At 41.1% G+C, this 72,089-nt stretch overlaps 1 protein-coding gene across 1 annotated transcript; it reads right to left on the bottom strand.

The window, feature by feature from the left end:
• Positions 1-44,179: 44,179 nt before the first annotated feature.
• Positions 44,180-48,496, bottom strand: LOC123188107 (alcohol dehydrogenase-like 4). The gene is made up of 9 exons (XM_044600148.1): positions 48,349-48,496; positions 48,092-48,228; positions 47,939-47,988; positions 46,416-46,756; positions 45,661-45,743; positions 45,429-45,504; positions 44,992-45,149; positions 44,587-44,748; positions 44,180-44,474 (listed from the first exon to the last, which is right to left on the bottom strand). The coding sequence occupies exons 1-9, from the start codon at positions 48,407-48,409 to the stop codon at positions 44,358-44,360; spliced, it is 1,185 nt and encodes a 394-aa protein (XP_044456083.1). The 5' UTR covers positions 48,410-48,496; the 3' UTR covers positions 44,180-44,357.
• Between the last annotated feature and the right edge of the window lie 23,593 nt (positions 48,497-72,089).

Raw genomic sequence — 72,089 nt, 5'->3', positions numbered from 1 at the left:
ACCGTTCACTTGTTCATTGCATTTCTCCCATGAATCATAAACTCATGGATTCCTCCCGGTGTACACCATATACCAGTTTCGCTTCATCTATGAAGATAAATAAACAAGCTAATAAGTCAATTTCGTAGTTATCCAATCACGTAGAGCAAAGTCATATAACAATCTTCATAGCATCATGGACGATACAAATGACCACATTGCAGTTCACTAGTAGTTCGGAAGCAAAAGTTTAGCTCCACCATAGAAACATAGAAATTAAGTTCACACGCATCGATCATATAGATCACATAAAGGCAGTGCACTAGTTGTTCAGAAGTAAAAGTTCAACTACATCATGAACTCTCCTTGCCTTCCACCATCTTCATGATCTCGACTTGGGCGGTCCTCGCAGCTTTGATGGCTACTCGCGCACTCTCGGCGGCTGCTCTAGTGCTCTCAGCATATGCTGCAGCGATCTCGACGTATGCCTGAGCGCTCTCAGTGGCTGCTCGAGCGCTCTCGACATAGGCGAGCACGATCTTCGTGTACTGAATCACCCTCTCGACGATGTCTACGGCAGTAAGGGTTCCGTCTACGAGTGTAGGAGTCCTAACGAGGCGTCTCAGCTTCTTGATCTAAATCGCATTAAACAAGTTGACATTTAGATAAAAGACATTTCTATGAAAGCAGATTTACGACAACACTCCATATTTGTCCTTCAGGTAAACATTTTTCACTCTTATGTTGGGTACTTCGACCGTTAGTGATGGTCGTTCTTCCTCCTCTCCTCCTGCTTTACCAAGGTCTCAGAGGAAGAAGAGGGAGAGGAACAACCCCCTACGGCAGCAGTCAGTTCATCTCTCAAGTGGTTGTATATATGGTGTACACTCCTGTATTTACGACTATGGGTGATGGTCGTCCTTCATCTTCCCCTCCTACTTTACCAAAGTCTAAGAGAAAGAGAAGAAGAAGGACGACCCCTTACGACAATAGTCGATGTCCTCCTCTTAGAACAACTCTCATCTCAGTTTGTGGATTCAAAGTGAATATTTTCCACCCGATGAAAAATACAATTAAGTAGCTCATCCATAAAAAGTAATAAATTTACGGAAAAATCGGCATGACCTTTGATAGAAATTGGACGTATTAAGTGCCAGAAATTAAGCGAATGGAACTTAATCCATGTTTCGCAAAAACATTAGCACTCATTACCAATACCTGCATCATGAATAAAACATTGTACAGTACTATATGTTGATCCATATGCAGTACATAGTCCTCTAGCACAAGCAATCAAATTTAAGACGTCTACTTACAAAGATTCAATGGTACATCATATAACAAATTTTAACTACACTAACAAAATGTTGCTAATGTATAAGTACAATAGTGACAACAACTAAAATTTTCATTAACAGAGAGAAGGGAAGCATGCTTACCGGGGCGAAGTTGGACGGCCAGCAGGACGAGGCCGAGGATGATGGCAAAGGGAGGCGGACGACGAGTAATTGGAGATAGCGTTGCACGGCAAGGCTGACGAACTTCGAGGAGGCGATGAACGGCGCGTGCGATGGGGAAGATTGGTTCCGCGGCGCCGTTCGAGGTGGCGGACCGCGATCTCGCCAGTGGCGACGGATGACGCCATGACGCTGGCGATGACGAGAGAGAGAGAGAGAGAGAGAGAGAGAGAGAGAGAGAGAGAGAGAGAGTTGTGTCTAGATGGATAAGATCTGAGTAGCTGCGGGTGGGGGCACAGTGGATAAAGTTGTACATAGAAGTGATGAGCGGCTGATAGTGTCCGCCACATCTATATATGCATGGTAACCAGTTATACCCGCCATTTGCAAACTGTGATGAAATTCAAAACCGATGGATGTGGTTCAGCCAAATATAGTTGTGGTAGTCGCTAGGAAGCACGCGCCACTGCTTGGCGAGGCACTAGTGTCGGGCGATTCCATGTGCCCGTCACTGCTGTTTTTTGCCCTAAAAAATTACCAAGCGTTTAGCAGTGACGGTCCTTACGTGTGCCCGCCACTGTTACGGGGATAACTAGCGAGCAATGTCTAGCACCCACCATTGCAAAATTTTCAAAATAATTGTGGCGGGTGTCTGATCATGCCCGCCACTCATAAGGGGTCACCTATAAGCATTTTCTCAGTAATGCATACTCTTTGTTTGTAGTAAAGATATTCACTACACATAGGGCGGTCACATGTGTAGTGAATAGGGAAACATCTGGCGCACATGTTTCGTTTTGTTTTTTCTCTACCGGTTTGCTTTGCTTTGCTTCCAACTTTGCATTTATTTTCAGTTTCTTCTTATTTTATATCTGGTTTTCTTCGTATTTTATTTTATTTTAGTGGTTTAATTCATGAACGTTCTTCAATAAAATTCATGTATCTTATTAAAATGCACATAAATTTTAAAAATTCATTTTTGTCCTAAAAGTCAGGATCATTTTTGAAGTGCATAGTTTTTTTTAATTCACGAACATTTTTCAAAATTCATGAACATTATTATTCACCAATATTTTTTTAGAAAAAACAAGTAAGCAGTTTTCCCGAAGAGAGGAGCAAGGTGTTTTAAATACTTTCCCCTTTGGGAGTGACATCAATTGATTTCTATCTAGCTACTTTTCTTGGGCATGAAGAGCCCTGCGTGATCGCTAGTAAGCCTGCCCACTACGCATTTTATTAGCGACTGTAAATATACATTTCAAAACGCGTAAATATGAGCTATACAGCAAGAAGAAGTGGTGAATCACTATTGGGAAATCTGCCTGCCAATGCACCACTAGTGAACGTGATTTTTCTATTCTACAGCCTAGTAGAATGCGCGAATGCTATGTCTCGCCTACTTTGAGACAATACATTTATATTTATTTTTATAAATGTCACAAACATTTTTGAAATATGTGAGTATTTTTTAAATCTGACCAATATTTTCAAATACTCTGAATTTATTTTAAGAACTGCATGAATTTTTTACACCATATTTTTTATTGTGTGATGAACCTTTAATTAAAAAATTGCAATAAATAACATATTAACAATATTCAAATTTTAAACGAAATAAAAGAGTAAAAGAAGAAAATAACGAACCTAACACTATCGGGCCGGCCCAGGATAAGCATGCTTGATGTGAGGCTACAGTCTATCTTGCGTCAAGCTAGATATAGAATCTCCCATAAGAAGGCGAGCCCTCATTCCTATTCTAGGCCCGTTGCGGCACAGTGTTGCTCCAACAAACACCTCAAGATGGGAGCTCCTGTTTACCGCATTTTGCGGCAAATAGTTGGGGCGACCCATACAGGTGCCTGAACTGGGCCAGCCCATCAGTAGACCACACGCGCATCATTTAAAAAAGATGTAAAAAGAAGAAAGGGCATGAAGATTCGAGCTGACAACATCGGATTCCAGTTGAGGGAGGCACACCACTAGAGCAGATGGATTCAACTGATTGTAGGTAGCGTGAACACTGTAAGAACTCAAAGCCGCGTTCAGATATGAAAACATTTTCGGGAAAATCAAAACATTTCCTGAAAAATGTGATTTCTTTTTTAAATGACGACTATTTTTTAAAACAGGACCATTTTTTAAAATGATGAACACTTTTTTGAAAAAGAACATTTTCCGAAAATGATGAACATTGTTTTTAAAAAGGAAAATTTTTTGAATTCCAAAATCAAACTTGGTAAGGTGAATATGAAACTCCCGAACGAAATTTGAAAACACGAAATTTTTTTAAAATTTGTAAACAATTTTTGGAACTGGATCATGTGTTTTGAAACTCCTGAAAACATGAACATCATTTTAATTTGTGAACAATTTTTCTAAATGAGAACATTTTTAAAACGTGAACATATTTGAAATTGTGAACAAAATTCTGAGAATGCAAACATTTTCTGAAATTTTGAACAGAATTTTGAAAATGAGAACATTTTTTGAAATTCCTGAATACTTTTTTGAAAAAACTGAACAAATATTGAAAAAGAGAACACCTTTTGAAATTCCGAACAATATTTGAAACTTTTGAAAAAATAAACAGGAAAACGAAAAAACAATACAAATAAATAAAAAAATAAAAGAAACAGGAAAAAGAAAAAAGAAAAAAACCCAGAAGATAAAACTCGGTTCAGGAACCTTCTAGAAGGTTCCCAAAACCAAGGCGCCACGCCGTCGATGTGAACATCTCCTCCCAGGATTTGAACCCTTATTGGTTGGGGATACCACTATCCATCTAACCATCCAACCACAGGTTGGTTCGCGTTTTCCTTTGTTTTTTCAATGGTTTTCTTATGGTTTATTTTTTCCGTGCATTTTATTTTCATTTTCTGGTTTTACTTTCTTCCTGTTTCCAGCATTCTTTTCCATTTGCTCTTTCTTATTTCATGGCTTCGCCTTTTCCATCCAGGTTTTCTTCTGGTTTCTAGAATTATTTGTCTAATTTTTTCTGTGTTTTTCCTTTCTTTCATTTTATTTTTTCGCATTATGTGTTTTGTTTCTTAGAGAAATGTGCGAACAGTTTTTGAAAGTGCATGACATTAATTTTAGTCGTGCATGAACATTTTATTGTAAAACGAACATTTTTTCCTCATGCGTGAACATGTTTTGAGAACACATGAATACTGTAATGCATAAGCTTTTTCTAGACACATGAACAATTTTTAAACAAGGATAACCATTTTTGGAATATACTAATATATATTATTTTGTATATATATATATATATATATATATATATATATACTGTGTTTGATCAGTCTGGAAAAGATATGCGACTAGTTTTTTCATCAGAAGCAAGTAATAATCAGGTTTTTCAAATGTTTTTTTCTCTTCGGGAGCTAATATCCGCATAGGGTGATGGGTACCGGTTTTCACGGGAATGATATGAACTGCACTGGAGCCCTATTGGGTCGGTCCGCTGCACGCTATTTTGACATTTCATGCCTAAATGTGTGGAGTATGACCTATCCTATCCGGATCACAACCCTTGAGCCATACATAGCAGAACATGTACTCACATTTACAAAGATTATCTAAACACAAAATATTAGAAAGATGAATTTTCAAGATACACAAAGTGACACAATCGAAACAAAAGCCAATAAAAAAACCGGGAGGTGGATCGATGGAGGCTTACAAGTTCATAGTTGAGCAAGACCCAATTGAACATAACACATATTTATGAGTCGTCTTCACTCCAGTGTATAAGATGTACAATAAATGGTAGCAACAACAGCGGTAAAACCTTACCAGATCAACACTTGCAATTCCTCGTGCTCGTCATCACAAACGTAGCACACACCTAAGTGATGTCCCTTCCTCCAGCAGCCGAAAAGCCTCATTGATCTTCGAGAATGGCATCTCGTGGGTTTTTAAACCATCAAAATTACCTCCCACGGAAAAACAGTCGTTGCCATTTATTAAAAGTAAATTATGTTTATTCATCATAAATTTTACATTTTACTACAACATTAAATTAAGCTACGGAGGGAGTACTACTTTATTGGCATATTTTTTAGTGCCAGCAAACTATGAAAAAAAATGATTACCCCCTGCATGCATTGTTCGCACTATTAGGAAAAGGCCTACTAATGGCGCATGGATTTTGCCTACTAATGGTGCATCACTGGTGCGCCATTAGTAGCACGCCACTCGTAATTTTTACTAATGGCGCACCATCCAGCGCGCCATTAGTATATAACACCATGCGCCATTAGTGTGTCTCAAAGGAGCCATATTTAATCATGTGCTTTGGCACACTAATGGCGCACTGCAGATAGATGCGCCATTAGTATACTTAGCATACTAATGGCGTACTCTGTCTTGATGCGCCATTAGTATCGTTTGGCACACTAATGGCGCACCTTGTGGTGATGCGCCATTAGTATGAATATTTGAGTTTTTTTTACTTTTTTGATTTTTGCGCAGGTTACAAAATATATTATTTGACAGAATATAGACAGTAGCACACAGCAACAGCAGATTCATCGAATACAATAGAAGATTAGTCTCCGAATACAATTCATCATATTAGTCTCCAAATTCAAAAGATCGAACAAAGATAAAACATTACAAGTCTCAAGACCGCGAGTATCGAGTTTGTCTTCACATTACAAGTCGATATCAATCATCTAAACTACCATCACATAGAAGAGAGCTGCGGTCATCACAATGAGCATCATCGCGATCAAACTGGTCTTCATCCGGTTCCTCCAACGCTCCCTCCTCTCTCCCGCTAGATAGCGGGCGTATCTAGATTCGGCCTCCGCCCTAGTGGTGTACCCTTTGTAACTGTTACCGCTGAAACGGTGAACCTGTCTCCGACACTCCTCCCAGTCGTCGTAGACTCCGGGAACCTTACCCTTGTACACGACATACGACGGCATCTCTATGCACAAGCCAAACAACACACAATACATACATAAGCAATATATAAGTATGCAACAAAAGGATCGGAAGAAAAAAGCAAGATATTAATAGCACGATTCATGGTCCTACTAATAAATAGCATCGATTACATCTAAGTTGAACGACTGTCCAAACCAAAGAGACATACAATACATTAAAGTTTAATTACAACATGAGCCAATCAATGTTTCGGAACTACACATCACAACTTTCGACTCGACTCATGGACAGGAGCGTGGATGAAGCCGCCGTCTGTCGTGATGGTCATGAAATCGCGGGCGTTGTCATTCTGCATTTGTAGCATTCCGTCTATCTCAATATTGGACGGTTGATATCTGAGGAAGAACTGCCCCGAGGTATGAAGGACATCTTGATGGATGATGTTCGCAAACTCCGACTGGATGCGAAAGAATTCTTGTCTGATGTCCACGTCCTGGATTGCCGACAAGCTCGCGGCCCAATCTTTGAGATTATTTGGTAGCAGAAGGTGATGATGGTCCCTTACGATCGCCCGCATGTGATGGAGGGCATAGTAGGCATCCTTCTGACCGTCAGGCGGCTGCTTGACGCAGCAGAACATCGTATTGTGGGCGAACACGTGCTTGCTGTATTTACGAACTGCCCTGATGAAGGTGCCTCCATATTTGGCGTAGCTAGAGAGAACATCATCAAGAACTTTCTTGATATTTGTGTAGTCTATCTTGGAGTTACGGTTCGGGTCGAAATACGTGGCCATGGAATATTTCGGGCTTAAGAGGATGAGTGTGCAATGTGTGTCACCGCACAGAACACGGAATGTTAGAGAAAAAAAGAACGATCGAAATCTAAGAAATCATATGTTACGGGGCGGTTAAGGGATGACTTACTTCGGTTGGCTGCCATCTGTGTGTGCGCCGCCATCATCAGTGGTGGCATCCGCGGCGCCATCATCAGTGGTGTCATCCCCGACGTCACTAGGGGTTGTGTAGTCAGGAGCGGTGTCTTCCGCGGCGTCCTCATAGCGGTGAGGTTCTTCCTCCAACTCCTGGGACAGCTCCCAGAATTGCTTGCCGCCCGAACCGCCGGCCTCATCGTTGTGGGCCATGTTTCGCTCTAAATAGGAAAAAAGTTTGGTCAAAAAGTTGGTTATTGTCAAGGAACAAGATCATGGTCTCATCATTTAGGGTTTGTCGACACCGAGGCATCCTAAAAGCTAAGCTTTTATCATTTAGGGTTTGTCGATGCCGAGGCACCCTAAAAGCCTAAGCGTACATCATTTAGGTTCTCATCGACACCGAGGCACCCTATAGAAGCCAAGGTTTCATCATTTAGGGTTTGTCGACACCGAGGCACCCTAAATGCTAAGTTAAGTTTTCATCATTTAGGGTTTATCGATGCCGAGGCACCCTAGGTTGGGCCTAATCACTTGGCTCTATTGCCACCTATGCAGCAAGAATGGCGGGGCAGTTGATCCTACTTAACTAAGTACTAAGATACCCCGGCCCATGCATTGGTCGCAAGTACCCCATATGTCTTATTTTTAGCAAAGTCATGCTAAAATTCACGGAAAATTTCAGCATGATCTTTGCTGAAAATAGGACATATGGAGTACCCGAATTTGCCGGAACGGAAGTTAATCGACATTCCGGCAAACTCAAGGGCCTCTCGGGATACCTGCAATATCATTATCCCCGCGTAATGAAGTCGCCAATGGGTTATTTCAGAAGATCACAAGTAGCATCATCACAAGTACAACATCATCTATAGCTTTATATTAACAAAGCATCAGCACATATACAAAAGACCACTTATGCCAACAGTATGGTTTATATCAGATTCAGAGTTAGAAACAGGAAAAACCGGTGCTTCAAAGCCTACTGGACACAATTTACATCTATCAGTACGGGATGTCCTAACTAATTTCAAGTGTTCACAGGTGAACTTGTACCATGGATGAGCCTAGTGCTTCATTAGTCAACTGAACAGAGATAATAGGGCATAACACCATACATAAAGTGATGAGCATACATACTACTGTCCAAGCAAATTAACTGAATAGTATTGTGTCAAGTTCAGTTTGAAAATTCAGTTACTGCTTGAGTGATTTGACACCAAAAATTACTCTCAAAAATTACAATGATTGTATATTGACTGCATATATTCACTGTACAGGACTGAATTCAGTCAAGAAAACCTGTCTATTTCTGTTCACTGCATATATTCACTGTACAGGCTGTCAAGTTCTATTTCAGCTCAAGAATGACACACTCAACTTCATTGCTTCAACCACATGGACAACAGAGCAAATGTTGGAAGTTGACAATATACTTTAGATTCACACATGCTCCCCTAATTATTTTGTCTGTATCTTTAGATTATCTACTTTAGGCACAATCATACACAATTCTGACTAATTCATCACTGTAGGCCAGCATGAAACACACTCCTCCAAAAAAATCCTAAAATTCCACTATTATTGCCTGTAAAAAGGCATAATATCCACTAGTATTGCCTCTAAAAAAGCCTTAAAAGTCCACTATTGTTGACAATCAAAATATGATCTGAACTGTAAGGAGTTAACTGAAAAATGAGTGGTTGTTGGCATGAGGGAGTAAACTGATTGTTGGCACAAAAATATTGGTTCTGCAAACATGAAAACAGTCACAAAAATAATGCACTTGGTTTGTGTTGAGTTTTTGTTTTCAGGGATTGGTTTGTGTTGAGTTGTTAACCTAAAGGTTCGGCAGTTTGAATCTCCTTTAGCTAGTTTGAATCCATGGACTACCGTGTTAGATTGGGACTGAAGATAGGTACCTGCTTATCTTTCTATTCCGTCACCAACAGTGGCTTTTCCAAGAATAATATCCCTGCATGAACATAGGTGAGAGGTTAACTAACTGCCTCAAAGGCATAATCAATGCATCAGCTCGAAGAAATAATGCGATTGACACGTCAAAACTATGACAGAAATGTAAAACTTGATGGCAACTACGACATGGCAAGAAAGAACTCATATGTAGTGATGGCAAAACGTATGAATTTGCCGCGGCAAAATTTGGTTCTCCCTAAAAACAAAATGGAAAAATTGTGGTGGAACGAATCTAAATTTGCCATTCACTGCATATTGGAAATTGCCCTAGAATACCCCTACCAGTTCTGAACCAGATCAAAAACTACATATCACAAAAATACCATGGCACAGAATGGTGGTGAAATTTTCCATGACATTTCTACTAGTGCACTATGTCATGGCATGTCATCTGTACTAGTCTACTGGGTCATGGGATGCAATTTGGGGTGAGAAAACTAAACACAAAATTCAGATGTGCCTCTACTGGGTCATGGCACATCAATTTACAGATAATCAAACTAACAAAAATGAAAAAAAGACGGGGGGTTGAGGATGTTGCCACCAGCAGTGGAAAAGGAGGAAGGAGGATGCCCTCCCCAATCTTGCAACCATAGACTGCCACGGTCGAGGGGGGGAGGGAATGGGGAATGGTGGAGAGAGGGAGGAAGGAGGAAGGAGGAGAGGTACCTGGTCGCCGGAGGGGTTGGGGTCGGGGTCGGGGTCCGAGCTCGTCCAGTTCCTCGCTCGCCGCGGTCGAAGGAGAGCAGGGGGCCGGTGACGGAGGATGGCAGGGGCAGGCGGGGTGGAGGGAGCACCTTGGTTGGGGCGGAGCGGCGAGGGCGATGGGGCGATGGAGCGGCGAGGGCGACGGGGCGACGGAGCGGCGAAGGCGACGGACGGGAGGATGAGGCGCGGCGGACGGCGGCGGTCGAAACCCTAGGTGGTCGCTCGCTTGCTTCTGGGGTTGGGTTGGGGGTGGGTCGATCGATCGATGGGGATCTGGTGGCGAGGGAGAGGGAGATAGCTAGGGGGAAGCTTACTAATGGCGCACCAGACCTCGGTGCGCCATTAGAAATCTTTTTTTAGATAGCAATGGCGCACCCCGCAGTGGTGTGCCATTAGAAATCTTTTTTTAGATAGCAATGGCGCACCCCGCAGCGGTGCGCCATTAGAATTTTTTTATTATAGTTCGAGCACATGTTATATTGCACCTAACCCAATCCACATCAGAACCCGCCCACTAGCCCGACTGGTCAACACGCAGCACACACACCACGAGGTCCTGGGTTCGATTCCTAGGCTTCACAATATTTTTTTGCATTTTAAATGTTGTTTGATATTTATTTATGTTTAAATATGTTCAAACTTGTTTAAATCATAACAGTAATATTTTTTTATAAAAACAGTAATAATTTTTTTAAAAATATATTCAAATTTGTTACTTGAAAATATCATCAGCGGCGGTGGTGGAGCGGGGGAGGGTGCGGGGGGTGCCCGTTGGCGGCGGTGGAGCGGGGGAGGGTGCGGGGGGGGGGGTGCTCGTCGGCGGTGGTGGAGGGGGATCGAGATCGAGTGTCCTCATGAATTCAAAAAGTGCCCGTGAAATTTAAAAATATTCATGATATCAAAAAGTGCCCATGAAATACAATCGAGAAATGAAGACCACGATTTAAATATAATCGATCTTAACTAGCTATCTGTTCACAATCTTCTTGCCCTTCTTTTTCGCAAATGGAATTCTTCTGTGGAACAGACGTCCTTTAGGTAGGGTGGTCCTGCTTCTTCTTGTGGTGTGTGCTGCTACTTCATCGTCGTCGTCATGTTCGATCTTCGGGTCACCGTACTTGTCGAAGTTTTGCTCATTGGCTACTCCATCCATTCCGATGATCTTCCTTTTGCCTCTCCTCACGATAACACGACTGGGCTTTGACGGGTCGGTAATGAAGAAGCATTGGTCCACTTGGGAAGCCAGTACCCATGGCTCATTTTTCGCGGTGACGTTTGCACCCGCGGTCTTGGATTTGGCTTCGGGTATAACCATGATGGTGAAATACCGGTCTTCTTTTAGGACGCTCTTGGCCCATCTGACACGGAATATCGGGACCTTCTCTCCAGCGTAGCTCAGCTCCCAGATCTCCTCGATCCTTCCGTAGTATCTATCCTTGTCGTTACCGGTGTAGGATTCCATCGTTACCCCGGAGTTCTGATAACCATCGTTCTTCATGTCCTTGTCCTCGGTGTAGAATGTGTAGCCGTTGATATCGTACGCCTCATAGGTCATCAGGTTGTGCTCAGTGCCCCGTGACAAGGCGAATATGAGTTGTTCTTCCGCGGAAGAATCTTCATGTAAAGGGTACGATAGAAGCTTCTGCTTGAACCAACGCGTGAAACATGAGTTGTGCTCTTTGATTATATCTCCGTCCGTCCTCTGTTGGCATCGGTCATTGTACGTCTTCTCAATAAAGGTTTTGTGCTCTACCACCCAAGGATCGACCACGTCTATGTGTTGTAGCGCGACTAGGTTTGCTCTTTCAAAGTCGGCGAGTCGACCCTCGAAGTCGACATGCATTTCGCGGCGACCCTCACGGTGACCCCATCCAGCGAGCCTGCCGAGGTGCCTGTTGACGGGCAGACCAACGGGGTTCTCGATGCCTAGATAATTCGTGCAGTAGGAGATGCACTCTTCGGTCAGAAAGCCCCTGGCTATACTTCCCTTTGGACGTGACATGCTGTGAACGTATCCTTTGATGACACCATTCATCCTTTCGAACGGCATCATGCTGTGCAGGAACGTCGGCCCGAGTTGGATGATATCCTCCACAATATGGACCAGCAGATGCACCATAACGTCGAAGAATGCGGGCGGGAAGTACATCTCAAACTCGCATAGTATCACCACGATCTCTTCCTGTAGCCTTCTGAGTTGCCTCACGCCAATCGACTTCCGAGAGATGACGTCGAAAAAGTTGCATAGGCCAAATAGCGTTTCACGGACGTGCGCGTCCATGATCCCACGGATTGCAACTGGAAGTATCTGCATCATCAGCACGTGACAGTCGTGAGACTTCATCCCGCTGAACTTCTGCTTCGCTGGGTCTAGGTATCTGTTTATCTTCCCCGCGTAACCGTAAGGAAGTTTTACTCCTACGAGGCAGGTGAAAAACTGCTCGATCTCCTCCTGACTTAGAGTGAAGCACGTGGGAGGGTAGTCACTTCCGGTCTTCTTGGCCTTTTTGCCTTTGCGACGAGTTTCTGTGTCCTGCTTCGCCTCATCATCATCATTAGCGTGAAGCTCCTGCCTGATGCCCATTGATTTCAAGTCTGCCCTTGCTTTCGGCCCATCTTTGGTCCTCTCTGGCATGTTGAGCAGGGTACCAAGCAGACTCTCGCACACGTTCTTCATGATATGCATGGCATCAAGGCTGTGAGGCACACGGTGGATCTTCCAGTACGGCAAGTCCCAGAAAACAGACCTCGTTTTCCATACCTTCAGCAGCGGCTCTGGCGCCTTTCGCTTCTTTCCTGGCTCTGGTGCCTTTTGCTTCTTTCCCGGCAGTGGGTAATCTTTCCAATTTTTCAACAACTCGTCTATTTCCTCGCCGCTCCTCGTACGCGGGCGTTTTCGGGGTTCGGTTTCACCATTGAACAGATCCTTGCGTTTCCTCCACGGGTCATCGTCGCGAAGCCGCCTTCGATGTCCCATGAACATGGTTTTCAAAGATCCGAGATCTCTATCTAGCTGGTGATACGTTGTGTCATCCATGCACCTTACGCATCCAGAAAATCCGTGGACTACCTGCCCCGCCAGATATCCGTAACCGAGATAGTCGTGCACCGTCGTGAGCAGTGCGGCTCTCATAAGGAAATATTCTTTCTCTGTGGTGTCCCATGTATTGGCTGGCGTTTTCCACAGCGTGTCTAGCTCCTCTTTCAGCAGCCCCAGATACAGATTGATGTCGTTCCCTGGTTGTTTCGGCCCTTCAATTAGCATACTCATGTGAATGTACTTCCTCTTCATGCACAACCAGGGGGGAATGTTGTACATCCACACAAACACAGGCCACATGCTATGTGTGCTTCTCTGGCTGCCAAACGGATTGACTCCATCGGTGCTCGCGCCCAGCACGATGTTCCTTGGATCCTTCCCAAATTCTGGGTATTCGAAGTTCAACGCTTGCCACTGGCTCGCATTCTTAGGGTGACTCAGCATCTTGTCTTTTTTATTTATTTCCGGATCATTTCCGTCATCTCCCCGCTTCTTCTCCTCCCTATCCGCGTGCCAACGCAAGAGCTTTGCTACCTTAGGGTCCGTGAAATACCACTGCAGACGAGGAGTGATCGGAAAGTACCACACCGATTTTCGAGGAGCTTTCTTCCTCTTCTTGTATCGAGTGACGCCGCACACCGGACATATGATAGACTCCGCGTGCTCGTCCCGATAAATGATGCAATTGTTCATGCACACATGGTATTTCATGTGCGGTAAATCCAGAGGACACACGATTTTCTTCGCCTCCTCGAAACTGGTCGGGCACTTGTTCCCCTTGGGAAGACGTTCATGCCAGAATGACATGTTCTCGTCGAAGCATGCGTCGGTCATTTTGTGTTTTACCTTCATCTCCAGAGCCATGAGCGTTACTTTCAGGCGGGTATCCTCGGGCTTGCATCCTTCATACAATGGAGTAACCGCGTGTATCTCTAGTTGATCCAGCTTGGCTTTCTCTCGGGCGGCAGCTCTTGCGTTATCCGTCTGCTTGAGAAGCAGCTCTTGAATATGAGGGTCCTGCATCCAGCCTCCATCATCGTCTGCTCCGGCATCTTCATCTTCATGATCATGCCCTTCATCTTGATCTTCCTCATCATCATGTACGACATCTTCTACATGATGACTGTGTACAGCATCACCGTCGTGATCATGTCCTGGAGATTCTTCGTCTTCTCGCCCGCCCTCGCCGCGGTGGTACTTGTCTTGTTGCCCTTCCTCATTTTTTGCCCGGCCCCCATGGACGACTTCATAGTCATCTTCATCACCTTGCCACCGATAGCCATCCATGAAACCACGCAAGAGCAGGTGGTCCCGCACCTGCCCGAAATCCGGGTCCGCAATAAGGCTCTTCAGCTTGTATCTTCGACACGGACATCTTATCTCCGTCTCGTTTTTTTGAAGCATCTCGGCCTTCGCGGAGCTCAAAAACCTATTCACGATGCCTTCGGTCATCGTGCGGACCATGGTCGCCTGCGGGGTAGAGCAAAACGATATTTTAGAACCAAGAAAAAATTTGGCATGACCTTCCCTAAAAATAGGACCAAAAAGAATGCATAGTGCCAAAATTCTCGCCGAAACGGAAATGAATCAACATTCCGGCAAAATATTGGCAACTATCGCATTTCAAATACCGGTACCTGCAAACACAAACATATATGCAACACCACAAACACATGCAACACCACAAACATACATAGATCTAGCTAGGCCACAAAAAGTGCATGTGCACGTTGTTGGAGCGAGCTAGGGAGAAAAAAGTAGATCTACATCATGAAGATAGCTTTCCCCTTACTTACCTATCAAAAAAAGGTAATTTCACCACTTAATTTTGATGAATTTATGGTGGAAATGAGGTGAGAAGAAGGAGGCAGCCGAAAGCTTAGAGAAGGAGGTGAAGGGAATGAAGTGGGGAAAGTGAGTGGGTAGGTATGGGGCTGTCCAAAATATCATATTGGGTTCCAGGTTACTAATGGCGCACCACCTGCAAATCTGGAACTTGCCCTTTAAGTTGCCAAAGGTGCAGCCCCTGATCTGACGGCCTTTGAAGAGTTCCATGGGATGCAGCGGCATCATCCAAGGCGTCGGATGGATCCCCAATTCCGTAGTCACTCCCTGGATTCAAAGATTTTTCGAGATTGATGAGCCCAATTGCTTGAATACTGGCCAGTAAATGACACCAGGTACTCACTTTGTGTTTCCCCTCAGAAAAAAAGGAGCCCACTTCGTGTCTCCGATCTGATTAATAAAATAAAATTCTCCTAAAAATATTAATAAATAAAATTGCTCTTCAGAAAAGTTTATTTTGACAGTAGCTCTGCATCAGAAAATTTAATGATAAAAGTTGATGGCGAAGGAAGTGTGAAATGCATACATCGTGTTGGAAACGAAGGCCTCTCGAAGCACATCAACGTTGCCGCTGCACTAGAAGGCTGTAGCCCACGCCCCCATCCGTCAACTCCCTGATGACCATCAGTGATGCCCATCCGCCGTGTGTGGCCGGGCTTGCTGCACGCCTTCGAGTTGATGAAATCAATGATGCCCATCTTCTTGCCTGCAACGTACACATAACACATTAGTGATTAGCAGTGCCCACGGAGAAGAAAGCAACATTCATGGCTCAATCTCAGCAAAAGTATTTTCATTTCCAGATTCACTTTGCTATTTTGCCTTTGTCCGTGACTAACTGGACACGCATTAAGTACAACCTTTTTTGTTGTCTCAAAATGGACAGAAAATGAAAGGTAGCCTCCAAATTGCATTGCAGACAAGGTGTTTATTAGAATGGGACGTTCACAGTTGTAAGATGGAAAATGACATTGAGCAAGAACACGTGGCTGAACTCACACCTTTATTAACTCCATGTAGCATATCCCTTTGTCACTGTTTATTAGTCCCTGCTATTTTGTGTCAAACTTTGATCGTGAAATTAACTAGTAAAGCATAAATTTTATGTACTAAAAACAACACTTTTCAGAACTTTTTATAAATATGACTCAAATGGTATAAATTTTACGGTGTATAATTTTTTGCTAGTTAAATTTATGGTCAAAGACCGATTCAAAATACAACGAGAACTTATGGATGAGATCATAGTGTATTTCACCTCTGCGCCAACGATATTGTTTGTAATCATCAGTCTCTTGGTTTATTTTAACAAGTAATATGAAAATCCTCCAGTAGAATTGTACTATCAGGTTCAGCCAGTCTGAAGGTCTTTGCATGTTTGGTCACCCATATGATTGTGTTCTGCTTCTTTTAAATTTGCGTTATCATTTATGCAATTTATGTTTGGGTTGTGCTTTGCACCGGCAGGATTACCGGTACCGTGAAAATCAGCTATAGGTCGACAACTTTGGTTATTTCATTTATTCCTACGGGAGCTGCTAGCAAAGCTACAGAAATTGAACAGCCGGCGTCCAAAAGTAGAGTTCAAACCATTATTTAAAGTACAAGTACATATGGTATCAACTCGGAAAAAAAAAACCTACTGTACATCTGTTATCATGTCATGTGTAGTAAAAGAAAAGAAAAAGGTTGAACCACGTTCGATCAATTCGTCATTCTGAACCCAATCTGACTGAGCAAGCGTTTCAAACCATTCAAGGCGCAAGCACACATGATCAATTCAACATGGAACACTTGGTTGCTGTACAGCGTACAGTGGGATTTCTATCAGTAACGCTGAACCCTTTTTCTCGTGGCATGCGTGCATATGTGGTTGATTAATTCCTGTCAAGACCGGTCATCGCTGACGCGATTGATTTCGTCAAGTATCTAGTTAGGTAGAGAAGGTCTGTGCTTAATTTTGACTAATGCTTAGATTTCCGAATGTAGGTGGGTAATCCTAAAAGCTTTTTGTAGGATCGATGGCTTTTATTTGGAGAAGAGTAGAAGTGACCGTTTCAAGTTAAATAATTTACCACAAATATACCAAAAACATGGAATCTAACTATTGTCAAACTAGTTCATTTTTAGTCACCAAATCTCAATATTCACTCCTTCCGTTTTTATTTACTTCACATATTGGCTTTGTCTGAAGTCAAATTTTATAAACTTTGACCAAATTTATAGATAAAAATATCAACATATACAATACCAAATCAATACCGTTAGATTCATCATTGAATATAGTATCACATCATATACATTTGTTATTGTAAATGTTCATATTATTTTCTACAGACTTGGTCAAACTGTATAAGTTTCACTTTAGTCAAATCTAATATGCAAAGTGGCATTTTGCTCCCTAACCAAATGAGCTATTTGCTCACCCTAAGCATTCATATTTTGTGCCCCCTCCGCCCCAACTTCTCATGTATCTCCGCCACTATCCTTAACCCTTGTTAGCCATCTAATTGAGGTAGTGACGCCAATTTTAGCACAAATGACAACCTATGCAGCACAGAATGTTGGCAGAAAAGGTCGGAAAATTCAGAATAGTAGCATTCAGTATATTTCCTTCTAAAGTGGTGAGTGCTTTGATATAAAAAACATATTGGATAAATCCAAAACATTCGAGAGAACTATTGAAATAACCTAAAATTTATTCACAAAATAAGAAAGTTGGATTTTTTATAGAATACAACAATCCACAAATATTGTGCAAAGAACTAGATGTTGGTGAGAACTACCAAACAGTTTAGGAACATTATTGAAAGAAAAGTATGATGAGTTATATGAAATGATGTTATACTTTTTCATGATCTGCCCTGAAGATTATTTTTCTTAAATCTTTTAAAAATATTATATTACTAAATCCCATATTTTTAGTAGCTTTTCTAGAATGTTGTTGATACTTGGTTACATTTTAATATTTATTTTCAAATTTCCTCCATTTTGTATTTCTTAACATCTTTCATTGTACCATGCTTTATTGCCATTTTCCTGCATATATGTTTCTATATTGTGCTCTATGGTTTGCCACATGTGATAAAGTATCACCAGATGATCATGCATATCACTTTGGTTATAAGGCCAAGGGCCAAATTTGTCAAGTACTGAAAGTTAATGGGGTCAAAGTTATCGGTCTAAAGTTAAGGTACCAAATCTGAACTTTACAAGTAATCAAGGGACCCAAAAAATAGTTCCCAAATCTATTATCAAATGCAAAGTGATTTGTCAATTAATGTAAAAGTTGATCATAGAGTCAAACTTATGTGATTCTTCTTATTGCTCTTCTTCTCTACTCTGAGTTGTCGTACGCGCTGCAAAGGCCACCGTTTTGACAAATGGCAACCGCCCATGAGATGAGGGGCGAGGGCACAATTTGATTGGCTACTAAAGCTCCGACATAACATGATGGCCCAAGCAAAGGGTAAGCTAACACACGGAGAGACGCAGATGGGAATAAGGGATGTAGCGCTACGAGAGAGTGGAACCCATCAAGTGTGCTCGGGAGCACATGCTCCTTTTTCAAAAAGGAAAAACACACTCATTCAAAAAATCCAACAAAAAAACACATGCTAATGATTCAAATTCGTTTCCAATTGAAGTTTCTTGAAAATCTCAACTCATTTGTGAGCTATCCAAAAATAACAAAAGATTTATTAAGCTCTGCACTTTTTGTTTTTTCCATGAGACCACAAAAGAATGAATTTTTCATCAAGGCAGCTTAGCGCATGAATCACTCTAATATCTACACCAATTTGTTTTGGGATTGATTTTGCATTTTTTTTAAACCTGATTATGAGTTTTCTAAAGAGGGCGTGCATTATCTAAAGGACAAAATCAATACTGTAGGAGAGATGGGTAGAAGAAGATTAGGAGTGGTCAACGCCTCAAATACTTGGATGTTTAGTTTATGTAGGAGTGTTTTTTGAAGCATGTACTATTTAATATATGGTCTTTGGCCTTTGTAAAGAAAAGTGAGAAAAGGAGGCTTGATGAGTGGACGACAAGTTATGAGTTGAGTAGTTTTCTAAGGCTTTGGAGTTGAACTATGGGCTGCATGCTGGATTAATGTGATCCATTGATGCACATTTTCTTTAGTTTGTGGAACTGAGGGGAAACCCTTTCTTTCATTAAACAAGTAATGAAAACGATAGGATTGTGTTTGTAAGGACATGTGATACTTAATATAAGACCTTAGAGCATCTTCAAGAAGTCCCATAAAATCTGCCTGCAAAATAGGATTTATGGGGTGTTCATATAATTTAGGAGTGGTTTGCAGGTGGACATCTCCAACAAATCCCTTAAAAACTTTCCTTAAATATGGTTTTTTATGGTGGCGCGGTGGTGGTGGAAAACGGACAGCGGTGGTCAGCGGTGTGCGGGTGCGCAGGTGGGTCGGCAATGATGGTTGATGGCGGCGGCGTGCTGGTGTGGCACTTTTAGAGAAAGGTTTACGGAAAGAGCTATTTTCCCTGGATCCAGAGAAAGTTCTGCTGTTTATACGGGGCCCTCAAAAAATCTGTGCTTACGAGACATGTTCGAACATTATTTTGCCCAACTCCTCCTAAATCAGATTATTATTGTTTTCATGGGAAAAGGGACTAGTTGACGATGCTCTTATAGGCCTTTTAAGAAAACACCCTCCGTCCGATTCTGCAGTCAGAATTAATCAACCTAGCTTGCATAGGAGTTTGAACTAAAATATCAATCTGTTATCCCTCCAAAAAATAAATATCAAACTGTTAGGTGCACGCGTTGCACCGGAGCTGTACAAATATTCTGACTTTCTCACTTGAGTATGACTTGGTAGCTAGGTAATTACTAATTACTGTGTCAATGAAAGAAAACCTACGCTGTTTACCGTGCTTATCTGCATACGCGCACGCGCATGTATGTTATCAAGAAACAGATTTTGTCAATCTTTTTCAGTGACAAATTAAGGAGATGAGCTAATATGGGTAATTAAGCAGCAACGACTTGACTTGGTAATGCACATATACCAGCTTCGTTAATGTACTGAGTCGTTGCTGTACATATGTAATTACGTAGAATGATTGGATAGAAAATAATTCGAATGGTGACAGGGCACCCGCGTAGGCGTCATTCGTCGTCACTCATACGCTCAACTATAACAACGGAGGAAAATGGGCGTATCTTTGATGAAATTTTTGTCTTGACTTTTGACTCGTCACGCGGACGCGGTAAAAGTAACAAAACAATCGTCGCATCATTACAGGAATCACAGTCAAAGCTGACACTACTGCAGAACTAGCTAGCACCGGGGGGGCGCAAATAGCTTGTCAGTAGCGGGCGTGGCTATCAAGGGTGCCTGACAGTGATCTCCCGCTGCTACTTATAGGTCATCAGTGACAGGACTCATGCCCGCCCCGGTAAAGGTCCATCGGTGGCGGGCTTTACATAGCACCTGCTATTGATGGCGTGCACTACCGATGGGGGACATTAATATCCATCCGTCAATGACAAGGGAACGTAATTGTGATGGTCCTATTTTTTCACCCATTACTGGTATGATTTTAGAAATAAAGAAAATGGATGCACCTCCCAGCGCACAGTAGCAGCACTCCACGGTGTAGCCCTGTTCCTGCTCGGGAAGCTGGCACGCACGCATGCACCCAACATGTAGGCTGGCACCCCTGCCGCGTGTGTTGGATCCACAGCCGCGCGTGCCCACTAGATCCGCCACCACTAGCCCGCTAGATCCGTTGACATGCGCCCGCTACATCCGTTGCCGTGCACGCTGAATCTGCCATCAAAGCATCATCGCCCGCATGGACCTGCGGACCGCCACCGCAACTCAAGGCACTGAGAGGGAGTTTGAGAGGGTTGAGGGGCCAGGAGAGAGAGAGAGAGAGAGAGAGAGAGGGAGGTAGGTAGATGGATGAGAGGAAGAGAAAAATGGACGGCCGGATTGCCCAAGTATAAGTGGCGGGCGTCCGCCACTGGTAAGATGCCACTTTGTCATTGTTACCACTTTACCATATTTATCATTTAGTGTGTAACACAACAAATTACCACTCTCTCTCTCTCTCTCTCTCTCTCTCTCTCTCTCTCTCTCTCTCACACACACACACACACACACTCTTGCAACTCTACTTCTCAGCTCTTGCCATGACAAAACCACCTATAACAATCAATCAACTTACCACCCGGTAAAGTGAAGTAGTGAACATTAGAAGTGCATAGAAGGTTGTATAACTGACATACACATGTTGAGAGAATATGAAGCCTACCTTTAGCTTCTACTGGATACATCACTCAATACTTCCACATCCATCTTGAAAAGTGCTCCAACAATTCGCTAGACTCAGGGGTTATCACGTAGTAGCAGCATCAATGCTATAGTCGTTTTTAGTTGTCGGTATATAAGGCGAAAAATGGGTTCTTTAAATCAGTTTTGTCTTGCATATTGATTTTATCATTGATTTTTTAGTTTCTCTTAGTATCTATTCTATCAATTTCTTCTTAGTTAAGGCTCTAATCCTACTTATCAATCCTTCAATTGACATCAAAGCAATATATCATTGTCAAGACTTCCTTATAAGGTCTCCTTGCAATGTTTTTACTAAATATGGATAGTATGGACGCTGGAGCGGGTTATCACTATAATGACACTTAAATTGATGGTTGAGATTATGTTGGTTGGAAGAAAAAGATGGTTGACAAGTTCCTTGGTATAGGTTTGAACATTAAACGCTTGAAGATGGATATGCTCCTCCCCTAGGTCCTCAGGATCCAACTCCAAGATAAGAACAAGACTTACACCTCAATGCATGCTCAAGCTAACAATGCTATACAAAGAGTTACAAGTGACAATGCATTAGAAATGATAACATCATTGATAGCGCTCATGAGGTTTGGAAGAGAATCAAAGAACTCTATGGAAACATCAGTGATCATCCTTATTGTCCACAAACCTAAGTAAAAGTAACGAATATTGTTCTCTGTATATGAACATTTTTTAAAATAAGATGAATTTTTTTTCATACAATGAAAAAATATCATTGAGGTACAAGATATTTTTTTTTTGCATTTTGTTACGTTTTAGGTTACTTCAATATAATTCTGTTCTGAAATATATTTAAATCAAATAAACTAAGTTAAATTTGCTTCTTTACAAACAGAATCCCCATTTTCTCACATTAACAATTTTCAAAATAAAAATGTAACCGTTTTTTACTCGTGCAACAAACTTTTTCTGTTAACCACGACATTACCTCACTACTGCAGGAATGCCTAGCAGTGGCGGGCGGAAAAACCCTAGCAGTGAAGGGCGAGTCTCATAGGTGCACCCACCACTGCTATAATATGGCCCGCCACTGGTAGAGTCTCTGCAGTGGCGGACATGTCTTAGCGCCCGCCACTGGAGTATACTGTTTGTTGTGGGAAGTCTGGGGCACCCGTCACAACTATTTGTTCAGTCGCCAACACAAACCTGACAATTGACAGTAAACAACAGCCAATACACATTACAGCATATACATTATGTAAGTGATCATACACATTACATTTAGCATAACAATAATAATCCAAATACAATACAAATAGAAGTATGCATTAGAGTACAACAACTTGCGTGACATCATTAGTACACGTAGCCTACTTAGCAAAGCCTCCGGCATGCTACACACATACAAGACGTCATGATAACAACAACACCATAATGACAATGAACTGGATAAAAATAATGATTTTTTTTACTCGTTCACTTCTCCACACGGTCTAGCATACTTCATAGTTGATTTTATTTTTGCGGACCTAGTTGGCGTAACGATCCTCTGCTTCCTTTTTAGTCATATATCCTTTATAGCAGTTGTTCTTGTAACCGTTCACTTGTTCATTGCATTTCTCCCATGAATCATAAACTCATGGATTCCTCCCGGTGTACACCATATACCAGTTTCGCTTCATCTATGAAGATAAATAAACAAGCTAATAAGTCAATTTCGTAGTTATCCAATCACGTAGAGCAAAGTCATATAACAATCTTCATAGCATCATGGACGATACAAATGACCACATTGCAGTTCACTAGTAGTTCGGAAGCAAAAGTTTAGCTCCACCATAGAAACATAGAAATTAAGTTCACACGCATCGATCATATAGATCACATAAAGGCAGTGCACTAGTTGTTCAGAAGTAAAAGTTCAACTACATCATGAACTCTCCTTGCCTTCCACCATCTTCATGATCTCGACTTGGGCGGTCCTCGCAGCTTTGATGGCTACTCGCGCACTCTCGGCGGCTGCTCTAGTGCTCTCAGCATATGCTGCAGCGATCTCGACGTATGCCTGAGCGCTCTCAGTGGCTGCTCGAGCGCTCTCGACATAGGCGAGCACGATCTTCGTGTACTGAATCACCCTCTCGACGATGTCTACGGCAGTAAGGGTTCCGTCTACGAGTGTAGGAGTCCTAACGAGGCGTCTCAGCTTCTTGATCTAAATCGCATTAAACAAGTTGACATTTAGATAAAAGACATTTCTATGAAAGCAGATTTACGACAACACTCCATATTTGTCCTTCAGGTAAACATTTTTCACTCTTATGTTGGGTACTTCGACCGTTAGTGATGGTCGTTCTTCCTCCTCTCCTCCTGCTTTACCAAGGTCTCAGAGGAAGAAGAGGGAGAGGAACAACCCCCTACGGCAGCAGTCAGTTCATCTCTCAAGTGGTTGTATATATGGTGTACACTCCTGTATTTACGACTATGGGTGATGGTCGTCCTTCATCTTCCCCTCCTACTTTACCAAAGTCTAAGAGAAAGAGAAGAAGAAGGACGACCCCTTACGACAATAGTCGATGTCCTCCTCTTAGAACAACTCTCATCTCAGTTTGTGGATTCAAAGTGAATATTTTCCACCCGATGAAAAATACAATTAAGTAGCTCATCCATAAAAAGTAATAAATTTACGGAAAAATCGGCATGACCTTTGATAGAAATTGGACGTATTAAGTGCCAGAAATTAAGCGAATGGAACTTAATCCATGTTTCGCAAAAACATTAGCACTCATTACCAATACCTGCATCATGAATAAAACATTGTACAGTACTATATGTTGATCCATATGCAGTACATAGTCCTCTAGCACAAGCAATCAAATTTAAGACGTCTACTTACAAAGATTCAATGGTACATCATATAACAAATTTTAACTACACTAACAAAATGTTGCTAATGTATAAGTACAATAGTGACAACAACTAAAATTTTCATTAACAGAGAGAAGGGAAGCATGCTTACCGGGGCGAAGTTGGACGGCCAGCAGGACGAGGCCGAGGATGATGGCAAAGGGAGGCGGACGACGAGTAATTGGAGATAGCGTTGCACGGCAAGGCTGACGAACTTCGAGGAGGCGATGAACGGCGCGTGCGATGGGGAAGATTGGTTCCGCGGCGCCGTTCGAGGTGGCGGACCGCGATCTCGCCAGTGGCGACGGATGACGCCATGACGCTGGCGATGACGAGAGAGAGAGAGAGAGAGAGAGAGAGAGAGAGAGAGAGAGAGAGAGAGAGAGTTGTGTCTAGATGGATAAGATCTGAGTAGCTGCGGGTGGGGGCACAGTGGATAAAGTTGTACATAGAAGTGATGAGCGGCTGATAGTGTCCGCCACATCTATATATGCATGGTAACCAGTTATACCCGCCATTTGCAAACTGTGATGAAATTCAAAACCGATGGATGTGGTTCAGCCAAATATAGTTGTGGTAGTCGCTAGGAAGCACGCGCCACTGCTTGGCGAGGCACTAGTGTCGGGCGATTCCATGTGCCCGTCACTGCTGTTTTTTGCCCTAAAAAATTACCAAGCGTTTAGCAGTGACGGTCCTTACGTGTGCCCGCCACTGTTACGGGGATAACTAGCGAGCAATGTCTAGCACCCACCATTGCAAAATTTTCAAAATAATTGTGGCGGGTGTCTGATCATGCCCGCCACTCATAAGGGGTCACCTATAAGCATTTTCTCAGTAATGCATACTCTTTGTTTGTAGTAAAGATATTCACTACACATAGGGCGGTCACATGTGTAGTGAATAGGGAAACATCTGGCGCACATGTTTCGTTTTGTTTTTTCTCTACCGGTTTGCTTTGCTTTGCTTCCAACTTTGCATTTATTTTCAGTTTCTTCTTATTTTATATCTGGTTTTCTTCGTATTTTATTTTATTTTTAGTGGTTTAATTCATGAACGTTCTTCAATAAAATTCATGTATCTTATTAAAATGCACATAAATTTTAAAAATTCATTTTTGTCCTAAAAGTCAGGATCATTTTTGAAGTGCATAGTTTTTTTTAATTCACGAACATTTTTCAAAATTCATGAACATTATTATTCACCAATATTTTTTTAGAAAAAACAAGTAAGCAGTTTTCCCGAAGAGAGGAGCAAGGTGTTTTAAATACTTTCCCCTTTGGGAGTGACATCAATTGATTTCTATCTAGCTACTTTTCTTGGGCATGAAGAGCCCTGCGTGATCGCTAGTAAGCCTGCCCACTACGCATTTTATTAGCGACTGTAAATATACATTTCAAAACGCGTAAATATGAGCTATACAGCAAGAAGAAGTGGTGAATCACTATTGGGAAATCTGCCTGCCAATGCACCACTAGTGAACGTGATTTTTCTATTCTACAGCCTAGTAGAATGCGCGAATGCTATGTCTCGCCTACTTTGAGACAATACATTTATATTTATTTTTATAAATGTCACAAACATTTTTGAAATATGTGAGTATTTTTTAAATCTGACCAATATTTTCAAATACTCTGAATTTATTTTAAGAACTGCATGAATTTTTTACACCATATTTTTTATTGTGTGATGAACCTTTAATTAAAAAATTGCAATAAATAACATATTAACAATATTCAAATTTTAAACGAAATAAAAGAGTAAAAGAAGAAAATAACGAACCTAACACTATCGGGCCGGCCCAGGATAAGCATGCTTGATGTGAGGCTACAGTCTATCTTGCGTCAAGCTAGATATAGAATCTCCCATAAGAAGGCGAGCCCTCATTCCTATTCTAGGCCCGTTGCGGCACAGTGTTGCTCCAACAAACACCTCAAGATGGGAGCTCCTGTTTACCGCATTTTGCGGCAAATAGTTGGGGCGACCCATACAGGTGCCTGAACTGGGCCAGCCCATCAGTAGACCACACGCGCATCATTTAAAAAAGATGTAAAAAGAAGAAAGGGCATGAAGATTCGAGCTGACAACATCGGATTCCAGTTGAGGGAGGCACACCACTAGAGCAGATGGATTCAACTGATTGTAGGTAGCGTGAACACTGTAAGAACTCAAAGCCGCGTTCAGATATGAAAACATTTTCGGGAAAATCAAAACATTTCCTGAAAAATGTGATTTCTTTTTTAAATGACGACTATTTTTTAAAACAGGACCATTTTTTAAAATGATGAACACTTTTTTGAAAAAGAACATTTTCCGAAAATGATGAACATTGTTTTTAAAAAGGAAAATTTTTTGAATTCCAAAATCAAACTTGGTAAGGTGAATATGAAACTCCCGAACGAAATTTGAAAACACGAAATTTTTTTAAAATTTGTAAACAATTTTTGGAACTGGATCATGTGTTTTGAAACTCCTGAAAACATGAACATCATTTTAATTTGTGAACAATTTTTCTAAATGAGAACATTTTTAAAACGTGAACATATTTGAAATTGTGAACAAAATTCTGAGAATGCAAACATTTTCTGAAATTTTGAACAGAATTTTGAAAATGAGAACATTTTTTGAAATTCCTGAATACTTTTTTGAAAAAACTGAACAAATATTGAAAAAGAGAACACCTTTTGAAATTCCGAACAATATTTGAAACTTTTGAAAAAATAAACAGGAAAACGAAAAAACAATACAAATAAATAAAAAAATAAAAGAAACAGGAAAAAGAAAAAAGAAAAAAACCCAGAAGATAAAACTCGGTTCAGGAACCTTCTAGAAGGTTCCCAAAACCAAGGCGCCACGCCGTCGATGTGAACATCTCCTCCCAGGATTTGAACCCTTATTGGTTGGGGATACCACTATCCATCTAACCATCCAACCACAGGTTGGTTCGCGTTTTCCTTTGTTTTTTCAATGGTTTTCTTATGGTTTATTTTTTCCGTGCATTTTATTTTCATTTTCTGGTTTTACTTTCTTCCTGTTTCCAGCATTCTTTTCCATTTGCTCTTTCTTATTTCATGGCTTCGCCTTTTCCATCCAGGTTTTCTTCTGGTTTCTAGAATTATTTGTCTAATTTTTTCTGTGTTTTTCCTTTCTTTCATTTTATTTTTTCGCATTATGTGTTTTGTTTCTTAGAGAAATGTGCGAACAGTTTTTGAAAGTGCATGACATTAATTTTAGTCGTGCATGAACATTTTATTGTAAAACGAACATTTTTTCCTCATGCGTGAACATGTTTTGAGAACACATGAATACTGTAATGCATAAGCTTTTTCTAGACACATGAACAATTTTTAAACAAGGATAACCATTTTTGGAATATACTAATATATATTATTTTGTATATATATATATATATATATACTGTGTTTGATCAGTCTGGAAAAGATATGCGACTAGTTTTTTCATCAGAAGCAAGTAATAATCAGGTTTTTCAAATGTTTTTTTCTCTTCGGGAGCTAATATCCGCATAGGGTGATGGGTACCGGTTTTCACGGGAATGATATGAACTGCACTGGAGCCCTATTGGGTCGGTCCGCTGCACGCTATTTTGACATTTCATGCCTAAATGTGTGGAGTATGACCTATCCTATCCGGATCACAACCCTTGAGCCATACATAGCAGAACATGTACTCACATTTACAAAGATTATCTAAACACAAAATATTAGAAAGATGAATTTTCAAGATACACAAAGTGACACAATCGAAACAAAAGCCAATAAAAAAACCGGGAGGTGGATCGATGGAGGCTTACAAGTTCATAGTTGAGCAAGACCCAATTGAACATAACACATATTTATGAGTCGTCTTCACTCCAGTGTATAAGATGTACAATAAATGGTAGCAACAACAGCGGTAAAACCTTACCAGATCAACACTTGCAATTCCTCGTGCTCGTCATCACAAACGTAGCACACACCTAAGTGATGTCCCTTCCTCCAGCAGCCGAAAAGCCTCATTGATCTTCGAGAATGGCATCTCGTGGGTTTTTAAACCATCAAAATTACCTCCCACGGAAAAACAGTCGTTGCCATTTATTAAAAGTAAATTATGTTTATTCATCATAAATTTTACATTTTACTACAACATTAAATTAAGCTACGGAGGGAGTACTACTTTATTGGCATATTTTTTAGTGCCAGCAAACTATGAAAAAAAATGATTACCCCCTGCATGCATTGTTCGCACTATTAGGAAAAGGCCTACTAATGGCGCATGGATTTTGCCTACTAATGGTGCATCACTGGTGCGCCATTAGTAGCACGCCACTCGTAATTTTTACTAATGGCGCACCATCCAGCGCGCCATTAGTATATAACACCATGCGCCATTAGTGTGTCTCAAAGGAGCCATATTTAATCATGTGCTTTGGCACACTAATGGCGCACTGCAGATAGATGCGCCATTAGTATACTTAGCATACTAATGGCGTACTCTGTCTTGATGCGCCATTAGTATCGTTTGGCACACTAATGGCGCACCTTGTGGTGATGCGCCATTAGTATGAATATTTGAGTTTTTTTTACTTTTTTGATTTTTGCGCAGGTTACAAAATATATTATTTGACAGAATATAGACAGTAGCACACAGCAACAGCAGATTCATCGAATACAATAGAAGATTAGTCTCCGAATACAATTCATCATATTAGTCTCCAAATTCAAAAGATCGAACAAAGATAAAACATTACAAGTCTCAAGACCGCGAGTATCGAGTTTGTCTTCACATTACAAGTCGATATCAATCATCTAAACTACCATCACATAGAAGAGAGCTGCGGTCATCACAATGAGCATCATCGCGATCAAACTGGTCTTCATCCGGTTCCTCCAACGCTCCCTCCTCTCTCCCGCTAGATAGCGGGCGTATCTAGATTCGGCCTCCGCCCTAGTGGTGTACCCTTTGTAACTGTTACCGCTGAAACGGTGAACCTGTCTCCGACACTCCTCCCAGTCGTCGTAGACTCCGGGAACCTTACCCTTGTACACGACATACGACGGCATCTCTATGCACAAGCCAAACAACACACAATACATACATAAGCAATATATAAGTATGCAACAAAAGGATCGGAAGAAAAAAGCAAGATATTAATAGCACGATTCATGGTCCTACTAATAAATAGCATCGATTACATCTAAGTTGAACGACTGTCCAAACCAAAGAGACATACAATACATTAAAGTTTAATTACAACATGAGCCAATCAATGTTTCGGAACTACACATCACAACTTTCGACTCGACTCATGGACAGGAGCGTGGATGAAGCCGCCGTCTGTCGTGATGGTCATGAAATCGCGGGCGTTGTCATTCTGCATTTGTAGCATTCCGTCTATCTCAATATTGGACGGTTGATATCTGAGGAAGAACTGCCCCGAGGTATGAAGGACATCTTGATGGATGATGTTCGCAAACTCCGACTGGATGCGAAAGAATTCTTGTCTGATGTCCACGTCCTGGATTGCCGACAAGCTCGCGGCCCAATCTTTGAGATTATTTGGTAGCAGAAGGTGATGATGGTCCCTTACGATCGCCCGCATGTGATGGAGGGCATAGTAGGCATCCTTCTGACCGTCAGGCGGCTGCTTGACGCAGCAGAACATCGTATTGTGGGCGAACACGTGCTTGCTGTATTTACGAACTGCCCTGATGAAGGTGCCTCCATATTTGGCGTAGCTAGAGAGAACATCATCAAGAACTTTCTTGATATTTGTGTAGTCTATCTTGGAGTTACGGTTCGGGTCGAAATACGTGGCCATGGAATATTTCGGGCTTAAGAGGATGAGTGTGCAATGTGTGTCACCGCACAGAACACGGAATGTTAGAGAAAAAAAAGAACGATCGAAATCTAAGAAATCATATGTTACGGGGCGGTTAAGGGATGACTTACTTCGGTTGGCTGCCATCTGTGTGTGCGCCGCCATCATCAGTGGTGGCATCCGCGGCGCCATCATCAGTGGTGTCATCCCCGACGTCACTAGGGGTTGTGTAGTCAGGAGCGGTGTCTTCCGCGGCGTCCTCATAGCGGTGAGGTTCTTCCTCCAACTCCTGGGACAGCTCCCAGAATTGCTTGCCGCCCGAACCGCCGGCCTCATCGTTGTGGGCCATGTTTCGCTCTAAATAGGAAAAAAGTTTGGTCAAAAAGTTGGTTATTGTCAAGGAACAAGATCATGGTCTCATCATTTAGGGTTTGTCGACACCGAGGCATCCTAAAAGCTAAGCTTTTATCATTTAGGGTTTGTCGATGCCGAGGCACCCTAAAAGCCTAAGCGTACATCATTTAGGTTCTCATCGACACCGAGGCACCCTATAGAAGCCAAGGTTTCATCATTTAGGGTTTGTCGACACCGAGGCACCCTAAATGCTAAGTTAAGTTTTCATCATTTAGGGTTTATCGATGCCGAGGCACCCTAGGTTGGGCCTAATCACTTGGCTCTATTGCCACCTATGCAGCAAGAATGGCGGGGCAGTTGATCCTACTTAACTAAGTACTAAGATACCCCGGCCCATGCATTGGTCGCAAGTACCCCATATGTCTTATTTTTAGCAAAGTCATGCTAAAATTCACGGAAAATTTCAGCATGATCTTTGCTGAAAATAGGACATATGGAGTACCCGAATTTGCCGGAACGGAAGTTAATCGACATTCCGGCAAACTCAAGGGCCTCTCGGGATACCTGCAATATCATTATCCCCGCGTAATGAAGTCGCCAATGGGTTATTTCAGAAGATCACAAGTAGCATCATCACAAGTACAACATCATCTATAGCTTTATATTAACAAAGCATCAGCACATATACAAAAGACCACTTATGCCAACAGTATGGTTTATATCAGATTCAGAGTTAGAAACAGGAAAAACCGGTGCTTCAAAGCCTACTGGACACAATTTACATCTATCAGTACGGGATGTCCTAACTAATTTCAAGTGTTCACAGGTGAACTTGTACCATGGATGAGCCTAGTGCTTCATTAGTCAACTGAACAGAGATAATAGGGCATAACACCATACATAAAGTGATGAGCATACATACTACTGTCCAAGCAAATTAACTGAATAGTATTGTGTCAAGTTCAGTTTGAAAATTCAGTTACTGCTTGAGTGATTTGACACCAAAAATTACTCTCAAAAATTACAATGATTGTATATTGACTGCATATATTCACTGTACAGGACTGAATTCAGTCAAGAAAACCTGTCTATTTCTGTTCACTGCATATATTCACTGTACAGGCTGTCAAGTTCTATTTCAGCTCAAGAATGACACACTCAACTTCATTGCTTCAACCACATGGACAACAGAGCAAATGTTGGAAGTTGACAATATACTTTAGATTCACACATGCTCCCCTAATTATTTTGTCTGTATCTTTAGATTATCTACTTTAGGCACAATCATACACAATTCTGACTAATTCATCACTGTAGGCCAGCATGAAACACACTCCTCCAAAAAAATCCTAAAATTCCACTATTATTGCCTGTAAAAAGGCATAATATCCACTAGTATTGCCTCTAAAAAAGCCTTAAAAGTCCACTATTGTTGACAATCAAAATATGATCTGAACTGTAAGGAGTTAACTGAAAAATGAGTGGTTGTTGGCATGAGGGAGTAAACTGATTGTTGGCACAAAAATATTGGTTCTGCAAACATGAAAACAGTCACAAAAATAATGCACTTGGTTTGTGTTGAGTTTTTGTTTTCAGGGATTGGTTTGTGTTGAGTTGTTAACCTAAAGGTTCGGCAGTTTGAATCTCCTTTAGCTAGTTTGAATCCATGGACTACCGTGTTAGATTGGGACTGAAGATAGGTACCTGCTTATCTTTCTATTCCGTCACCAACAGTGGCTTTTCCAAGAATAATATCCCTGCATGAACATAGGTGAGAGGTTAACTAACTGCCTCAAAGGCATAATCAATGCATCAGCTCGAAGAAATAATGCGATTGACACGTCAAAACTATGACAGAAATGTAAAACTTGATGGCAACTACGACATGGCAAGAAAGAACTCATATGTAGTGATGGCAAAACGTATGAATTTGCCGCGGCAAAATTTGGTTCTCCCTAAAAACAAAATGGAAAAATTGTGGTGGAACGAATCTAAATTTGCCATTCACTGCATATTGGAAATTGCCCTAGAATACCCCTACCAGTTCTGAACCAGATCAAAAACTACATATCACAAAAATACCATGGCACAGAATGGTGGTGAAATTTTCCATGACATTTCTACTAGTGCACTATGTCATGGCATGTCATCTGTACTAGTCTACTGGGTCATGGGATGCAATTTGGGGTGAGAAAACTAAACACAAAATTCAGATGTGCCTCTACTGGGTCATGGCACATCAATTTACAGATAATCAAACTAACAAAAATGAAAAAAAGACGGGGGGTTGAGGATGTTGCCACCAGCAGTGGAAAAGGAGGAAGGAGGATGCCCTCCCCAATCTTGCAACCATAGACTGCCACGGTCGAGGGGGGGAGGGAATGGGGAATGGTGGAGAGAGGGAGGAAGGAGGAAGGAGGAGAGGTACCTGGTCGCCGGAGGGGTTGGGGTCGGGGTCGGGGTCCGAGCTCGTCCAGTTCCTCGCTCGCCGCGGTCGAAGGAGAGCAGGGGGCCGGTGACGGAGGATGGCAGGGGCAGGCGGGGTGGAGGGAGCACCTTGGTTGGGGCGGAGCGGCGAGGGCGATGGGGCGACGGAGCGGCGAGGGCGACGGGGCGACGGAGCGGCGAAGGCGACGGACGGGAGGATGAGGCGCGGCGGACGGCGGCGGTCGAAACCCTAGGTGGTCGCTCGCTTGCTTCTGGGGTTGGGTTGGGGGTGGGTCGATCGATCGATGGGGATCTGGTGGCGAGGGAGAGGGAGATAGCTAGGGGGAAGCTTACTAATGGCGCACCAGACCTCGGTGCGCCATTAGAAATCTTTTTTTAGATAGCAATGGCGCACCCCGCAGTGGTGTGCCATTAGAAATCTTTTTTTTAGATAGCAATGGCGCACCCCGCAGCGGTGCGCCATTAGAATTTTTTTTATTATAGTTCGAGCACATGTTATATTGCACCTAACCCAATCCACATCAGAACCCGCCCACTAGCCCGACTGGTCAACACGCAGCACACACACCACGAGGTCCTGGGTTCGATTCCTAGGCTTCACAATATTTTTTTGCATTTTAAATGTTGTTTGATATTTATTTATGTTTAAATATGTTCAAACTTGTTTAAATCATAACAGTAATATTTTTTTATAAAAACAGTAATAATTTTTTTAAAAATATATTCAAATTTGTTACTTGAAAATATCATCAGCGGCGGTGGTGGAGCGGGGGAGGGTGCGGGGGGTGCCCATTGGCGGCGGTGGAGCGGGGGAGGGTGCGGGGGGGGGGGGTGCTCGTCGGCGGCGGTGGAGGGGGATCGAGATCGAGTGTCCTCATGAATTCAAAAAGTGCCCGTGAAATTTAAAAATATTCATGATATCAAAAAGTGCCCATGAAATACAATCGAGAAATGAAGACCACGATTTAAATATAATCGATCTTAACTAGCTATCTGTTCACAATCTTCTTGCCCTTCTTTTTCGCAAATGGAATTCTTCTGTGGAACAGACGTCCTTTAGGTAGGGTGGTCCTGCTTCTTCTTGTGGTGTGTGCTGCTACTTCATCGTCGTCGTCATGTTCGATCTTCGGGTCACCGTACTTGTCGAAGTTTTGCTCATTGGCTACTCCATCCATTCCGATGATCTTCCTTTTGCCTCTCCTCACGATAACACGACTGGGCTTTGACGGGTCGGTAATGAAGAAGCATTGGTCCACTTGGGAAGCCAGTACCCATGGCTCATTTTTCGCGGTGACGTTTGCACCCGCGGTCTTGGATTTGGCTTCGGGTATAACCATGATGGTGAAATACCGGTCTTCTTTTAGGACGCTCTTGGCCCATCTGACACGGAATATCGGGACCTTCTCTCCAGCGTAGCTCAGCTCCCAGATCTCCTCGATCCTTCCGTAGTATCTATCCTTGTCGTTACCGGTGTAGGATTCCATCGTTACCCCGGAGTTCTGATAACCATCGTTCTTCATGTCCTTGTCCTCGGTGTAGAATGTGTAGCCGTTGATATCGTACGCCTCATAGGTCATCAGGTTGTGCTCAGTGCCCCGTGACAAGGCGAATATGAGTTGTTCTTCCGCGGAAGAATCTTCATGTAAAGGGTACGATAGAAGCTTCTGCTTGAACCAACGCGTGAAACATGAGTTGTGCTCTTTGATTATATCTCCGTCCGTCCTCTGTTGGCATCGGTCATTGTACGTCTTCTCAATAAAGGTTTTGTGCTCTACCACCCAAGGATCGACCACATCTATGTGTTGTAGCGCGACTAGGTTTGCTCTTTCAAAGTCGGCGAGTCGACCCTCGAAGTCGACATGCATTTCGCGGCGACCCTCACGGTGACCCCATCCAGCGAGCCTGCCGAGGTGCCTGTTGACGGGCAGACCAACGGGGTTCTCGATGCCTAGATAATTCGTGCAGTAGGAGATGCACTCTTCGGTCAGAAAGCCCCTGGCTATACTTCCCTTTGGACGTGACATGCTGTGAACGTATCCTTTGATGACACCATTCATCCTTTCGAACGGCATCATGCTGTGCAGGAACGTCGGCCCGAGTTGGATGATATCCTCCACAATATGGACCAGCAGATGCACCATAACGTCGAAGAATGCGGGCGGGAAGTACATCTCAAACTCGCATAGTATCACCACGATCTCTTCCTGTAGCCTTCTGAGTTGCCTCACGCCAATCGACTTCCGAGAGATGACGTCGAAAAAGTTGCATAGGCCAAATAGCGTTTCACGGACGTGCGCGTCCATGATCCCACGGATTGCAACTGGAAGTATCTGCATCATCAGCACGTGACAGTCGTGAGACTTCATCCCGCTGAACTTCTGCTTCGCTGGGTCTAGGTATCTGTTTATCTTCCCCGCGTAACCGTAAGGAAGTTTTACTCCTACGAGGCAGGTGAAAAACTGCTCGATCTCCTCCTGACTTAGAGTGAAGCACGTGGGAGGGTAGTCACTTCCGGTCTTCTTGGCCTTTTTGCCTTTGCGACGAGTTTCTGTGTCCTGCTTCGCCTCATCATCATCATTAGCGTGAAGCTCCTGCCTGATGCCCATTGATTTCAAGTCTGCCCTTGCTTTCGGCCCATCTTTGGTCCTCTCTGGCATGTTGAGCAGGGTACCAAGCAGACTCTCGCACACGTTCTTCATGATATGCATGGCATCAAGGCTGTGAGGCACACGGTGGATCTTCCAGTACGGCAAGTCCCAAAAAACAGACCTCGTTTTCCATACCTTCAGCAGCGGCTCTGGCGCCTTTCGCTTCTTTCCTGGCTCTGGTGCCTTTTGCTTCTTTCCCGGCAGTGGGTAATCTTTCCAATTTTTCAACAACTCGTCTATTTCCTCGCCGCTCCTCGTACGCGGGCGTTTTCGGGGTTCGGTTTCACCATTGAACAGATCCTTGCGTTTCCTCCACGGGTCATCGTCGCGAAGCCGCCTTCGATGTCCCATGAACATGGTTTTCAAAGATCCGAGATCTCTATCTAGCTGGTGATACGTTGTGTCATCCATGCACCTTACGCATCCAGAAAATCCGTGGACTACCTGCCCCGCCAGATATCCGTAACCGAGATAGTCGTGCACCGTCGTGAGCAGTGCGGCTCTCATAAGGAAATATTCTTTCTCTGTGGCGTCCCATGTATTGGCTGGCGTTTTCCACAGCGTGTCTAGCTCCTCTTTCAGCAGCCCCAGATACAGATTGATGTCGTTCCCTGGTTGTTTCGGCCCTTCAATTAGCATACTCATGTGAATGTACTTCCTCTTCATGCACAACCAGGGGGGAATGTTGTACATCCACACAAACACAGGCCACATGCTATGTGTGCTTCTCTGGCTGCCAAACGGATTGACTCCATCGGTGCTCGCGCCCAGCACGATGTTCCTTGGATCCTTCCCAAATTCTGGGTATTCGAAGTTCAACGCTTGCCACTGGCTCGCATTCTTAGGGTGACTCAGCATCTTGTCTTTTTTATTTATTTCCGGATCATTTCCGTCATCTCCCCGCTTCTTCTCCTCCCTATCCGCGTGCCAACGCAAGAGCTTTGCTACCTTAGGGTCCGTGAAATACCACTGCAGACGAGGAGTGATCAGAAAGTACCACACCGATTTTCGAGGAGCTTTCTTCCTCTTCTTGTATCGAGTGACGCCGCACACCGGACATATGGTAGACTCTGCGTGCTCGTCCCGATAAATGATGCAATTGTTCATGCACATATGGTATTTCATGTGCGGTAAATCCAGAGGACACACGATTTTCTTCGCCTCCTCGAAACTGGTCGGGCACTTGTTCCCCTTGGGAAGACGTTCATGCCAGAATGACATGTTCTCGTCGAAGCATGCGTCGGTCATTTTGTGTTTTACCTTCATCTCCAGAGCCATGAGCGTTACTTTCAGGCGGGTATCCTCGGGCTTGCATCCTTCATACAATGGAGTAACCGCGTGTATCTCTAGTTGATCCAGCTTGGCTTTCTCTCGGGCGGCAGCTCTTGCGTTATCCGTCTGCTTGAGAAGCAGCTCTTGAATATGAGGGTCCTGCATCCAGCCTCCATCATCGTCTGCTCCGGCATCTTCATCTTCATGATCATGCCCTTCATCTTGATCTTCCTCATCATCATGTACGACATCTTCTACATGATGACTGTGTACAGCATCACCGTCGTGATCATGTCCTGGAGATTCTTCGTCTTCTCGCCCGCCCTCGCCGCGGTGGTACTTGTCTTGTTGCCCTTCCTCATTTTTTGCCCGGCCCCCATGGACGACTTCATAGTCATCTTCATCACCTTGCCACCGATAGCCATCCATGAAACCACGCAAGAGCAGGTGGTCCCGCACCTGCCCGAAATCCGGGTCCGCAATAAGGCTCTTCAGCTTGCATCTTCGACACGGACATCTTATCTCCGTCTCGTTTTTTTGAAGCATCTCGGCCTTCGCGGAGCTCAAAAACCTATTCACGATGCCTTCGGTCATCGTGCGGACCATGGTCGCCTGCGGGGTAGAGCAAAACGATATTTTAGAACCAAGAAAAAATTTGGCATGACCTTCCCTAAAAATAGGACCAAAAAGAATGCATAGTGCCAAAATTCTCGCCGAAACGGAAATGAATCAACATTCCGGCAAAATATTGGCAACTATCGCATTTCAAATACCGGTACCTGCAAACACAAACATATATGCAACACCACAAACACATGCAACACCACAAACATACATAGATCTAGCTAGGCCACAAAAAGTGCATGTGCACGTTGTTGGAGCGAGCTAGGGAGAAAAAAGTAGATCTACATCATGAAGATAGCTTTCCCCTTACTTACCTATCAAAAAAAGGTAATTTCACCACTTAATTTTGATGAATTTATGGTGGAAATGAGGTGAGAAGAAGGAGGCAGCCGAAAGCTTAGAGAAGGAGGTGAAGGGAATGAAGTGGGGAAAGTGAGTGGGTAGGTATGGGGCTGTCCAAAATATCATATTGGGTTCCAGGTTACTAATGGCGCACCACCTGCAAATCTGGAACTTGCCCTTTAAGTTGCCAAAGGTGCAGCCCCTGATCTGACGGCCTTTGAAGAGTTCCATGGGATGCAGCGGCATCATCCAAGGCGTCGGATGGATCCCCAATTCCGTAGTCACTCCCTGGATTCAAAGATTTTTCGAGATTGATGAGCCCAATTGCTTGAATACTGGCCAGTAAATGACACCAGGTACTCACTTTGTGTTTCCCCTCAGAAAAAAAGGAGCCCACTTCGTGTCTCCGATCTGATTAATAAAATAAAATTCTCCTAAAAATATTAATAAATAAAATTGCTCTTCAGAAAAGTTTATTTTGACAGTAGCTCTGCATCAGAAAATTTAATGATAAAAGTTGATGGCGAAGGAAGTGTGAAATGCATACATCGTGTTGGAAACGAAGGCCTCTCGAAGCACATCAACGTTGCCGCTGCACTAGAAGGCTGTAGCCCACGCCCCCATCCGTCAACTCCCTGATGACCATCAGTGATGCCCATCCGCCGTGTGTGGCCGGGCTTGCTGCACGCCTTCGAGTTGATGAAATCAATGATGCCCATCTTCTTGCCTGCAACGTACACATAACACATTAGTGATTAGCAGTGCCCACGGAGAAGAAAGCAACATTCATGGCTCAATCTCAGCAAAAGTATTTTCATTTCCAGATTCACTTTGCTATTTTGCCTTTGTCCGTGACTAACTGGACACGCATTAAGTACAACCTTTTTTGTTGTCTCAAAATGGACAGAAAATGAAAGGTAGCCTCCAAATTGCATTGCAGACAAGGTGTTTATTAGAATGGGACGTTCACAGTTGTAAGATGGAAAATGACATTGAGCAAGAACACGTGGCTGAACTCACACCTTTGGCAAACATTTCAGTGTTGATGTCCACCTCGATGATTCAAGCCGCCCTTCTTATTCTTGCGCCTGCGCCTTCTCAGTGGCTGAACTCACAATAATTCTATCAGTACTAGTGGTTGAGGCGTCATCCTGTGGTGCCGCTTAAAAGGAAGTTGTGAGTACGTTTTCATTTAAAAAAATACATCGTGTCCTCCCCTCCGTCTAAAAATATTTCTCAGAAAAAATAATCCTCACCTTCATCTAAAAAAAGTAAAAAAAAGAAAAAATTACCACCGCAGCCTACCAGCAAATGCCAAACCCTCCGTTTAAAAAATACCAGAGGTCCTCACGTTCATTTAAAAAGAAAAAATATATAAAAAATAATCCACACCTTCATCTATTTTTTTCCAAAAGAGTTATCACCACGGCCAACCAGCTTGCGCCATGTGGCATAGCTGGTTGGCCGCCCTTCCCATGTAGCTTAGTGGGTTCTATCAGTATTTTCCTGTGTCCCTGCAAAAAAGAAATTCCTCTATCTAAACATCTTTTTTGCCAAATTATTCTTGCGCCTTCAGCAACCTAAAGTACACAAAGATTATTGAAAAAATGAGACATTTTTTAAATAAAATAAAGTTCATCACTAGCTTATGGTAACTTTTATTATTGTGTTTTACTTCGGAGAAAAATAACTATATCTCGTCAAACGACTTACCGCGAGACCAACGGCACCAGGTCCAAATATTAAGACAGTGGATTCCTTGGAGACGTTTGCAGTGTTCCATGCAGCTCCTACTCCTAAAATTCAAAACAAAATTACATGACATCAAAAACTTGTTATATTAATGACCACCAGCAAGTCCGTAAAAAAGTTAACGTAAATGCATTATGGAAGAAAATATCTTAAGAAGTAATTCCATGTACATCCTTGTTGATGTTTTACATTGTTCTCATGAAATTCCTGTTCCAGAACATTTCTTCCAATAGTGACCATACTGGAACTTTTTATACTCAAATGTTTCTTTCATTTCTAGAAAAGTCCTCACAAGGTTACGGGGTATAGCAGCCACTATCGAAACTAATGTACTCCCTCTGTTCCTAAATATTTGTCTTTCTAGACATTTCAAATGACTACTACATACAGATGTATGTAGACATATTTTAGAGTGTAGATTCACTCATTTTGCTCCGTATGTAGTCACTTGTTAAAATGCCTAGAAAGACAAGTATTTAGGAACGAAGGGGGTACATGACAACGACTTTAGCGTACAGAGGTAGTACTTTTTGGCTATCGGCATACGGTGACAGCGACCGAAGTCAACATTATAATTGTCTTGTCTTCAGTTTCATTCTTGCAAATCGCCATGCCGCCATCCGAATTAACAAACCAATGGCACAACTAGTTAATAAGTGTTAGCTTGCAAAAATGTCTTATAATATGGAAAGGAGGGAGTAGCATATACCATTATACTGTCAAGAAAACTACTCTTTCCGTTCACTATTATAAGATGTTTTAACTTTTTCTAATTTGGATCTATGAAGATGCATTTTACTGTGTTTGTTTACTCATTTAAGTTCATATGTAGTCCATATTAAAATAAAATAAAAACTTATTTTTTTAAACGGAGGGAGTAGCTCATACCATATCCACTTGCACGTCGACTTGTTCTCACGCGTTCACTAATTCAGATGGATCCATAGATTGATTGATTAATTATTCATCAATCAAACTGAGAGGACCACCCAAGAATATATGATGATATTCTGAGGACAGGGATTAGTTGGACGATATTAATAATTTGAACAAAATTACCGGGTGGAGATGCGGCAGCTGAGGAGGAACATCTTCTCTAGTCTTGACAGTACCTGCATGTTGATCACGCTGGAGTGGTGGTACCCGCATGTCACGCACCCCCCCCCCCCTGAAGGTGGAAATGACTTGATCTCTCGGCACGATCATCCCCGCTGAAGGAAATATGCCCTGAAGGCAATAATAAAGTTATTATTTATTTCCTTATATCATGATAAATGTTTATTATTCATGCTAGAATTATATTAACCGAAAACATGATACATGTGTGAATACATAGACAAACAGAGTGTCACTAGTATGCCTCTACTTAACTAGCTCGTTGATCAAAGATGGTTATGTTTCCTAACCATAGACATGAGTTGTCATTTGGATAAACGGGATCACATCATTAGGAGAATGATGTGATTGACTTGACCCATTCCGTTAGCTTAGCACTTGATCATTTAGTTTACTGCTATTGCTTTCTTCATGACTTATACATGTTCCTATGACTATGAGATTATGCAACTCCTGAATACCGGAGGAACACTTTGTGTGCTACCAAACGTCACAACGTAATTGGGTGATTATAAATGTGCTCTACAGGTGTCTCCGATGGTACTTGTTGAGTTGGCATAGATTGAGATTAGGATTTATCACTCCGATTGTCGGAGAGGTATCTCTGGGCCCTCTCGATAATGCACATCACTATAAGCCTTGCAAGCAATGTAACTAATGAGTTAGTTGCGGGATGATGCATTACGGAACGAGTAAAGAGACTTGCCAGTAACGAGATTGAACTAGGTATTGAGATACCGACGATCGAATCTCGGGCAAGTAACATACCGATGACAAAGGAAACAACGTATGTTGTTATGCGGTTCGACCGATAAAGATCTTCGTAGAATATGTAGGAGCCAATATGGGCATCCAGGTTCCGCTATTGGTTATTGACCAGAGAAGTGTCTTGGTCATGTCTACATAGTTCTCGAACCCGTAGGGTCCGCACGTTTAACGTTTGTTGACGATATAGTATTTATGAGTTATGTATGTTGGTAACCGAATGTTGTTCGAAGTTCCAGATAAGATCACGGACATGACGAGGAACTCCGGAATGGTCCGGAGATAAAGTTTGATATATGGGATAATAGTGTTTGGTCTCCGGAAGGGTTCCGGAATTCACAGAAGGGGTTCCGGATGTTTCCCGAAATGTTTGGATACGAGAACACTTTATTTGGGCCAAAGGGGAAAGCCCACAAGGTTTTTGGAAAGCGCAAAAGAAAGTTTTGCGGAATCCAGGGGCCAGACGCCAGGGTCCCTGGCGTCTGGGTCCAGACGTCGGAAACCCTGGCGTCTGGCCCTGGAGTCCGAGAAGGACTCTTGCCTTTCGAGTGAAACCGATTTTGTGGAGACTTTTACTCCAAGTTTCGACCCCAAGGCTCAACATATAAATAGAGGGGTAGGGCTAGCATCCAAGACATAAAGAAACACCAAGCCGTGTGCCGGCAACCCCACCCCCTCTAGTTTATCCTCCGTAATAGTTTTCGTAGTGCTTAGGCGAAGCCCTGCGAAGATTGTTCTTCACCAACACCGTCACCACGCCGTCATGCTGCCGGTACTCATCTACTATTTCGCCCATCTTGCTGGATCAAGAAGGCGAGGACGCCATCGAGCTGAACGTGTGCTGAACGCGGAGGTGCCGTACATTCGGTACTTGATCGGGACGGATCGTGAAGGTGTACGACTACATCAACCGCGTTGATAAACGCTTCCGCTTTCGGTCTACGAGGGTACGTAGACATACTCTCCCCTCTCGTTGCTATGCATCACCATGATCTTGCGTGTGCGTATGAATTTTTTTGAAATTACTACGTTTCCCAACACTCGCCTTCACCAACGCTCTTCACCGCTCTGCATCCGTTCCACAATGTAGGGCATATAGATTTTTTGTTCAAAAGTCAAACTAACCGAACCGTGACAGAGTATATAGATAAAATTTATTTATATTTACAATATCAAACATATATAATATGTAAATATATCCCGTGATGTGTCTAATGATATGCTTGGTATTTTAAATGTAGTTATTTTTCCCTGTAAACTTGGTCAAAGTTTGACTTTTGAAAAACATCTGGACACTAGATTATAATGGAGGGAGTACATAACACGAGTGATTGCCCCTGTCGGGTCAGCTCAACTTTGAAAAATATATAAATGCAACAGAATAAAGCAAGCTGCAATAACATGTTTTCCACTGCCATGTGAATGCAATAGAATAAAACAAGTTGTACAGAGTGGCACTCTCCACCACATTGTACACGAGTGATTGCCTCCGTCAGAAACAAGCTGAGTAGACATGTTATAACCATGTCTGAATTTGACCCTTTTTTATTTTCCAAAAAAAAAAGAGTGCAAGGATATTGTCTGCAGTGACAGACTTCTCTGCCCATTTCCGAATTTGACCATTTTTTCATTTCCAAAAACAAAGTAAATTTGTTGTCCACAATGGTTGCTTTATTGAAGTCAAAGTCTGCACATGGCATCAGCCGGCAAGAACGACAAGCTAGATACTTTGGGAGTAGATGCCAAAGGATGGGCGTATGAGCTAGGTTGGGATAATGGAGCCATGCTTTGGGGTTTGCGTTGGAAGACCAATGCGCCATTTGTCATCCAGGGCCACAGGGTGCCCATGTGACAACAATCATATAACTATATTTAGATACATGTGCATAATGCTATCGCCCCTGATCTAACTGACCGACATGGATGGATACATCCTACCTTCCGGAAAGATGGTTTGTCTGGCCAGTTGTATAAATAAAACAAGTATATATGCATAACTCTTTTTCTTCTATTGTCAGCTAAAGAGGGAAATCGCTTCCGATTTCCATCATCCCAACTAACTTTTGCTTAAGCAAATAGAGTAATTATTAAGAAGCGATTACGTGTGGCTACCGAAAGTCAATTAAATCTCGACTTCTCCTCAGACACGCACAAATTGTCTCACTTCAGAAGAAAGCTAATTACTCTATTTAGTTGTATCTTCATATTGCTTCTAGTTGTCGGTGTATTAGGTGGAAAATAGGTTCTTTAAATAAAAATCCGATCGGTTTTACTGCAACGATCATGTTATTTTTCTATCTTAATATAAGACATGCAGCTCTCCTGCATGCATGGTTTAAGAAAAGTATATAAGGTGGAAAATAGGTTTTAAATTAGTTTCTCTTGTATCTTTATTTTAATCTCAATTTTTTTATTAGACTCAGTTTATCTTAGTGTTGTTTTATCAGTTTATTCTTAGTCAATGCTCTAGACCGGTTAAAAAATGCTCTAGACCTAATAACCGATCCTTCAATTAGTATTAGAGCAACGTTCCTTTGTTGAGGCTTCCTTGTAAGGTCTCCTTGCAATAATTTTACCAACTATGAAGAGTATGAACTCTAGAGAGGGTAACCACTAGAAAACACATGATTTGTTTTCCTCTAATGCATGAACTTTTAAAGAACATGAACATTTTTGGAATATACGAATATTTTTTGTATATTTTCTCCGAAGTGAGGAGCAGCCAGTTTTTCCAAATGGTTTTTTTTATTTTCTTTGGGGGCTAACATCCGTGCATGGTGAAGCAAGAGCCAGTTTTCTCAGGAGTGAGATGAATTGCGCCGGAGCACTATCCTTGCACGTTATTTGTACACTTCACGATTAAAGGCGGAGCGAAGGTGCTCTTCTATTTTGATCGCATTCCACAAGCCTACATGGCATAATGTGTACTCACATTTACGAAGATGAATTCTGATATAATTACACAAACTGGCGCAACACAAACAAAGCCAAAAAAAGGAGAGCACAGAAGCGGCAGGTGGATCAACCGAGATTAAAGAGCTCTCGGTCCAGTGACACCCAGGCGAACCCAACATAGTCGTCTTCATTTTGAGTGAAATATAACCTTCGATTTAATTATACAAGATGTACAGTAAATGGTATTAACAACAACGGTATATCTCGTCAACACACACTTGCAATTCCTTGTGCGCCTCATCACAGACGTAGCACACACCTGAGGGACTTGCCTTCCTCCAGCAGCCGGAAAGCCTCATTGATCTCCGAGAATGGCATCTCATGGGTTATGAAGCCATCAAAGTTTATCTTCACCTCCTGTAAAGAAAACAGTCATTGCCGTTTAGTAAATTATAAATGTTGTTATTCATTTTAATTTTTAGTTTATTGACATGTATTGTGAGCAAACAATGAAGAAAACAGTGATTACCCCCTGCATGCACTGGTCGACGAGGAGGGGAAGCTGCGACTTGCCCTTGAAGTCACCAAAGGTGCACCCGGTGATCCGACGGCCATCAAAGAGCTCCATGGGATGGAGCGGCATCATCCGGGGCGTCGGATGGATCCCCAGCACCACGGTCAGTCCCCAACCCTAGATTCACACGATTTATGAGGTTGATGAGCCTAATTGCTTGAAAACTGTCCAGCCAATGACATCAGCAGCCAATGTGTTCCCCTCAGAAAAAGAGGGGAACACTTTGTGTCCCCATACTGGATTAACAAAATAAAATTCTCTAGAAAAAGATAAATAAAATGAAATTGCTCTTCAGAAAAGCTTCTTTTTGACAGTTGCTCTTCAGAAAAGTTGATTGCGAAGGAAGGGGGAAATGCGTACGTCGTGTGTAGAAACGAAGGCCTCTCGAAGCACATCAACGTTGCCACTGCACTCGAAGCTGTAGTCGACGCCCCCATCCGTCAACTCCCTGATCACCTCGTGGACGGGCTTGCCGCACGCCTTCGAGTTGACGAAATCCGTGATGCCCATCTCTTTGCCTGCAATGTACACGTAACACAATCAAGATTGGCAGTGCCCACGGCCACGGAGAGGAAAGCGACGCCCATGGTTTGATCTGAGTAGAAGTGTTTCCCGTTGTAGATTCACGTTGCCATTTTGCCATTGTCCGTGACTCACTGGACACGCATAAAAGTACGACAGATGACAGGCCTCTATATTACCTCCCTTGTAGACAAGGCGTTTATTGGAAAGGGACATTTTTAGTTACAAGATGGAAAATGACATTGAGCAAGAACACGACATGGCCGAACGCGCACCTTTGGCAAACTTTTCAGGGTTGATGTCCACGCCGATGATCTGAGATGCCCCTCTTATTCTTGCTCCTTCGCCAACCTAAAGTAAAAGAGATTATTGAAAATATTCCGGCATTTTGTTTTGAAAAAGTTCATCACCAGTTCATTGCAACTTTTATTATTGTATTGTGCTAGCAGAAAAAAATGTTCATAAGTTCTTTTCTGCGTGATGATCACAGGTCCTTAATTGACTAACCGCAAGGCCAACAGCACCAAGTCCGAATATTGCTACGGTGGAGCCCTTGGACACGTTTGCAGTGTTCCATGCAGCTCCCACTCCTGAAATCGAAAATAAAATTGCGTTACATAAAAAATTGCTATACTAATTGCCAATATTAAATTCGTAGACAACAACAACAACAACAACAACAACAACAACAACAACAACAACAACAACAACAACAACAACAACAACAACAACAACAATAATAATAATAAACATTAATATGCAAAGAAATATTTGTACGCAGTTTCAGAGAAATTCGTGTGTCCACAACATTTGTATTCCAGAAGTGATGATACTGAAACATTTTGAACTCAGATGTTTCTTTCATTCTAGAGAAGTCCTCACAAGGTTACCGGGCATAGCAGGCACCTTCGAAACTGATGTGCACGACAGTGACTCCCTGTCAATACCAATTTATATTTTTTTTGAAAAATCTTTTGCTATCGACGGTGGGAGTGATAGTGACCGAAGTCAACATTCGAACCATCTCTTGAGCTTCAGTCTGCCAAATCGCCATGCCGTTTTCCAAATTAAAATCCAAAAAGGGTGACCTAGTTGATAAGCCCGTGCCATGTCCACTTGCATGCCGGTTTTGTTCTCATATAATCATCCATGTTAAATAATTCAGGTCGATTGATTGATCGAGTATAATTATTGATTAATCAAACTAAGAGAACAAGAGCATCAACTGGACGCAATTAATAATTTGAAGCAAAAAAATTTACCTGTGGAGATGCCACAGCTGAGGAGGCACATCTTCTCCAGCGGGGCGGCGGGGTTGATCTTGACGGCGCAGGCGGCGTCGAGCACGGTGTACTCGGCGAAGGTGGAGGTGTTGAGGAAGTGATAGACCGGCACTGTGTCACCGGAGGTGTTCACCACGGAGAACCTCGTCCCGTTGTCGGAAACCATGGTGCTCTTGAAAGCGTCCACACGGTAGGTCCCGCACAGGTTGGTCGCGCTGGAGTGGCAGTAGGCGCACGTCCCGCACTCCCCGTTGAAGATAGGCACGACGTGATCTCCTGGCGCGAGGTCCTCCACGCCTTCTCCGACGCTCTCCACCACTCTGCAGATAACACGAGGGGCTGTCGCCGTCAGCTCAACTTTCAAAATATAGAAGTGCAGTAGAATGTCACAAGATGTATTTGACATGTTTTATAGACCCTGGTTAGTTGAACTTTGAGAAATACTCCGTATATAAGTGCAATAGAATGGTATATCTAGGATCAGTTATTGCAGCGGACACATAGCCCATCAAAACCATTGTTTTATTTCTGAAGTCAAAGTCTGCACATGCATGTGATGCCAAGGGATGGGCGTATGAGCTAGGCTGGGGTGATGGAGCCATGCTTTGGAAGGCCCAACGCTCCGTTTGTCATCAACCGCCGCAGGGTGTCCATGTGACAACAACCATATAATAACCATATTTAAAGATGCATACAAAATGCTATCGCCTCTCATCTGTCTGACCTGCATGGATAGATACATACTCCCTCCGTTCCCAAATATTTGTCTTTCTAGACATTTCAAATAACTACTACATACGGATGTATGTAGACATATTTTAGAGTGTAGATTCACTCATTTTGCTTCGTATGTAGTCACTTGTTGAAATGCCTAGAAAGACAAGTATTTAGGAACGGAGGGAGTATATCCTACCTTCCATCCACAAAGATGTTTCTTGTCTGACCAGTTGTGCATTAAACACCTATATATGCATAACCTTTTTTTTCCCATTCTCGGGCTAAGAGGAAACACTTTTCCGGTTTCTACTGCCGTGTAAAAATAGTCTGTAAAAAATAGTCTGTCAAAATAGTCTGACAGTGAGTACTGCACCTGGCCTGCCTTCTGAGTACTGCACCAGAACTGTGTCTTCTGCTTAAGCGAACGTACGGAGTGATTAAGAAGCGATTGCGTGTGGCTAGAAAAAGTCAGTTGAACCTTGACTTCTCCGCCCTAGATAAGCACAAATTTTCTCACTCCAGAAGAAAGCTAATTGCCACGTGGCACATGTCCTAAGCTATCTCGAAATAAACAATGAATAAATAAATAAAATAGCTAATCACAAAGTCCCTTGACATCTCATCTCAGCTGTACGAGCTAGCTATATTCGGCTCAAAACTGTACGAGCTATACATGTCAACACATAGCCCATCGGCCTCGAGAATAATTGTGAAGAAGTAGTAGCATGGGAAGGACAAAAATCAAAGAGGAAATTGGAAATTAAGGGTGGGAAACGATTGCTTACCCGGCTGCCTCGTGTCCAAAGATGCGAGGGAACCTGCGTTGACGCTCGTTCTGCGTCGTCAAAGCACGCAGGAGATGTGGTTAGAATCAGATGCCCACAGATCGATCATCAAAGGATAAAGGAAAAAAGTAATCAAAGCATCTCCATGGATACCTCTCCTCTCCAGAAGCTGAGGTCCGTGTGGCAGATGGAAGTGTAGAGGACCTTGACGCGCACCTCCATGCGCGCCGGCGGCGCCACCTCCACCTCCTGCATCACCAGCGGCTCGCCGGGACCCCACGCCACCGCCGCTGTTTGCAACACATCCAACCGGGGTTATTCAGATAGTCCATGGCGCCGGCGCGGCCGGTGCATAGATGAGAAGAGGAAAATGGCCGGGAGGAGGAGGAATTATCAAGATCGGGGAGAACCTTTGCACTTGATGGGCTTTCCCTTGGTGCTGCCGCCATTGGAGTACCCATTGGTTGCCATGGTGAGAGCTTCTCGGTTTTCTTTCTTTGTTTTCTATCAAAGCTAGGGGAAGTGGAAGTTCTTCTTCCCAGTTAGCAAAGGCAGCGTATTTGATGCAGCTGGCAGCGTGCTTATATAGAACGAGTCGGTGTTGATGGCCTGTCTGCCATGTGCCATCCCTCCTAGGCTTCGACCTGACAGGTGGCCCCCCTGGAATATCTTCCCAAAATACCCCTGGAATTGAGCGGTATTCAAGGGCGAGAACCACATGTTCGTTCTCCGGTGTATTTCCTTTTTGAGGCTCTGCTCTCACCTCGCTTGACTCTGTGCTGAGGGTTAAGAAGCAGGGCACAGTCGTTCGTCCAGGAATGGCCGCATCTCCTATTTGGTGCATGTAGCGCAAATTAATGCGTTACTCGCATGGGCCGGCCCATATAAGATCGCCCACTATGTATATCGGTTATGGAAGCTGAGAGAAGCTTCTGGTCCGGTTTTTCCTTCCTCAGTCCTGTTTTGGGAATCGTTCAGCCTGGTTTTCTCAGAAAATTCTTTCCTATGTTTTTTGACCAGCTTTTATTTGGTTTTCTCGTTTTTCCTGTTTTAGTTTTTAGTTTTAGTTTTCTCTTTTCCTTTCCCTTTTTGATTTTTGGTCTTTTCTTCAAATTCTTGATTTTCCAGAAAATTATAATATGTTTTTACAATTTGTGCAGTTCTTAAATTCCTTACCTTTTTTGTAACGTTTTGCACAAGCTTTTTTTCAATGTCCACCGAGTGCTTTCAGATTTGTGATATTTTTAAAACATTGTGAAATTTTTCCAAATTAGCAAACTCCTTTCAAATTCATGAAATTTTTTCAAATTCGTGTATTCTTTTTCAAATTCATGAAGTTTTTTAAATTATTGAACATGTCCAAATTTGTGGAGAAATTTGATTTTTGTCTATTTCAAATATGACCGAAGAAAACCGATGGCTTTTTCCTAAAATAGCAAACCAGCAAGCAAAAGACGAGCTGAAAAAAAACAATGTGTAAATGTATAGACCCAACCGAGCGATTAGCAATCGAGCGAGCGATGTTGAGCGAGTAGCAATCGAGCCAGTACTTTACTCGGCCAAGGCCCACGCGAAGAGCCCCTATGTGCACTGTTGTCCCAACTAGCGCATAAGGGGGGGGGTGCTATTATGCCTCATTTAATGAAGGGCGGTAGCCAGTAAATCCTATCTGCCACATTCTACGGCAGATTGTCGTAGGCTCGCACAGGTCTAGCGATGCACCGAGCGACCTGGCCGGCCCAATTATCAATAAAGAACATGCTACAGTATTGGATGGTTTTGGGAATGTTCTAGTAGGTTCCAGCTGGGTTTTCTAGTTTTACAAACCTTCTAGAAGTTAAGGAAAGGCTCCTAAACCGGTTTATGTCTTTTTCAATTTTAATTTTTTCCTATTTCATTTTTGCTTTCCTATCCTTCTTTCATTTTTTTCTTTTTTCGTTTTCTTCCTTTATCGTGTTTTTCTTTTCTTTTCTTTGTTTCTTTTTCTCTTTTCTTTCCTTTTCCGAATTAATCTTTACTTTTCAATAAATGCTCGGAAATTTTAAAAAATGTTCGCGTTTCTATTTTCGTTCATTTTTTCTAAAATGTTCACGTTTCCAAATTTTTGTTCAAAATTCAAACAGAATTAGAATTTTGAAAATTGTTTGCTACTTTACCAAAAATGTTCAAAATATCGAAAAAGTTTAGAGTTTCAGTTTCTAAAAAAATTAACATTTTAATTTTTGTTTATGAATTCAGATAATGTCCGGGAATTTCAAAAGATGTTCCCACTTTCAAAATTTGTTCGCAAATTTAAAATTTATTTGCAAATTCTAGATAAACTCCAGGAATTTCAAAAAATGCTTGACTTGAAATTTTGTTCACAAATTTTAAAAATGTTTGGGAATTGCACTTTCCAAATTGTTCAAAAAATATCATGCCTTCAAAATTTGTTCGTGAATTGAAAAAGTGTTCGGGTAATTTCAAAAAAAATGTTCACCTTTGAATATTTTTGACAAAGTTAAAAATTGTTGGGGAAATTCACTTTCCAAATTGTTCAAAGAAAATCATGTTTTCAAAATGTGTTCGTGAATTCAAAAATTGTTCAAGGAATTTCAAAAAATGTTAGTAATGATGGTGGCTAGCGACGTTCATTGGTAGCAAGAGGTTCTCGGTTCGATCGCTCACATAGACTTGTGTTTATGGGAAATTTTTCTATGTGATGTTTTAAGTTTTTCCGCTGTTGTTTACCTCTTTAAACATCGCGCTGCCAATATCACATGAGAACTTGTGTTTCTCAGTGGCTATTGGTTTGCATACTGTGTAACCGACCTCGAGGTCGCGTGTTCGAGTCCTAGCGCCAGCCCCTCCTTTTTCTGCGTTGTTTCACGTCGCTAACACTGTACGTCTGTGACAACCCGTGTCACTGCAAATGGGCCGGTCTAGCTGAGTCGCCCTGTGCGAACCACCGACTTGTTGCAGCAACGAATAGAAGGTCCCATGGTAACCAGCCTCGCTTTGCATGCGCTATAGCCGGCCGAATAAGGAACCGTGTCCGTCGTGCCGACATCATGATGGGCCATGATGAAGTCACACATTTTTTTCTGATCCTTTTTATGTACATTTTAAATGAATATATAAAAACACTTAAATTTACTTTAAAATAATAAAACCATGATTTTGAAAATTGTTAACATGGTATAAAAAATGTTAGTGCAATTTAAAAATGTCAGTGACAATGAAACAATGACCCTGCGTTACAGAAAGATGTGTGTGTTTATTTTCTGAAAATTGTGTATAAAATGTAAGAAAATGGTTTGCATAGTATTAAAATATTTTGTATGATTAACAAAATGTACGTGACATTTTAAAGAAATGTTCCTGTGTTTAAAAAAAAGGCTAACATTTATGAAAATGTTTGTAAAAAAAATATTAGCGTAGTTTTAGAAGGAAAAATTATTAGCATACAAAAATGGTCACCATGTATTTGAAAAAATGTTGACCACATATTCATAGAAGTGCTCAAAACATATATTAAAAGCAACATTTACATCGTCTTGTGTATAAAAAAGTGCTTCATGTCGACGTCATGGAAACATAAATTTATTTAAAAATAAAAATAATGACTTTTAAAACGTTAAAACAGTATGCAAAATTGTTAGCACACCTAAAAATGTCGATAGCTTCCAAAACAAAGTTCATGACAACGAAAAATGTGTATACGATGTAAAACAATGTTTGCATAAAACAAAAAAAATTTGTACGACTGAAATAATGTATGCGGTGTTTTAAAGATATATTTTCGTCTTTCAAAAAAATTGTGACATCTAAAAACAGTTCAATAGTTAAAAAAATTAATTTAAAAATGTTCAACATGTACTTGAAAAACTGTGGACCATGTACGACAAATAGAAATAGTGTTCAAAATATGTATTAAATGAAAATATACATCATGTATTTGAATTTTTTAATGTCTATCAAAAAAAGATTCGTTTGTACACTAAAAAATATATTGCTGATGTCTACTACGCAACTTTATTCTTGTAGACACGTGTTGGGCCTCCAAGCACAGAGTTTTGTAGGATAGTGCAATTTTCCCTCAAGTGGATGACCTAAGGTTTATCAGTCCGTGAGAGGTGTAGGATGAAGATGGTCTCTCTCAAACGACCCTGCAACCAAATACAAGAAATCTCTTGTGTCCACAACACACCCAATACAATGGCAAATTGTATAGATGCACTAGTTCGGCGAAGAGATGATGACAAAAGTGTAATATGGATAGTAGATATTGGTTTTTGTAATATGAAATTATAAAAACAGCAAGGTAACTAGTAGCAAACGGGCAAAAAAACGGTGTTGCAATGCTTAAAAACAAGGCCCAGGGTCCGTACTTTCGCTAGTGCAATCTCTCAACAATGGTAACATAGTTGGATCATATGATTATCCCTCAAAGTGCAACGAAGAATTACTCCCGAGATCCGATTAGCGGAGAACAAAAGATAGCAATTGTTTGTAGGGTACGAAGCCACCTCAAAGCTATTCTTTCCAATCGATCTATTCAAGAGTTCGTACTAAAATAACACAAATCTATTGTTTCCGTTCGATCTATCCTAGACTTCGTACTAGAATAACACCAAAGCACATATTCATAATACTCAATCCACATAAAGAACTACAAAGAGTGCCCCAAGATTTCTACCGGAGAAACAAGGACAAAAACGTGCATCAACCCCTATGCATAGATTACCCCAATATCACTGCCGGAATCCGCAAGTTGAGTGCCAAAACATACATCAAGTGTATCAATACGATACCCCATTGTCACCACGAGTATTCAATTGCAAGACATATATCAAGTGTTCTCAAATCCATAAAAGTATTCAATCCGTAACCATGAAATCTCAAAGGGAAAAACTCAATTCATCACAATAAGATAGAGAGGGGAAAACACCATATGATCCGACTATATTAACAAAGCCCGCGATACATCAAGATCGTGACATCTCAAGAACACGAGAGAGTGAGATTAAACATATAGCTACTAGCACAAACCCTCAACCTCGAGGGTGGACTACTCCCTCCTCATCGTGATGGCCACCGGAGATGATTCCCCCTCCGGCAGGGTGCTAGAACGGGTCTAGATTGGTTTCCGGTGGCTATGGAGCCCTGCGGCGGCGAAACTTCTGATCTAGGTTAACCCCGAAGGGTTTCGGAATATTTGTGAATGTATAGTGCAAAGAAGGGGTATGGGAGGCCACCGAGGTGGGCACAACCCACCTGGGCGCGCCAGGGGCCCCTAGCGTGCAATGGTGGGTTGTGCTCCCCTCGTGGCACCCTCTAGGTGCAGCTCTGGCCCATTGGGTTCCTCTTGGTCCAAAAAAATCTCCAAAAAGTTTCACGGTGTTTGGACTCCGTTTGATATTGATTTTCTGCGATATAAAAAACAAGCAAAAAATAGCAACTGGCACTGGGCACTGGGTCAATAGGTTAGTCCCAAAAAATGATATAAAGTTGCTATAAAATGATTGTAAAACATCTAAGAATGATAATATATTGGCATGAATACTTCATAAATTATAGATACGTTGGAGACGTATCAGCATCCCCAAGCTTAATTCCTACTCGTCCTCTATTAGGTAAATTATAAAAGAAATAATTTATGAAGTGTGAGTGCTAGCAAACTGCAAAAGTTTGATCAATGATAATTTCAATCACTCTTCCTAGCATCATAACAACAATTCTTTCTTATGAAACTTCTCATGTTATAGTGGCAACCAATTCACATGTTAAGGTTCAAACAATGAATTCTCTTGAAACTCAACAACCTATGTTCTTAGTCACCAAGCAATTGCAATTCAACTTATTCAATAGAGTTTATGTAAGAGGTCCACATACTCAACCATCATATGGTCTTCAATGATTGCTAACGCTCACCTTGTACACATGAGCAAAACGTTTCAACCGGACACATAGAAAGATAGGGGCTTATAATTTTGCCTCCCAACGTATTCACCTCAAGGGTGATGTCAACAATAATAACTCATGCTACCCATATTCATCTGGACATATGTGCCTAGATCTTTCCTCACCACATGATGCTTACCAAAAGAGAAAATAAAAAGGAATAGAGAGGAATACTTTGACTCTTTGCATAAAAGTAAATACTGAAAAGTAAAAGATTTGCCCTTCGCAGAGGGAAGCAGAGGTTGCCATGCGCTTATTTGTTTGTATGCTCAATCCCTTAGTGTAAAAGAACGTCACGTTATATTGCCCCTTATGATAGCAACCTTTATTATGCAGTCTGTCGCTTTTATTACTTTGTCATCACAAGTTCGTACACCGCTCAATTTTCTCTTACACTAAATGATCTCACACATTTAGAAGCAATTTTTATTGCCTTATTGCACCGATGACAACTTACTTGAAGGATCTTGCTCAATCCTTAGGTGGGTATGATGGACTCTTGAAAATAAGATTTGGGTTTAAGGGTTTTTGGATGCACAAGTAGTATCTCTACTTGGTGCGGAATTTTTGGCTAGCAAAGATGGGGGGAAAGCACCACATGTTGAAGGATATATGACAATATAACTTCTATGTGAATATGAACAAACATAAACCATTACGTTGTCTTCCTTGTCCAACGTCAACAATTTTGGCATGTAATATTTTGATGGGGGCTCACAATCACAAATGATCACCATGATAGTGTATTTATATGTGAAAGTTCTCTTCCTTATACTAATTATTCGTGAATTTCTTGTATTACCAATGTTGTGATTGTCAAGCCTCAAAAGATTTCACTTTCTAAACCCAATGTGAAGCTACCACTAGGTATGATATGGTTTCAACTTCATGATATTCAATTTATTCAACAATTTACTCATAGGATATAAGTGAAGCACAAGAAATGACATAGAAAAGAGCTTCATTGACGGGATGTGAATGCCACTTACTTAGCCTCCCTGGCAATTATTTGAGGACTCTATTTTAGTTAAAAACTTTCAGATCTAAGTACTTTATTAAAACAGCAAGCAAAACAAAATAAAATGACAATCCAAGGATAGCACGCATCATGTGAAGAAGCAAAAACTTAGGCTCAACCGATACTAACCGACAATTGTTGAAGAAGAAAGGTGGGATGCCTACCGGGGCATCCCCAAACTTAGATGCTTGAGACTTCTTGAATATTATCTTGGGGTGCCTTGGGCATCCCCAAGCTTGAGCTTTTGTGTCTCCTTAATTCTTCTCATATCACGGTTTTCCTAAATCTCAAAAGCTTCATCCACACAAAACTCAACAAGAACTCATGAGATAAGTTAGTATAAACCAATGCAAAAACCTTATCATTCTCTACTGTAGCAAATTACTAAGATTATTATTCAACATTGCATACTAAATGCCTCTGCATATTTAATACTCCTATCCGCAAATAGAATCATTAAACAAGCAAACATATGCAAACAATGCAACTATAGCAGCAATCTGCGAAAATAGTACAGTCTGTAAAGAATGTAAGTGTATCAATACTTCTTTAACTCCAAAAATTATGAAATTTACCACATTGTAGAAAATTTATCAGAGCTTATTTTGCAAAAGGTTTCAACATTTTATCACATTCTGACTTTTCTAGGGAATTTTTGCAACAGCGGTAAACTTTCTATTTTCAAACAGCAACATGTATACTTGCAAAATAAGCATGGCAAAGGCTAGCATTGCCACGTTTATTGAAATAAAAGATGCAAAACATTATTATAAATAACATAAAGCAAATCCTAAAAAAATAAATTGATGCTCCAAGCAAAACACATATCATGTGACGAATGAAAACATAGCTCCAAGTGAGGTTACCGATAATGTTGGAGATGAAAGAGGGGATGCCTTCTGGGGCATCCCCAAGCTTAGTTGCTTGGATCTTCCTTGAATATTACCTTGGGGTGCCTTGGGCATCCCCAATATTAGGGTCTTGTCACTCCTTATTCTCCTCATATCGACATCTCACCCAAAACTTGAAAACTTCAATCACACAAAACTTAACGGAACTTTGTGAGATGGGTTAGTATGATAAAGGGCAAACCATTCCACTTTTGGTACTATCAAAGACAAGATTCATAATTGTTCTCACACAATGCCTACTGTAGCATATCATTTCCACAATTTATATTGAGAAATATAAGCCATGGAAACTAGAAAACAAGCAAACTATGCATTGAAAACAAAATCTGTCAAAAACAAAATAGTCTGTAGTAATCTGTACTCAAACCATACTTCTACTACTCCAAAAATTCATAAAATTTAGGACCGCGTGATAAATTTGTATATTAATATTCTGCAAGAAGAATCAGCATTTTAGCAGGCTTATGTTAAAAATGAGAATTGTTTTCTTGAGCGCAAAAGTTTCTGTTTTTCAGCAAGATCAAAGCAACTATCACCGTAAGCCATCCCAAAGGTCTTACTTGGCACTTTATTGAAACAAAAGCAATAACACATGATTACTACAGTAGCCTAATCATGTGAACACACAAAAACAATAGGTAAAAGTGTTGGGTTGTCTCCCAACAAGCACTTTTCTTTAATGCCTTTTAGCTAGGCATGATGATTTCAATGATGCTCGCATAAAAGATAAGAATTGAAACATAAAGAGAGCATCATGAAGCATATGACTAGCACATTTAAGCCTAACACTCTTCCTATGCATAGAGATTTTGTGAGCAAACAATTCATGGAAGCAAGAATCAACTAGCATAGGAAGGCAAAACAAGTGCAACTTAAAAAATTTCAACACATAGAGAGGAAACTTGATATTATTGAGATACGTAGAAGCATGTGTTCCTCTCTCATAATAATTTTCAGTAGCATCATGAATGAATTCAACAAAATAACTATCACATAAAGCATTATTTTCATGATGCATAAGCATAGAAATTTTATTACTCTCCACACAAGCAAATTTATTCTTATGAATAGTAGTGGGAGCAAACTCAACAAAATAACTATCATGGGATTGAAAATTAAAATCATGATGACAAGTTTCATGGTTATCATTATTCAATATAGCATATATGTCATCACCATAATCATCATAGGTAGCAACTTTGTTGTCATAATCAATTGCAACCTCTTCCAAAATAGTGGATTCATCATCAAATAAAGTCATGACATCTTTGAATCCACTTCCATCAATATAATCATCATAAATAGGAGGTATGCAATCATCATAATAAATTTTCTCATCAAAACTCGGGGGACTAAAAATATCATAATCATCAAATATAGCATCCCCAAGCTTATGGCTTTGCATATCATTAGCAACATGGATATTCAAAGAATTCATACTAACAACATTGCAATAATGCTCATCATTCAAATATTTTGTGCCAAACATTTTATTGACTTCTTCTTCTAACAATTGATCACAATTTTCTGAACCATCATTTTCAAGAAAGATATTATAAATATGATCAATAATATGATGCAACCTCAATTCCATTTTTTGTAGTTTTCTTTTATAAACCAAACTAGTGATAAAACAAGAAACTAAAATATTCGATTGCAAGATCTAAAGATATACCTTCAAGCACTCTCCCCCCGGCAACGGCGCCAGAAAAGAGCTTGATGTCTACTACGCAACTTTATTCTTGTAGACACGTGTTGGGCCTCCAAGCGCAGAGTTTTGTAGGACAGTAGCAATTTTCCCTCAAATGGATGACCTAAGGTTTATCAATCTGTGAGAGGTGTAGGATTAAGATGGTCTCTCTCAAATGACCCCTAACCAAATACAAGAAATCGATGCGTATTGAGAAAAGTAGGCATGTGTTGAACAAAAATAAATCGATGAAAATCGACATGGAAACATAGAAAAAACAAAGAAAACAAAAATAAAATTTAAAAACCCAAAAACAAAAGAGGAAAATGAAGAAAACCTATGCAAAGGAAAGAAAAATAGTGAAATCTGAGAAGGGAACATAGAAAACCAAGAAAATAAACAAAGAAAAGGAAAGCAAGGAAATAAAAAAATAGGTGAAAACTGGGAAAGAAACAAATAAAAATGAAGAAAATGAAAGAAAAAACTAGTAAAATCATGAAAGAAATGAAGAAATCTTATTCAAAAAACAAAGAAAAATAGAAAAATGATTAAGAAATAGAGAAAATCAAAATAAAAACAATAGAAAACAAAAAATATTAAAAAAATATGAAGAAAACCATAACCTGTGGCCACCAAATGAGCAACAACGACTAAATGAATGTTAACGAGCCGACCCATTTGTGCTGAGATATTGAATCATTGGTACACTTCTTGAACTTGATGGAAGCAAGATATTGAATCCATTTGTACTTACAAGCATGCTAAGGAGAAGTTCAAACCATATAAGTTCACAAGTATAGAAGTTGATTAGTAGTTACATCGTGCTAAGGAGAAGTTCAAACCAAGTAAGTATCCAGAAAATCCATGTAGAATAGAAAGCGCATGGAACACCCTACATGGCACCTGAAGGCGAGCTTATATGATTGGCCATACTCACAGAACCTTAGGTTACCTCACAACTTGGATGTTATGCACATTGAGAAGTACATATGCGAGAGTATCATTGGTACACTTCTTGAACTTGGTCGTAGAACCAAGGATACCACCAGCAGAAGAATGAATTTAGAGGAATTAAACATCATGAAGGACTATTGGTGGAAAAAAGATAAGAAACATAAGGGTTCTTACAGGAAGTATCCTCTACCCTAGACGCTAAAGTTATGCAAGTTTTTGGCCAATGTCATATTCCCAGATGGTCACGCTGCAAACCTGACAAACATATGTGGATGTCGATACTGGTAAAAAAAGTCTGAAGACGCATGCTCACCACATACTCCTGTAGAGTATTTTAACAGTTAATCTTAAAGGCATTGCCCCAAGGAAATGTATGAGGCTAGCGCAGAACTAGAAAGATTTTTTAAGGAGTTGTGTACCCAAACATTAAGAATCGAAGTCGTGAAATGATTGAAACTAAAATCCATGGAATTCTCTGCAAGCTTCAGAAGATCTTCCCACCTGATTTTTTGTGATATAATGGCACACCTAACTATTCATGTTCCACGTGAGGCACTTCTAATGTGTTGCGTCCACTATGGTTGGATGTTTCCAGTTGAGAGAAGGCTTGGTTACCTCATGTCAAGTATGCATAACAAAGCAATGCCTAAAGGTTCAATTGCCAAGGTATGTATCGCAAATGAGTGCTTGACAATTTACTCTAGAGTCTATATATTTGAAAGATAACATAGAAACTAGATTTTACAAGCCTGAAAGGAACATGGTTAAGAAGGGTAAAAAGCCTAAAGCTAGCAGACGAGAGACCTATGCTTTTTTGGATGGTGCTAGTGACATTGCATAGAAGGTTAAAAAAGACCCCCCGCCCCCAAGTTGCCCAAAATGTATAGATATATGCTTGATAATTGTCGAGAAGTCCAAAACTTTATGAATTAAGTTTCCATAACCTCACTAACTCGTACTACACTGTTGTGAACTATTTTTATGTTCATTAAAGTTTACTTTTTTCCATAGAGTTCACAAGTTAGCATTAAAGAATAATGTTGAGTGAAACATCGAGAAGAAGCACAAGAACAAGTTCATAGGCTGGTTTCAAACCATGTGAGGAAATTAAAATAATGCATCTGAAGATTTTTGACACCTATTGTGTGGGCTAGACTTTCGTGTACATGTGTGGGCTACCTTCAATGTCAATGGTGCTAGGTTTCATACCATGGATCTTGAAAAGCAATGAAAGACTCGAAATTTCGTCATCATCATGAAGGTATGTATTGATGAAGCTGAAGAAGAAACTAAACTGTATGGGGTTTTGATGAAATTTCTTCAGTTGGATTACATAATCAAATTAGTATTTTTGTTTCTACGTCGATTAGTTTGACCTGGTTGGTACCAAGAAAGGCTGGATTCTTACGAGGCATAAATGCGTCTTCCCTTTTGTACAAGGAGGCCTAGTTCATGTTGGCGTCTCAAGCTAACACATGCATTTACTTGGAGGACACAAAGAATGGAAATTCATGAAAGGTGGTTGTGCCTATCGTTCCAAGAGGTTAATATGTTGTTCTAGAATTTTTTGATGGTGCAGATGAAGTGAGTCTAGAATCCATGAGTAACCTGATGTTTCTTCATCACATCGTATTGTTTCTGATGTTGAGGGTGGAAGAACATAATGCTTTCAAAAAAATTTAGGATGAAGAGGAGGAACAAGGTGCTTTAAAAATGTTGATGATGAAGACAACAAATGAGATGAAGAAGAAGGGGATGAAGTTCCTGCTCGCTTAGTTGAAGACATAAAGCGTAAAGCTACCGATGACATTGGAGACATTGACAACAACGATGATGAACGAGTTGATGAAGAGAAACTTCATTGAGAAAATTATGATAGTGATCTTAGTGAAAAGCTGTGTTATTAGCATGCTTCTAGCCTTGTTGAAGTCATTGTTGTAGTGTCTTATTAGGTGAGACTGATGTTGAAGATCGCAAACATTTCTGAATTTGCATCATATATTTCTATAAGTACCATCAACTATTTCCAAAAGCTATCCAGTTTATTTCTAAAATGGTTTCCAAAAATCGAATCATACATAAATCACCCGATGTTCTTGTTTTTGCTATTGTGGGAAACTAATCCCGAAGGTAGAGGGAGTGTGCGATGGTGATCTTATCAACCTTGGAATCACTTCCAACACACATCATCACCTTGCCCTTCACTAGACTTTTTTTCATTTTGCAACTCCTGTTTTGAGTTACTAATCTTAGCAACTGAACCAGTATCAAATACCCCGGGGTTACTATGAACACTAGCAAAGTACACATCAGTAACTGATGTCGCTTAAAGCTACGTCGGTATTTCCCCAAAGAGGAAGGGATGATGCAGCACAACGGCGGTAGGTATTTCCCTCAGATATGAAACCAAGGTTATAGAACCAGTAGGAGAACCAAGCAACACAACATAAACAACACCTGCACACAAATAACAACTTCTCGCAACCCTACGTGTTAAAGGGTTTGTCAATCCCTTCCGGGGTACGGCGCCTCAAGATAGGCAAACATACGTGAGGTAAATTTGTAGTAGGTTGATAGATCGAACGCCAAACAAATAAATAAGAATAAATTGCAGCAAAGTATTTTTGGGTTTTTGGATTAATATATCTGAAAATAAATGGCATATAAAATAGATCGCAAAGGCAAATAATATGAGAAAGAGACTCGGGGGCCGTAGGTTTCACTAGTGGCTTCTCTCAACAAAAATAGCAAAGCGATGGGTGAACAAATTACTGTTGCACAATTGATACTCATGATGATATCCAGGCAATGATCATTGCATAGGCATCACGTCCAAGACTAGTAGACCGACTCCTGCCTGCATCTACTACTATTACTCCACACATCGACCGCTATCCAGCATGCATCTAGTGTATTAAGTTCATGGAGAAACGGAGTATTGCAATAAGAACGATGACATGATGTAGACAAGATCTATCTATGTAGATATAGACCCCATCGTTTTATCCTTACTAGCAATGATACATATGTGTTGGTTCCCTTTCTGTCACTGGGATCAAGCACCGTAAGATTGAACCCAGTACAAAGCACATCTTCCCATTGCAAGATAAATAGATCAAGTTGGCCAAACAAAACCCAAATATCGAACAAGAAATATGAGGCTATACGAGGCCATAAGAGTTACAAGATAAGTAGATCAAAGAAACTGAAATACTTTCATGGATATAAAAAGATAGATCCGATCATAAACTCAAAGTTCATTGATCCCAACAAACACACCGCAAAAGAGTTACATCATATGGATCTCCAAGAGATCATTGTATTGAGAATCAAGAGAGAGAGAGAGATGAAGCCATCTAGCTACTAACTACGGACCCGAAGGTCTACAAAGAACTACTCACGCATCATCGGAGAGGCACCAATGGAGGTGGTGAACCCCATCCGAGATGGTGTCTAGATTGGATCTGGTGGTTCTGGACTCTGCGGCGGCTGGATGAATATTTCGTCGACTCCCCTAGGGTTCTAGAAATATTGGGGTATTTATAGAGCAAAGAGGCGGTTCGGGGGGCACCTGAGGTGGGCACAACCCACCAGGGTGCGCCTGGGCCTCCTGACGCGCCCTGGTGGGTTGTGCCTCCCTCGGGGCACCTCCCAGGCGCAGCCAGGGCCTGTTGTGTTCCTTTTGGACCATAAAAATTCTCCGTAAAGTTTCGTGGCATTTGGACTCCGTTTGATATTGATTTTCTATGATGTAAAAAACATGGAAATAACAACAACTGGCACTTGGCACTATGTCAATAGGTTAGTACCAAAAAATGATATAAAATGACTATAAAATGATTATAAAATATCCAAGATTGATAATATAATAGCATCTAACAATAAAAAATTATAGATACGTTGGAGACGTATCAGCATCCCCAAGCTTAACTCCTACTCGTCCTCGAGTAGGGAAGTGATAAAAACATAATTTTTGATGTGGAATGCTGCCTAACATGTCATATCATATTTCTTTCTTTATAGCATGGACATTTGTACTTTTATTGTTCAAAGCAATAGTCTAGTTTTGCCATGATAATTTAAATACTCAAGCATATCAACAAGAAACCATGTCTTTCAAAATATCAACGCTAAAATAAGCTATCCCTAGGCCATCATGCTCAACCATTGATCCAATCATGAAACACACTCGCATATTAGTTACACCCAATACTCAAGTACAATCATATTGCCTCCTAGTTGGTGCTTTTTATAAGAGAAGATGGAGACCTAAATTCAAAAATAAAAATTGCATAAATTAAAAGATAGGCCCTTCGCAGAGGGAAGTAGGGATTTGTAGAGGTGCCAGAGCTCAAAGCGAAAAACTTAGAGATAAAAACATTTTGGGAGGTGTATCCATCCCACCAACGAAAACGACTTAGAGTTCCCAATACTTTCCATGCATAGATATATTATAGGCGGTTCCCAAACAGAAAATAAAGTTTATTCCTTTTTCCACCATACTTTCACTTTCCATGGCTAACCGTATCCACGGGTGCCCTCCATACCAACACTTTCCAAGGAATTTATTATTTGACAACATAAAGTAAATTCATTTTTTTGCATTTCGGGACTGGGCATCCCTAATACCTTTGCCTTACTCTCGTGCAATGACAAGTGAATAAACACTCATCTTGAGAATAACACATCTAGCATGGAAAATATTAGCCACCCCTCACTGCTCCGCGAGCGAAACAAACACACAAAAATATTTTTGAAAATTAGAGATGGCACATGCAAATTTGCTTAGAACGGCAAAGCAATACCGCATATAGGTAGATATAGTGGATTCATGTGGCAAAACTGGTTTAAAGGTTTTTGGATGCACAAGTAGTGATCATACTTAGTCTAAAATGAAGGCTAGCAAAAGATTAGGAAGCGACCAACCAAGAAACGAATAATCTCATAACCGAACATTAAGCATAACTAACACCGAATAATGCACCATAAGTAGGATATAATTTCATTGCATAACTATTGACTTTCATGCTTGCATAGGGAATCACAAACCTTAACACCAATATTCTTACTAAAGCATAATTACTCATCAAGATGACTCACATATCACATCATCATATCTCAAAACTATTACTAAGAATAAAGTTTACTTTGTCCAATGATCTTCATGAAAGTTTTTATTATATCATTCTTGGATATCTATCACTTTGGGACTAATTTTCATATGTTGCTTTTGATAAGCTCAAACAAATATAAGTGAAGATCATGAGCATAGTATTTCTTTCTCTCAAATTAATTTAAATGAAGCAAGAGAGAATTTCTTGAAAATTTTACTAACTCTCAAATAAATCTAAGTGAACAAAGAGATCATTTCTTCAAAAATACTAAGCACACTGTGCTAAAATAAATAAATATAAGTGAAGCACTAGAGCAAGTCCATTGCTCATAAAAATTGAAGTGAAGCATAGAGAGCAATTCTAACAAGTCATGACATAATTTTGGCTCTCTCAAATAGATGTGTCCAGCAAGGTATCAAGACTAAAAACACAAAATAAAACAAGCAAAGACTCATATCATACAAGATGCTCCAAGCAAAACACATAGTATGTGATGAATAAAAATATAGTTTCATGTAAAATACCGATGGTCGTTAGAAGAAAGAGGGGATGCCACTCGGGGGCATCCCCAAGCTTAGTTGGTTGCTCATTCTTGGATAATAGCTTGGGATGCCAGGGCAACCCCAAGCTTAGGCTCTTCTACTCCTTATTCCTTCATCCATCGTAATATGACCCAAAACTTGAAAACTTCAATCACATAAAACTCAACAAAACCTTCGTGAGATCTGTTAGTATAAGAATAATAAATCACTATTATAAGTGGTGTATCAAACCAATTCATATTTTGCTCTTGCATTATATCTACTGTATTCCAACTTTTCTATGGAAAAAACTCATCAAAGAAAACCATAGAGCCATCAAAATAAGCACACAACACAAAGAAAACGGAATCTGTCAAAACAGAACAGTATGTAGCTATCTGACTATTTCGAATACTTCTGTAACTCCAAAAATTCTGAAAAATTAGGATGACCTGAGAAATTTGTATATATATCTACCGCAGGTGGAATGGGTATTTTATCGCTCTCTGGTTAAAATGAAAATTAATTTCATGAGCGTAAAAGTTCCTATTTTTTCAGCAAGATCAAACAACTATCACCCAAGAAGATCCTAAAGGCTTTACTTGGCACAAACACTAATTAAAACATTAAAAACACAATCATAACAGTAGCATAATTGTGCTAACACCCAAAAACATGAAGCAAAAAGCAAAAATAAATTTTATTCATTCGGTTGCCTCCCAACAAGCGCTATAGTTTTACGCCCTTAGCTAGGCATAAAGCAAGGATCTAAGTTTTGTCATCTTTGTCCAACTCTTCAATCAAACACTTAGAATCCTTCAAAGATTTAGCATAAAGATTTTCAATAACAACACTTCAGGAATAAATCCAAAGATTTAATTCTTGCGAAAGGGATGTCTAGTTACTTCAACTAAATCCGGGTGAATACCAATCATCTTAAGATCATCTTTATTACTATTACTAGAGGTTGCACCCTTATTCTTGGAAGCTCTACGACTTTTTACGGGAGTTTTTTTGATAGTTTTAGCGGAAGCGAAAGCCGTGCTTAGATTACTAAAAATTTCTTCTAATTTATTAATTCGAGAAGGGCTTTCTTCTATTCTTTCATGAATTATGGTACCCTTTTCCCTTAGCAACTTAAGAATATCTCCCGCTTTTGACCCCATATTGGTGGAAAAATTATGTATCTTTTTATCTGTAATTCCCATATGATCTTCGGTGAGCATTTTCTTTTCCATAGAATCTAGTCTTTCCATAACATGCTCAAGAGTCAAAGTTGTTTCATTAATCATGAGGGGTGGTGAGCCCACTAAATTTCCCATAGCATTAAAAGCATCAAGAGAAGTACACATCAAGAAATTTCCACCGGTGATCGTATCAAGGACGAATCTATACCAAGTGGTGATGCCAACATAAAAACAACGAAGAAGAACAACGGTGGATTGCTTACGGGTATATCTATTATGAGCATTGCAAACCCTATACCAAGCATCTTTTAAATTTTGTCCTCCACTTTGTTCAAAGTTGAGAGCCTCGTTCTCGGGAGTGCAAACAAATGGAGAACTATTCATAATGATAATAACGGCAAACAAGATTGCACTCAAAAAACAGATCCGGCAAGAAAACAACGAATGGAAAAGAGGGGCGCATAAAACGGCAATTTTTTGTGAAGCGGGGAGAGGAAAATGAGAGGCAAATGGAAAATAATGTAAATTGCAAGGAGATGAGATTTGTGATTAGGAACCTGGTATATGTTGAAGATCCTCCCCGGCAACGGCGCCAGAAATTCCTTTTGATGCCGCTTAAAGCCGTCGGTATTCCCCTAAAGAGGAATGGATGATGCAGCACAACGGCGGTGGGTATTTCCCTCATATATGAAACCAAGGTTATCTAACTAGTAGGAGAACCAAGCAACACAACGTAAACAACACCTCCACACAAATAAAAACTTCTCGCAACCCACATGTTAAAGGGGTTGTCAATCCCTTCCGGGGTATGGGCCCTCAAGATAGGCAAATGGACGTGACGTAAATTTATAGTAGATTGATATATCGAACACCAAACAAATAAATAAGAATAAATTGCATCAAAGTATTTTTGGGTTTTTGGATTAATATATCCGAAAATAAATGGCAAATAAAATAGATCGCAAAGGCAAATAATATGAGAAAGAGACCCGGGGGGCGTAGGTTTCACTAGTGGCTTCTCTCGAGAAAAATAGCAAAGCGATGGGTGAACAAATTACTGTTGGGCAATTGATAGAACTTCAAATACTCATGACGATATCTAGGCAATGATCATTACATAGGCATCACGTCCAAAATTAGTAGACCGACTCCTGCCTGCATCTACTACTATTACTCCACACATCGACCGCTATACAACATGCATCTAGTGTATTAAGTTCACGGAGAAACGGAGTAATACAATAAGAACGATTACATGATGTAGACAAGATCTATCTATGTAGAGATAGACCCCATTGTTTTGTCCTTACTAGCAACGATACATATGTGTTGGTTCCCTTTCTGTCACTGGGATCAAGCACCGTAAGATCGAACCCACTACAAAGCACCTCTTCCCATTGCAAGATAAATAGATCAAGTTGTCCAAACAAAACCCAAATATCGAACAAGAAATACGAGGCTATAAGAGATCACGCATAAAAGAGATCAAAGAAACTCAAATACTTTCATGGATATAAAAAGATAGATCTAATCATAAACTCAAAGTTCATCGATCCCAACAAACACATCGCAAAAGAGTTACATCATATGGATCTCCAAGAGACCATTGTATTGAGAATCAAGAGAGAGAGATGAAGCCATCTAGCTACTAACTACGGACCCGAAGGTCTACAAAGATGTAGCGACCCGACCTCAGACGGTCAAGCCTCTGTGTATCTGTGCCATCCCTGGATCGGTATGCTGGCATACACAGTACATCAATGTATATATCAAAGTGCAATCACATGTATAAATAATGTAAAACTGATATATACCTCATAAGTCTCAACAGAAACAAATAATCGGGTGTGGAGTCCCATCAACGCCATCGGCAGGTTGAGTGTAGATCGTAACCCTATACCGTACTCTTACTCATCGGAAGGAACATATCTGCAACATGAGACGTTGCAGCCGTGTAGGTCAGTACACTGAATGTACCGGCAAGATCACAATATGAGAAAAACAGATGATAAAACTATTCTATATGCAATATGGCTTTGTGGCTCTGCGTCTGATGTTTTTTTTGCGTAAAAGCTGGTTTTATTTTCCCTACAGCAAAGGAATATCAGGAGTCTGTACTACGGAGTTTTCTGTCATGACATGGTTCCGCCAACCGATGTCCCATACCCAAATCATCATGAGTTGCCCACAATTAAATTATTAGTCCGGTGTTGAGAGTTCCGAGATAGATCAAAGTCCAGAGGCTCAAATTGTCCGTAACCGGGGACACGGCTAATCGAGTAGGTTTTTAACCCTTTGCAGAGGTTTGTACACTTTACCCGCAAGATTCGATCCCTCTTTACATTCTCGCACTTCAGGATGTTTGAGAACAAGATGACCGAACCATGGTCTTCCAAAGAGTTCCTCTGACCACTGTCCGGTGCTCATCCAATCCTACCGTAGTTCTACATCTGCTAGCACCGTCCCAGCCAGAGTCACAACTAAGGTCAACCAAGCCAGAGCCCATAGTGACTTGCGGTTGCACAGGTAAGCTTCCGGGCATGAAGTATTCTTCCGTCTCTTTGAGTCTGGGTGAAGCTTTCCGCAAGATGTCATGGCGCTTCTCCATGCATCCCGGCCAACCACTGGTTTCTCCAGGGTGCCCGTCAATCGTCCTTCACCCAGTAGTGTGTATTGAATTCTTGTCTCGAGTCTCGAAATCCTGAGGAGTCCTGAAGATGCAGTCCTTGCAGATGCCATCATGAAGTTGTCGTCTTTGACGTAAAGTCCTTCATTCTCACACCACTCCCGAGCACTCATACCAAACCCCGTCTACTACAGCGTAGCATTAAAACTATATACGTGCCGGGCTTGGTAACAGGGAGGTGGGTTCCTACCTCATGCATTCTACTCAACTACAAGAATCAATATCACTACTGGAGAAGTTCTTGCAAGGATGACACTAAATGCAATAAAAATATAGGTATGAAAAACATGGTCAAAGTGAACTTGCCTGGTATGTTGATGAAGATATAAACGCCCTCGGAAACTTGATAAAACTATTCGTCACTCCGATGTAAATCTATATAGTCAAACATGGTAATCATATAAGCAATCGTCCTAGCAAAAAAAATACTAGCACTCAAAATAACAATCAAAAAGCAAGAGGAAAACCAAATAAAAACCAAAGGAAAACTTTGAAAGAAAACTTCAAGGAAAACTAGTGGAGACCAAATGCACACAAATCTTACATAACATCACTAAATTACTCTAATAACTTTTCTACAGTAAAGAAAATAAAATTCTAATAAAACAACAACAAATTTTTTTACTAAAGCATTTACTAGCAAAAGGAACTAGTATGAAAACTATTGTAACTGACTAGTTAACACCAGAACAACTATAACAACTAGCAAGAGACAAAAGTAAACAATACTAAAATAATTATCAAACTAATTTACTCCTAAATAACAGAATCAATGACAACATATAATGAAGTGGCAAAAAGAGTTACTTTTGAAACTAATGGAACTACTTTTATCAACTATCACTATGAACTAAACAAACAAATACTAAAATAGTAGCTAAGCACTAGTAAATAACTACAAAAATTTATCTACTGCATTCTAACATAAACATATGACAACATGTAAAAATTTATAAAAAGAATTAACTAAAAATAATTAAAAACACTAATTATATGACTAAAACAACTACATAAGCAAAACAGTACTGTTTTTAATAAAAACCTAATTTAAAATACTCTAAAATTACCAAACTAAATCCTACAGCTAAACAATACCACAAGTGACCAGTAGCAAAAAGAATCATGTTAAAATCTATTTTTAAACTCAAGTTATGGCCAAAATACCAATTTGAACATAATTCATTAAATTCAAATTTAAACAACTCAAATTTGAAATCCAATGCCAATAACAGAAACTTCAACAAATTTCGAATCTAATGCAAAAAGAATCAATCAATTTGGATCTAAAACATAAAAGTTATAAGCAATATAAAATCAGAACTATTCTGATTTTAAAACGAAAACAACAACAACAAAAAACTAACGGGCGCTACGGGGTGTGCGAGCTGAAACTAAACAACGCTCGGGCGGAAAATAACCGAAACGCGTACGGGCCAAAAGAGAAAGACCGATCGGCTAAACCGATTAGATCTAAACCGTAAATAGACCAAAGCTAAACCGATCTAGTAAAAAAACCTAACTATTCGATCTAATCTAATCACGACCGTATAATCTAGATCGGACGGACGAGGAGGGAGAGAGAGCTCACGGCAGTGGTGGTTGACGGCGAGTGCGTCGGGCAACGACGGTGGCGGCGCTCCGGTGATCTTCGGCGTCAGTGGAGTGGCCAGGGAGATGAAGCAGACGACGACGAGTCCAACGGTGGTCGTGGCGCCAGTGGAGGTGGTCGGAGACGGTCAGCGGCGAGGTCGAGGCGGCGGTGGCGTTCGGGAGTCGACGGTGGCGGCGCTCCGGTGGGTTTTGGGCGTGGGTGAGGGCACGGGGAGATGCGGACGAGCGAGGGGAGTCCGGAGGTGGTCTCGGGGGTGGCGAGGGGGTCGGAGTAGCTCGGTGGGGCGGCAATGGCGCGGCGGGGGCACTCGGCTCCGACGAGCAATTGAGAGGGAGGTGGGGGTTCTCGGAAGGGGCTTTGGGGAGGAATTGGTCGAGGGGCGGGAGGTATATATAGGGGAGGGGTTCCTTGGTGGAGGAGGCGAATCGAGGGAGGATCCCGCGATCTCCGGGATACGGCGTCAGCGGCGGTGGTTCTGGCGTGGGGAGGAAGAAGAGGAAGATGCGGGTGGGGCGATCGGGCGGTGGGACCCAGCGGTCAGCGACACAGGGCGAGCGAGGAGAGAGCGGGTGACCGAGGCGAAGGGGCTCCGGGCGTGCGCGTGGCTGCTGGGCCAGCCTGGCACGTAGATGGGCCGAGGGAGAGCGAGAGAGAGAAAGTTATGTGGGCCCTTGGTCCGTTGGCTTCGGCTATTTTATTTAATAAAGCACAGACAAGAATACTGAATAAAGGAAAAAACAATAATACTTTTATATAGACATATTATATATCAAAATGACCGGAAGAATAATTCCTACAACATGAACATTTTTACATGGTGAAATAAAATTCACATAAATTCTAACAAATCAAAAAATGCTACTGATGCAATTAAAATGCAAATAAAATTACATTAAGATACCAAAATTATTTCAAACTAAATTTTCTCCATTTTTATAATGTAGGGAATCATTTTACCCTATTTTCCATATAGTTTAATTTTGGAGAAAAATAATTCGAAATAAACCAAATAACTCCAAATGGTTTTGAATTTAAAAAATTCAAACCATCTTCAAACCTTTCTTCATACTTCCAACTCATATTTCATATACATTGAAGAAGTCATTTTATCTTCCCTCATGAAAATCATTGAGTTGCATAAAGTTTATGAATTTGAAATACTTTCAGATGGAATTCAAATATTCTTTTTCCAAAAGCCCTTTTCATTTCAAATAGAAGAAGTCATGTCATCTTCACACTAGTGTTATGATGATGAAATGAATTTGAATCCCCAGAGATCAAAAGTCAAAAAGAAAGCCTGGGAAAGTCATTTCATTCCCTCTCATTAAACTTTCAAAAAGTTTCAAATTCCACTCAATTTCACACAATCAATCACTCAACAATCAAACAAACAAATCAGAATTATTTATTTAATATAACATTCCAAAATTTAGAATTTTGGGATGTTACAAATCTACCACACTTAAAATGAATCTCGTCCTCGAGATTCGAAGAGGCTAGCAAGAAAAGGTTAGGGTTTGGGGGTCTTCCAGCAAATCCATTGTTCAGAAAGGTCGGGGTGCTACCACACTTAAAAGCAGGGTTATGGTTCCAGCAGATCTTATGTACTCCATCCTCAATTAGGGTGAACACTATCGGTCTTCTCACAACTTTGAAGTAACTGCTACACTGGGGCTCTTCCGGTAGGGTTAAAACCTTTTCCTCAAATACGTGTCCTTTCATCCTGGTGAGGCTCTTCCGAGACTGTTTCTCCTTAGCTGACAGGTCTGTCGCCAATAAACAACTATCGAGATCTCATGGTGGTCAACCATTACAGGTTTCTCCTGCAGGAATAATGGGTTGGGTTGAGTCTCACCGTATGACCTACGTTTGGCAACGGTTGCCGGAACATGGATCAATCGTCCTACCATTCTAAGGTTTTTGGCTTGTCGTATCGACGCTCTTCTAAAGTTTTCAAGTCTCTCTGATTTTCCATCAACATATGATAGTTCATGATAGAAGTCTCCGGTATGGGGGCCAATCCATCCCGTACTTGAACCATTACTACATATGCAGACATCGAATCACGTGTCCTAACACTTGGGCATACTCACAAGCATTGCAGAATTTCCCTTGTCGACAAACTGAGTTCGAATAAATCCATTGTTTCTGCAAGCTAAACGAGACATCTAGCGTTTCTTCACAACCCTCGGGTTTTCGTATCCTCCTAAAAATGTCGGTTTATTAACTCAGAGTTTTCTTCCAAAATATCTTCCTCCAGCAAGAGTGTGCTTGCTTCTTATTAACTCCTGGGCCTGTGGGTTATGGCCCACTTCAACTCTTGTACAATTTTAACTCATCCTTCCGAGGATTATCATCCCATATTCCAACATTACATCTCCTTTAAATCCAATAGTACTTCTTCCTTCATAACCTTGTGGTGATGATCATACAAAACTCCAACTTATTTGGTCCAGCTCCCTTCTATGGACCGTCATGAACAACGCCTTTTTTTCTTCATTGATCATGTGGCTTT

The sequence above is a fragment of the Triticum aestivum genome, chromosome 1A, assembly GCF_018294505.1.
Source record: "Triticum aestivum cultivar Chinese Spring chromosome 1A, IWGSC CS RefSeq v2.1, whole genome shotgun sequence".
In the NCBI taxonomy this organism is placed as follows: domain Eukaryota; kingdom Viridiplantae; phylum Streptophyta; class Magnoliopsida; order Poales; family Poaceae; genus Triticum; species Triticum aestivum.
The sequence above is the reverse complement of the archived record's forward strand: the minus strand, read 5'-3'. Positions and strand labels throughout refer to the sequence as shown.

Coding starts and splice junctions, on each gene's coding strand:
- LOC123188107 (XM_044600148.1), bottom strand. CDS start 48,409: ATGGCAACCAATGGGTACTCCAATGGCGGCAGCACCAAGGGAAAGCCC. Junction 45,744..46,415: donor CAGCTGTGGCATCTCCACAG/GTAAATTTTTTT, acceptor TTTCGATTTCAG/GAGTGGGAGCTGCATGGAAC. Junction 44,749..44,991: donor CCTTCGTTTCTACACACGAC/GTACGCATTTCC, acceptor GTGTGAATCTAG/GGTTGGGGACTGACCGTGGT.